Consider the following 72,089-nt stretch of genomic DNA (forward strand, 5'->3'; position numbering starts at 1 on the left):
TGGTAACACCCTTTTTCATTTTAAACAATCTCTGGAGGCAGATTCTCATGCAGTTTATTGTCTGACCCAAAGATCTTAACAGCTTATTTACATATAAGAAAAACATGAATTTCTTTGGAATAAGACATCAAATTGCAGACCTCAAGATGTTGTTTTATCTAATTTTCTGGGACCTTTATGCCCATATATACGGCTTAAGAGGGTTTAGTACTACTGACAGATGCCCTTTAAAGCTATATGGTGGACTGGTCGATAAAAGCTCAGCCGTCCTGGCACCATGGCATGCTGTGGGAAATTGCATCACTATATCCATACCTCAAACACATTTTACCATTCAGACTTTCACTTGAAGGTGAGAATGGACATATGACAAGTGAGGCAATACTACGAGAACACATTATTTATTTTTATTTAATGGCTACATAGTATCCTTAGAAAGAACTACAATACCCAAATACCTTTAAATCACACCTATGTCAAACCCATAATTGTCCCTGAATCCCAGCCCTATAAAATTATCCCAATATCATTGTACATTTTTTTTTAGTTTCCCATTATGGTAAAACAAAGAACAGATCAATGACAAAATCAGTAATGAGTCAGTATGTTGCTAATTTCTAAGTGTAGCATATTAGCATTTTTTTAATGCAGAGGAGATCAGTGCACAAAATTAGTTTTTAATTGAGTATTTAGCAAGTCGATTGCCTCTTTTTGACTAAAATCTACATTCATTGGGAAAGTTACATACAAACGATTAATGATGATCGAATACCTCAAATATTCGGCTACGCCCATATTCAACGAATAGGTTGCCGCTATTCGACTATTTGCGAATATTCGATGCGCAATGTAAGGGTAGCTTTACACGCTGCGATCTCGCTAGAGAGATTGCTAGCGTGCATACCCGCCCCCATCGTTTGTGCGACACAAGAAAATCGCTGCCCGTGGCGCACAAAATCGCGCGGACCCGTCACACTACTTACCTGCCTAGTGACGTCGCTGTGACCGGCAAACCGTCTCCTTTCTAAGGGAGCGGTTCGCTCGGCGTCACAGCGACGTCACTAAGCGGCCGCCCAATCAAAGCGGAGGGGCGGAGATGAGCGGGACGTAATATCCCGCCTACCTCTTTCCTTCCTCATTGGCGGCGGCCACAGGTAAGGAGAAGTTCCTCGTTCCTGCGGTGTCACACGTAGCGATGTGTGCTGCCGCAGGAACGACGAACTACATCGTCCAAGCAGCAGCAATGATAATTGGGAAGAGGGGGTGATGTCACCGATGAGCGATTTTGAACATTTTTGCGACGAATCAAAATCGCTCATAGGTGTCACACACAACGACATCGCTAAAGCGGCCGAATGTGCGTCACAAATTCTATGACCCCCAACGAGATCGCTTTAGCGATATCGTAGTGTGTAAAGCCACCTTTAGTCTATGGGAAACCCGAATAGTTACCGAATAGCAACTATTAGGGCTTGCCATAGACTTACATTGCGCATGGAATATTAGCATAGCGGAGACCTATTCGTCGGATATTCGCGAAGCCGAATATTGCCGAATATTTGTGATATTCGATCATCCCTACAAACGATCATTACGATTGCTTGCACAAAACTATTATTAGCAGCTCATTTCTCTTTGCTAAGGGATGTGATGCCGTAAAATTATTTTTTCTGTCATCATAAAAGATGTAATATGTAGTATGTTTAAGTGTTTACACTAGAACATGATCGGAAATAAATAATCACAGACTTTTTGGCTCTACGGATCATTGCTGCTTGTATTGGGCATCTCATAAACCTTCGAGACAATAAATGAGCCGTGGTCGCACTGTATTTCCTTGTGCACGATGTAGAAATTAATCCTACAATTCACCATCCCACCATAAGTTTACAAATGGCGGAAACGTTCAGCTAAACTTGAGGTAGTTTGTCAATCATACACAGATGTGTTGCCAAAGAAATACCTAATATGACTGACTCATTTCTGTCATAAATTACTTAAAGGGAATCTGTCAGCAGGTTTTTGCTATGTAATCTGGGGACAGCATGCTGTATGGGTTAGAAAACAAAAATCAACTATGCCTCTCTTATCAGACTCTGTACTATTGTTTACTTAAACTAAAGGCTTTATCACTTGGCGATTATCACTGCTATGACTAGGTGGCTCGTGCCATGTTGTTCAACACCAGCGGCTGTGATTGGTTGCAGTGAGACAGCTGTCACTCAGCGTGGGGGCGTGCCTCACTGCAACCAATCATAGGCGCCGGTGGGCGGGGAAAGCAGGGAATACGAGATTGAATAATGAGCAGCCGGCTTTTTCAAAATACTAAAAGCCGCCGGAGTTTTTTTAACAGCTGTGCATCGCCGCGGCAGTGATCAGGGAACGGTGAGTATGAGAGAGAGGGGAGACTGACCGACAGACTGAGAGAGGGATAGACAAAAGAGAGAGACCGACCGACGGACTGAGGGAGATTGACTGACATACACAGAAAAAAAAGATTAACTGACATCACTTCAAAAAAGCACATAACGTACACGGACCATACGGAGATGCATCCGTGTCACGTACGTGTGCTCACAGACCCTAGACTTTCATTGGGTATGTGTGTGTGTGTTCTGTGCAGAAAACGGACAAACGTATCACGCACACGAACACACGCACCTTATGGAAAAACGCACATGTAACTCCATACATTGAATAACATTGGAGCACGTGTGTCCGTGTCTCCGGTACATACGGAAACGGACCTAACACGTACCGGAGACACGGACATGTGAAGGGGGCCTTAGGGAGGGCGGAGAAAGTATGTACAATCTCAGGGAGGGCAGAGAACACAGACTATAGACCAACAAATGAAAAAGAAATAAGTGCAGGATAGAAGCTGATATATGAGATAATGACTATAACAGCACAAAAGTTATATCCACCCTATATTCCTGGGCAAGACCTTCCCATAAGAGAAAAATATGATATTTGGATTAGGATGCAAATGACATATCAATGGGCTTCTGAAAATGATTGAAGGAATAAAGATGGCTGATTTTGCAATTTTGCTAACTGAAAGAAAACCACTAACATATGAAAATATATTTTTCAATATCATAGGGATCTACAGTATAGCCTTGACAATGGCTACTGACGACCACTTTTAACATATGGAAAAATAGGTTTTAGGTGCAAAATTCTTTTGTCGAGAGTGATATTTTATGAATGGTTATGACATTTGCTATTGTTCAATTTTATTACTTCCAGGGTAATAGTGGGTGGGGGCTAAAGGGGTAAAGGGTTTCCAACGAAAACATCAATATATATATATATATATATATATAGCTTATATATCCACTCATAAATCTATAGCTATTCAGAATTAAAAATCAACGTAAGTATCTCACAACTTCACATTCATAAAGTCAGCATGTCCAAGGCGCTGGCTTCAGTCATTCGCTGCCTATCCTATAACTGCTTTGTACTTTGTAGGAATAAATGGCTGATGTGCAACTTGTCAATGGTTATGTGCTTGATGATTTTCTGCTTTTAATTGCTTCTGTCCTGTAAAAATAGCCAGGGGTCAACTAAAAAGATCTGCAGTAATCAATTAGCCTTCGCACTACACATTTGCCATGAAAAAAATAAACTACTACATGCAATAACTGGTCATGATTGTAAGTGTTGTTACAGATTTTGGACATGTCTGTGAACCTGTGCTTGATCTTTTTAAAGACCCTTATTTACTTTTACAGTTTTAAGTCTGATGTTCAAGGCTGAAACTAGTTTTCCAGCATAAAATATTTGCATTTTTCAACATCTAGTTATTACGGAGTCTTTGACTCCTGGCCTTGTAGACCTCGATGAGTAGATCTTTGACATATTGGATCTCTCTTTCGATGGAATCCGACTTTTCTTTCAGCTCTCTGTTGAGGACTTCAAGGCCTTGACATTCTTCATCCAATGCGTCATATTCTGCACGTTTCCGTTGGCGGTATCTAAGAGCTGCTGTCTTGTTCTGGTCTCTCTTCTTCTGCTTCCGGTCACCTTTGGGCTGGTGTGAGACGGCACAGCTGGCTGCTGAGGTGGTGGGGCGGTCATACGGGGTAGGCCTGTTGAGTTGTTTGGATGGTACTGGCGGGTCAGTATTGGTGTTAATCACTATAAAATCCTGCTGATTTTCTTGAGGGAAATCACTTGGAACATCTGGGTATAAATTCAAGAGCTCAAGGCATCCAGAATCTAGTGAGTCCAGTGCTACGGGGGCAGGAGCTGGTGTTTCTGCAACGTAGGCTTGGAACTCTACTCCTCTGTCACTGAGTTGTTGATCAGGTGTTGGGAAGAGGAAGTGGACTTCATGAGAAGGCGGGGTGCTGGGGGCCACTTGATCATGAGGCATTGGAAGCCCAGGAGAGAGGTTCTCCTCCAGGAAATAATCTTCCATCTGCTCCAACTCCTTTTTCAGGAGTGTTGCCATGACCTCCAAGTCCGGGGCAGGAGGCCCTGGAATGGATGGATCCGCCGCTGCTGGTAGGAAACATGAAAAGTCTACCCTTTCCGTCATCCAGTCCGTGAATCCATCCCCTGTACAAAAAAAGAAAAAGGGGAGAACTTAGAATTATACTCAGTCACTGGTTGGAAAATTTGGTTTGATTCAAGCTTTCTTATGAGTACTACTTCTTGGTGTTGACAGAATCCCAAAAGTGGTAAATTTGTACAAAATATGCTTAAAAGTGACTATTTGTTGGCATTCCCAGGTCAGAGTTGAAAATTCTGTTTTTGGAGTACTTAAAAGGGTTATTCCCATCTTCAAGTTCTTATTCCAATGTTTAGTAGGCGTAATAATAATATTAGAAAATATCTCCAGTTAGAAATATAGTGTAGTTTTCCTGATATAGCCATGTCTCTTACCTCATGTGCAGAACATTGCAGCTTAGGTATCCATGGATACAACCACACATATAGTCACAGTTAGTTGCTCGTGGTCGTAACCATGGATACCTAAGTTATAATGCCCTGCACATGAGGTAAGAGACATGGCTAATCAGAAGAACCATACTACATGTCTAATTGGAGGTATTTGCTAATATTTTTATTATTACACCTACTACATATTGAGATAGGATCTTGGCGATAGGAATACCCTTACAACCAGAGGACCATTCTGTCACATTTAATACACCAGCAGGGCCGCCACCAGGGGGGGACAAACAGGACACTAGTCCGGGGCCCCAACAGAAGGGGGGCCCATTCATGCTTCATTTATTGGCTTACAAAAAGCAATGGAGGCGGAGCTGGGGTGAAGTCTCAAAGGAGCCCCACAATTATGTTAATCAGGGGCCCTGAAATTCCTAGTGGCAGCCCTGACACCAGGAATAAAAGTAGCGGGTGGTGGGGGTAAGGGGGGCTGTTATCAGTTTTGCATTGGGACTCAATAGCTTCCATTTAGCCCTTTGTGACCAGTTGAGTATTTGTGCTTGAACCTTTGACAAAGGAACCCATGACATTTACTAAAACATCTATGTCCACTTACCTCCCAGGCATCCTCCTTCAGCCCCATGCAAATTCACCCCGTCCTCCATGTGCACTGGAAACTGTTCATAGTGATTTCCATGAGCAGGGATCTTAAGGAGATCCGCCCGCCAGTGCAGAGTGCTAACTGGCAACATCGAGATCTCCAGATCCAGATTCAAAGCCGCCAGGAGAGACATCTTGACCAGAATTATTCAGGTTTGGACCAGAGGATTGTTCGGGAGCACGATTCCGGCTGGAGATGACAGCGGAAGGCGCAGAGGGGATAAAAGACCTGCAACAAACAGGAGGTGTATTATCTCTGGTGCCTCATTCATGCCGCAATAGTCACATTTATGTATATATCAACAGGAACCAAGGACATTTTTGGACAATGCTACGTTGGATGTTTTGCAACAATTGGAAAATACAAGTTCCAGCTTTAGATCTCAGTGCCTCAAATATTTCAGAGTTATGGCATTTTGGAAGGTAAATGATTTTTTTTTTTAAATTATGAAAATAAAAAAACAGTAAAAAAAAATCAAAACTTTTTTTTTTTTTTTTTTAATCTCTGATTTAATAAGCAGAAGAAGACCGTTACTTCGCCTTAAAGACACTCATCAAAGCATGGCGTCCGAGTGGCACTTGAGGAAACTTTTCTCCAACCGACACCTGTTATGTATCTACTGGCAACAAGTTATCTGATCTAAAGATGAAAGGTCGTAGTTCCTGGAAACCCGTGTCAGGGAAAAGGATACAGCAAGGTCTATGTTTAACCGAGCCGGTTATTCAATAACTACTTCAATGCTAACATGGTTGCAACATATTGTGCATTCAGCACTTCACAGCTCACGAAACATGCACAGAAGTCATTAACAGAGCTATTTTTTTACCCACAGGCAGGGGGCGCCAGCAGGTCACTTGCTGCAAAGTCCCTCAAATTTTTTTTTATTTTGCCCACATATAAAATATAGCAGAAAAAACAATCAGACTGCTGAAATATCCTGTGTCCCATATATGTGTAAACTAATGTTGCCAGAACATGCCTGTTTATATGTCTAGTGGGCTAATGGTGGATGGCGAAATCATCCAACTCACTTTTTTTGCGCACCCTTAAGGTATGTGTCCATGATCAGGATTCACTACGTCCTAGATGCTGCGGGTCCTGACCTGCGAGGACACGAGTCTCCTCCGCAGGAGACCGCAACTGCCCGTACCCACGATCAGGGTTCAGTGCGCTGCTGTCTCTCACTTGTGTTCTCCCTACGGAGGATGCATGTGACTCCGCTGCAAACAATTAACATGCTGCGGCCTGGAAAGACGCTCCACAGGTCAGTTTACGGTGAGGGCAGTACACACACAGTGGGCAAGGGATTTCTAAAAATCCCATCCATTGTGCTTGTACTGTACAACGCAGTATTTTGGATGCTACGAAAACACGCTGCTAACACTGATCGTGGGAACACACTCTTAGACTTGAAGAGTTGAGTCTCATCCAACATACAAAAGAGACTGGTGCATACTGCAATATTTTTTCTTGTGCAGATTTGATCCATATCAAAAAGCCGCTCATCTGAACAGCCCAGTTGAGTAATTTTGATCTGAGTGCTATCAGTATGAAGTCATGAATCTGGTTGGCAGCTCAGTTTTCATTGCTTCATGGCCACATCTTGGTCTTAGTGATGAGCTGACACTACCATGCTCAGGAGCTCGGTACTCGTAACTAGTGATGAGCAATCACTACCATACTCGGGCACTTTATACTCGTAACTAGTGATGAGCGAGCACTGCCATACTCGGGTGCTCAGTACTCGTAACTAGTTATAAGCGAGCACTACCATGCTCGGGTGCTCAGTACTCATGTAACTAATAATGAGTGAGCACTATCATGCTCGGGTGCTCAGAATTCGTAACTAGTGATGAGTGAGCACTACCATGCTTGGGTTCTTAGTACTTGTGTAACTAGTGATGAGCGGGCACTACCATGCTTGAGTGCGAAATACTCGTAATGACTAGTGATGAGCGAGCACTGCCATGCTGCGGTGCACAGTATGTGTACCCAGCACTTGGATGCTCTGATGGGTGTGACATGAGTAACTGGGTATAATGGAAGTCAATGGGGAATGACAGCATTTTTAAAAAAAAATGCTCAAGTTCCCCATTGATTTGCATTATACTTGGTACACGAGTGGCGCCCTTCTGAGCGCCCAAGCATAGTAGTGCTCACTACTCATCACTAGTTACAAGTTACAAGTACCGAGTGCCCGACAACTTGTTACGGGTACCGAGAGCCCAAGCACTGTTGAAAATCAGTCTACTTTTTCATGAATGTGGAAAAAAACAGAAGTCTGAACGAGACCTGGGGCTGGTTTCATACATCTGTTTAACATGGACCGTGCTGGGATCGAGGAGCAGGCCCGATCACTGCATTTCCTGACCTCAGCATATAGGCAGTAGTTAACTCGCCTCGGGACACCCAGCAGTCAGGCCAGGTCTTCTAGCATGGTCTCTATTTTATGGCCTTACATGTATCTTAAAGGGGACCTGTTACCATGAAAATACATGCTAATCTGCAGGCAGCATGTTATAGAGCAGATTGATATATAGTTTATGTGTTAAGAGTCAGTATAAACTGTGTTTTAATAATTTTATCCTCTACTTCTGTCTAGTCCACTGGTCGGTCCTATCAGTGACTGACAGCTTTCTTTGTATAAGTATGCATACTGAGACAGCTGTCAGTCACAGATCAGACCGCCCACTGCACCATAAATCCCAGAATCCCTGCTCTACATCATGGTGCCGGCAGATTTTACTGCTTTTTCACTTCTTCGTTCCTCCAAAAATAGCGCCACACTTGTCTACTACAGGTACTGTGAGGTATTACAGCTCGGTCTCATTACTCTCAATGGAGCTGAGCTGCAATACCACTGACAGCCTGTAAATAGGTGTGGCGCTGCTTTTGGAAGAAAGCTGCCATCGTTTACTAATCCTGGACAAGTGAAATACTGGGGCCAAGCAGAAATACCAAATGCAGCCTAAGAAATAAAGTGATGCTGTTGCCAGAAAAAAAAAATATTAAATTATGTGCATTTTGGAGGGGAGGAAGGGGAATTGTACAGTTTTCTAAAAAGACATTTTTATCATTTACATTTATAACAAATCAAAGACTGTTGCAATTTTAGAAATCCCAATATTCTGTATATTATCATTGTTCTCCATTGAGCTGGAGCACGTATTGTCTTCTTTCCGTGCCCCTCCTTTCCCCGGGCCCAACCTGCTGCTCTTACTGTAAATGCTACTTATCTCTAAACTCTCCCCCGGGATTGATTTTTCGAGTCCATGAAAAACAAGCGTAAATTAAATCCCCGGGGGCTTGAGCTGGCGCAGATGGTTCAGGTAGGACCTGAGCATTAAACGTACGGAACATTTTTTGTTTATTTAGAATCTTTTAAAAAGAACATTTTGAAATTTTGCAAAGAAAATACGAGCGCCCCTAAAAGAGCAAATAATTACTAGCAATGGGGTGTGGGGGAAAAAAAAATTAATAATAATAATTATATATACATATATATATATATATATATATATATATGTATATATATATACATATATATATATATATATATAGTAAACCACCAACTTACAAGCTCAACATATACAATTCTGCAAATGTGGTGTGAAAAAAACCCATAATAATATATATATATATATATATATATATATATATATATATATATATAAAAGTAAACCACCAACTTACAAACTCAACATATAAAATTCTGCAAATGTGGTATTAAAAAAAATAACATAATATAAAAAAAAAGTATGCCTACATTTTAGATATAATCTCCCATAGTCTCCATATAATCATCTGCTCAGTAATACTAAATATTAGTAGACTACTCTACGCGCATTATTGAGTAGTACATTTTTTTATATTGATATGGATACTCCACTTTTCTAAAAAAAAAAAAGGGAACTAAAAGTATTGGCAGACACTAGGTTAGACAATATAAAAGGAGTAAAAAATAAAAATAATATAATGTAGGTATTATATTGGTACTTACTCCATCTTTGCAGATGCTGTGGTTCGGCACAAGTGCATGAGCACACTTGTATTGCGGTGTCGCAAGATTTAGAAAGCCATGATAACTCTCAAGCGAAGGTTTGATTGTGTCTGAGCTGCGAAAAGAATATGCGTCCTAGTGTACGGAGGCTAAACTTGTATACTGTAATCTAGAGATTACATCACCGCCAGCACCACATCCCCCTCCTACTATTAACCTGTTCTCTGCCTAAGGAATCATCTGATGAGGCAGGGATTACACTCCCCTCAGGCCATGAGAGGCTGACTTCATCGCCTTGTGTCATGTGTTAGTCATTTGACTTTGTAGTAATTTTGTTGGGTTTTTTTCTTCTTACATAAAGGAAATCCCGTAAATTTTTTGTGATTGTGTTTTTTGTTGGTGAGGTTATAGAAAAGGGGAAAACAACAAAAATAAGATACAAAGTAGAATATTGCCAAAAAGGGTAAATAAAATTATTGGACCTGTTTTCTGCTATCTACTTCAGCCTGTAAAGAGTAGCTATAGCAAAGACCTGGAGTCTTAAAGTGGATGTCCTGTACTTTAATATCATCACTTTCAGGTCCTCAATATCAGATTGTTGTATTTTTTGTTGGTGGGGTTATAGAAAAGGGGAAAACAACAAAAATAAGATACAAAGTAGAATATTGCCGAAAAGGGTAAATAAAATTATTGGACCTGTTTTCTTCTATCTACTTCAGCCTGTGAGGAGTAGCTATAGCAAGGACCTGGAGTTTTAAAGGGGATGTCCTGTACGTTTATATTATCACTTTCAGGTCATCAATATCAGATTGTTGGGGGTTTTTTGTTGGTGGGGTTATAAAAAAGGGGCAAAACAACAAATAAGATGCAAAATAGTATATTGTAAAAAATGGTAAATAAAATTACTAGACCTGTTTTCTTCTATCTACTTCAGCCTGTGAGGAGTAGCCATAAAAAGGACCTGGAGTCTTAAAGGGGATGTCCTGTATTTTAATATCATCACTTTCAGGTCATCAATATTAGATTGGTGGGTTTTTTTGTTGGTGGGGTTATAGAAAAGGGTAAAACATCAATAATAAGATACAAAGAAAAACCTATAGCTAGGCCACAGAGTTGGTCATCAATATCAGAATGTTTTTTGTTTGTTTGTTTTTTTGTTGGTGGGGTTATAGAAAAGGGGAAAACAATTAAAGTAAGATACAAAATAAAATATTGTCAAAAATGGTAAATACATCTATTGAACTTGTTTTCTACTATCTATTTTAGCTTGCGAGGAGTAGCTATAGCAAGGCCATGGCATCATAAAAGGGATGTCCTGTACTTTTATAGAATCATTTTCAGGTCATCAATATCAGACCGGTGGGGGTGCAACATCCGTCACCCTTGCCGATCAGCTGTTTCCAGTGCTTACACGATTAGTAGTGGAACTGCACTGCTCTGTCAACTGTTTAAATACAGCAAAATCCATGTCGGTAACAGCCTACGTGTTTCAGACGATGACTTTACTCAAGGTGTGAACAGTCACTGTTTCCGCCTCCATCTTGGAGAGTTTAGAGGCCCCATACACAGATAATTGGGTTGTCCTTGGGAAGTAAGCAAGTTCAGCTGCCTTTTATCTATAGTGTATGTGGCCTGTGGGGGGTTTATACTCTCCTCTACCACATAAAAAGACACCATTAGTCTAAATGGCACATGGTAGGGAAGTGTTACGGATTTTGCATTGGATCTAGAGGCTTCACGTTGCTCTGCTATTCAGCCTCTTGAAAAGCTTGGTGACAGCCATCATGGTCATCACTGCAGCTCCCGCAGGGGGTCACCACCAACCGGCTTTTCCAAACTACTCATATATCCAGTACTAATCTATCAACTCATCCCATATTTTATCAGAATTGCAGAAGTGGACACTATTTTTATATATTAAGACTTGACAAAGAGTGACAACACTTGTAGGATTAATAATGGCAGCAATATTCATAGTCACAGTTTTATCACTTTAGGCTGAAGAAGACGATTCCTGAAGAGTTATTTAGAGCTAACTTTTTTTTAATGGCAATACAATATTTTTTTTATAATTTTATATTTTCACATATTTTTAAAATTAAATTATTTTTTTTAAAAATTTTACTTTATTATATCAGCTATAATTTCTGCGTACAGTTGTGGAGTATTTGTGTAAAGTCTTTCTCAGCCATTTGCCTATTGTATGCCCCAGAACAATTGCCATAAGTGATTAACGTCACAGAGCAAAGTGACACTGGGGAAATTACATGTCTTAGGTGACATACTGCGCCTGTGCTCCAAAGCAAAGGATGTGATACATATTTTATATATATATATATATATATATATATATATATATATATACAGTGCCTACAAGTAGTATTCAACCCACTGCAGATTTAGCAGGTTTGATAAGATTCAAATAAGTTAGAGCCTGCAAACTTCAAACAAGAGCAGGATTTATTAACAGATGCATAAATCTTACAAACCAACAAGTTATGTTGCTCAGTTAAATTTTAATACATTTTCAACATAAAAGTGTGGGTCAATTATTATTCAACCCCTAGGTTTAATATTTTGTGGAATAACCCTTGTTTGCAATTACAGCTAATAATCGTCTTTTATAAGACCTGATCAGGCCGGCACAGGTCTCTGGAGTTATCTTGGCCCACTCCTCCATGCAGATCTTCTCCAAGTTATCTAGGTTCTTTGGGTGTCTCATGTGGACTTTAATCTTGAGCTCCTTCCACAAGTTTTCAATTGGGTTAAGGTCAGGAGACTGACTAGGCCACTGCAACACCTTGATTTTTTCCCTCTTGAACCAGGCCTTGGTTTTCTTGGCTGTGTGCTTTGGGTCGTTGTCTTGTTGGAAGATGAAATGACGACCCATCTTAAGATCCTTGATGGAGGAGCGGAGGTTCTTGGCCAAAATCTCCAGGTAGGCCGTGCTATCCATCTTCCCATGGATGCGGACCAGATGGCCAGGCCCCTTGGCTGAGAAACAGCCCCACAGCATGATGCTGCCACCACCATGCTTGACTGTAGGGATGGTATTCTTGGGGTCGTATGCAGTGCCATCCAGTCTCCAAACGTCACGTGTGTGGTTGGTACCAAAGATCTCGATCTTGGTCTCATCAGACCAGAGAACCTTGAACCAGTCTGTCTCAGAGTCCTCTAAGTGATCATGAGCAAACTGTAGACGAGCCTTGACATGACGCTTTGAAAGTAAAGGTACCTTACGGGCTCGTCTAGAACGGAGACCATTGCGGTGGAGTAAGTTACTTATGGTATTGACTGAAACCAATGTCCCCACTGCCATGAGATCTTCCCGGAGCTCCTTCCTTGTTGTCCTTGGGTTAGCCTTGACTCTTCGGACAAGCCTGGCCTCGGCACGGGTGGAAACTTTCAAAGGCTGTCCAGGCCGTGGAAGGTTAACAGTAGTTCCATAAGCCTTCCACTTCCGGATGATGCTCCCAACAGTGGAGACAGGTAGGCCCAACTCCTTGGAAAGGGTTTTGTACCCCTTGCCAGCCTTGTGACCCTCCACGATCTTGTCTCTGATGGCCTTGGAATGCTCCTTTGTCTTTCCTATGTTGACCAAGTATGAATGCTGTTCACAAGTTTGGGGAGGGTCTTAATTAGTCAGAAAAGGCTGGAAAAAGAGATAATTAATCCAAACATGTGAAGCTCATTGTTCTTTGTGCCTGAAATACTTCTTAATACTTTAGGGGAACCAAACAGAATTCTGGTGGTTTGAGGGGTTGAATAATAAATGACCCTCTGAATAAACTTTTCACAATTTAAAAAAAAAAAAAAAAGAAATAACATTCTTTTTGCTGCAGTGCATTTCACACTTCCAGGCTGATCTACAGTCCAAATGTCACAATGCCAAGTTAATTCCGAATGTGTAAACCTGCTAAATCTGCAGGGTGTTGAATACTACTTGTAGGCACTGTATGTATATATATATATATATATATATATATATATATATATATATATATATATATATAAAGCTGAGTGTATGTGTGTATGTATGTATGTATGTATGTATGTATGTATGTATGTGTGTATGTATGTGTGTATGTCTGCTAAAGGAATTTGCACCGTCGCATTTACAATCACGAAATTTTGCACAGACACCTCATGTGACTCATGGAACGTCGTAGACTATGTTTTGACGGGAAAATTTAACCCCGCACTTTACAGTTACTCTCCAAAAAACCTACCTCCAGTAATGTCAATGGAGCTGCGAGCTATAGGTTATTAATAGTAGCTGTGAGTGATTGTTATAGAAACAAAAAAAACTGTTAGTATAAGAAGCTTATGTGTGAGGTAATAAGATGTCAGTGTGGAGATGGATAGAGACAGACAGACAGAAAGATAGACAGACATAGACACAGACAGGGAAAGAGACAGGGAAAGAGACAGGGATGGGGAAAGAGACAAACAGACACAGAGATAGAGAGAGACAGACAGAGACAGAGAGATAGACACAGACAGACATGGATAGACACAGACACACGGACAGAGACAGACAGACAAACAGAGACAGACAGAGACTGGGAGAGACAGACAGAGACTGGGAGAGAGACAGAGAGACAGTTACTATCCCAGGCAGCGCCCGGGTACTACAACTAGTATAGTACAGTACAGACCAAAAGTTTGGACACACCTTCTCATCTCTAGAACAACTATTAAGAGGAGACTTTGTGCAGCAGGCCTTCATGGTAAAATAGCTGTTAGGAAACCACTGCTAAGGACAGGAAACAAGCAGAAGAGACTTGTTTGGGCTAAAGAACACAAGGAGTGGACATTAGACCAGTGGAAATCTGTGCTTTGGTCTGATGAGTCCAAATTTGAGATTTTCGGATCCAACCAACTCTTTGAATGAGAAGGTGTGTCCAAACTTTTGGTCTGTACTGTATATATATATCTTTTTTTATATATATATATATATATATATACATACATAAACAGTATATATATATATATATATATATATATATACTGCTCCAAAAAATAAAGGGAACACTAAAATACCATCGTGTTGTTCAAGTGTTTCCTTTATTTTTTTGCCGCACTATATATTTAGTCTATAATAATTTTCCAAATAAGAAAGCCGCTGAGACACCATCACGTGTTTCTCAACGCTGCCAGGAAACTAGCCAGGTCTTTCACCGGGAAGGAACAACCACGGGAAGGGCAGTCTCCAGTCAAGGAGACCACCTATACCAAACATGGTCTCTATCCACAGTCAGCCGTTTCGGGGTATTTGCCCCTCATCAGTGTGGAGTAGGAATCTGGCTAGTGGGGGCAATGCCTAGTAAAAGACTACTTAAGCAAGCATTGTTGACCTTAGGGAGATCAACATATCCACTGCGGAGACACCATCACGTGTTTCTCAACGCAGTGATTCTAGAGCAACGCCCCCTGGGAAGTATGCAAATAAGAATTATATATAATAATTTTCCAAACAAAGAGCATTTTTTATATGAGTGCTGCCATAATGCTCAACAGTTATATGTCAACAGAATGTTGCCACCTAGTGGCCAAATAATCAAGAAGACTATTTGTCATAAAAACAGTCAGGATTTTCCTTTTTGTGCACCTGGTTCTCTCCCTGATTGTACAATGTAATTTCTGAGCTTAGTCAGTGATGTTTAGACATGTTTCTCTGCATACCTGAGGCTTTATGTGATATATTAATACATAGGTGTGCATATACATTTCAGAAATTCTTCCATAGAAAACTAAAGCAGCAACATTTATCATTTCCTAAAGCAGTGGTGGATAAGTCGGTGATCGGGGGCCACATCGAGGGCCCCTAAGATGTAGTAGAAGGACCATTGATGAATAGCTCTATTTTTAGATCTTGAATGGTGCCTTGACTTTGGAAAAAGGGATTTATGAAGCATATATTATGTATTGTGGCACTGACAACTCATAGCATCTCCTGCATCTAGCATCTCTCCTGGGATCCTACCGGGTCCATGACATGAAAAACAACGCTAAATTAACCCTCCAGGGGCTGAGCTGCTGCAGATGGTCCTAGTCGAGAATAATATCATTTACAGGTATCAGCGCTAAGCCCTAATTCTACATTTAACACATTGATCCTTGACTTGACAATAAAGATCTTGCCAAACCAGAGAAGGTGATTTTCTGGATTTATTTTCTCATTTTGTCTCTCATAGTTGTGGTCTACCTATGATGTCAATTACAGGCCTCTCTCATCATTGTAAGAGGGAGAACTTGCACAATTGGTGGCTGACTAAATACTTTTTTCCCCCCACTTTAAATACCATACCCTAATATGCCAAATAGGGAATTCTGAGTTAATAGATGGAGGTCTACCAGTCAGAATCCTTATCTATTAGCCATGGAGGACTGCAGCTTTCAAGAGCATTAGTATCTATGTAATGCTTCATTTCTCCTGTGGGGGTGCTAAATAGAAATAGAACACTTTACTATAGCGGCCAACGGCTTTGCATTACCTGGCTGTGACAACTATAGTTTTGATGGACATGATGTGTTTCGGCAGATGTAAAAACGCTCAACGGTGTCGGAAACAGGTGATTGGCCATCAATAAAAAAAGTAGTGGCCATCCCTATTACGTCCTCATATACAGATAAAAAATAGGCCAAAATATATCTAGCAATTATGTATGTTTTCAGCTAGGTATGCAGCCATCTAACATGCCCAACCTGTATTTGGATTGATTACGGTCATCATTTCATTTCACCTTAACAGCAGATGATTGATCATTATGGTTTGGGATAGACTACTTTGGCCTTCTTTTATCTCATCTGTATGGGAACCTTTAGGATCGTTGCACACTAGATCTGTAGTGCATAATCATCAAATGCTCTCAGAAAATCTCCTGAACTGTATTCTAACATGAAAGCACCACTTAAGAGCTCTTATAATTAGCCTCTGCCATTTTCATCCTTTTTCAGCACCACTCCGGTCCAGAAACGCCATCTATGAGAGCCAGAATGAGGTTCTCATAGACTTGTATTGAGTTTTGACCTTCAGCGCTCCATGAAACATTGGAGCAGCCGGCAAGTCACAAATCACCAGAGACCAACTGGAGCCACAATGGAAAAAGATGAAACCACCAGAAGGTGAGGGTAAGACCAGGGACAGGGGACTTACATTTAAAGCATCACTCCAGCAGGGAAATAAAAAAAAAAACAAACGCTGGAGTGGTGCTTTTGGGAAGACTTTAATGTGCATATGTGTGCTAAAATGGTGTGCATTTGACATAGCTATGGTTGGTGTACACCTCACCTATAATTTTTTACCAACGCCATACAAGAAATGCCAACAAGGCTTGTCAGTTCCACATGTCACAACATATGCTATTCTATCCTCTATAGTTCCTAAGCATAGTGAGATATTTAAAGGATTTATAGGGACTGGAAGCTGGAACAGGGCAAAAGCATCTTTGATTTGGGTAAAACTGCCTTAAAGGAAATCTGTCACCAGGTTTTTGCTACCTCATCTAAGAGCAGCATAATGTAGGGGCAAAGATCCTGATTCCAGCGATGTGTCACTTATTGAGCTGCTTAGTGTAGTTTTGATAAAATCGCTGTTTAATCAGCAGCAGATTAACATTACTGGACTACTTGGCCTGCTGCCAGGTAGTCCAACATATTCAGGAGTTCTGTATAACTGCTAGATCTGCAGCAGAGAAAACATTAATTTTATCCAAATGACAGCAAACAGCTCAGTAAGTGACACATCGCTGGAATCAGGATCTCTGTATCTACGTTATGCTGCTCTCAGATGAGGAAGCAAAAACCTGGTGACAGATTCCCTTTAAAGGATCAGATATTTCAGTAAGTAGAAGTTATCTTGCACAAGATAGATAATAACGTCTAGATGGGTGTGGGGGTTCGACCTCTGGGACCCCCATCTATTGTGAGAATGGGGCACTTTTATCCCCTTTAAAATAGAGTGGCTGTGAGCATTCCCTACAGGCTATTCATTCATTTTCTATGGGACTGCCACAGAAAGCTAAGTACAGCACTTAGGCAAACCAATAGAGAATGAGTGGAGTGGCAGTCTCGCATACTCATTGCCAGTCCATTCTACATGGGGTAAAAGTGGCCTGTTCTGATGACAAATCGGGGTCCCAAAGGTCAGGACTATGTTCATTTCGAAGTTATTACTTATCTTATAGATCAGTGATAACTTCTACATAGTGGGATACCCCATGAAAAAAAGTCTGCAGGGATGAATGTGTAAGAAAGCTATATTAGAAAATTTAAAATCCATATTTGTTAAAAACACATAGGTACACAACAAAGACAACTGTGCGAACCAGAATCAATCAAATGGAAACTCTCAATAATGATCAATAAAGGAGATTGCACATGTGCTCCTTGTACTTTGCACCTTCACCAATGCATGTTTATTAACGCCATACCCTCTTTATTTTCTAAGGGTTTTTTTTGTGATTAATAATTTGTATTGGGGGCATTTATTTGCCCTGAGATCATTATTCACAGTCTCCTTTTCCCCACACTATTGACTGATTCTGGTTCTATCCACTTTTCTTTTTTGTGTGTGTTTGTTTTAAAACAATTATGGATTTTTAATTTTTGCTAATAAAATCTGATATACGGTAGTTTATTATACCTTTGTTCTGTACACAATTTTTTTGTTGGGTTATTTTGTATTTTTGGAAGAAATATTTGACCTCAATGTGCATTGTTAAGGTTATAGTGTAACACCTTGTAAAGAAGCATTTCACTGATAAGTATACAGTTATCCAGATAGGTGAAAGCTACTAGCATTGGTGGATACAGGCAATAATGGGTTCAAGTGTACAAGAATGATATAGGGGCCATTTGTAGCCCAAGAGCACATCATAATTCGCATTTCCACCTGTTTTGGAGTAGAAATGCACCCTTAATTGTTGGGCCAATGATATGTCCGCCCCTGGCTACTAGATCAGAAAGGGTTTGAGAGCTGGGAACACCACCAGTTGCATGGAGGGGGTATCTTGTTGGGGGCAACTGATACCTGGATACCCACTGATTGCCAAGATTGCGGTTAGGTGTCCCCCATTTGAATAGAGTTGTGGGCCAAAGATTCTTCAAACTATGGGACTGAAGGAAACAACCAAGTACAGAGCAAGGTTATCCTCGAGTCACATAAGATGTTGAAGAAATGTGCAACCATCCATTTAAATAAGGGATATGGAGCTTTTATTCTGGCAAATCCAAGCAATCAGACCCCCAATGGAATTTCCATGACTTATATACCCTTATTCAATGGGTATAAGATTTTGAAGCCCCTATAGCATTCACATAGGATGTATACATCTACTGTAGATATCTGCATATGTGTATATAATGATGTAAACGTTGATTTCATACATCGATGTAATAGCTGCTGCACAACCTCAGAGCTGTCAATCATTCCCTAGGGGCTGTACACATCTGAATGACATGGCTACATCATAACATCCCTATGGTTGTCAGGTCGGTTGTAGATCACGTGATGATCACTGATCCCGCACACAGACCAGTTACGCAAGTTTACAAAAATCCCCAGCGATCACATGAGCTTCACATTTAACCATTTAGGAATCTACCTACGGACTATACAACCACATGGCCATAATAACATATTTTGGAATGGGGGGATTTAGACCTTTCCTTTTATAAAGCATCCAGATGTCTTTGACAACGTCAACATTTTTAGGTTCTCAGACACTTAAAGCTTATATAATAGATTTCTTCTATTAGGACACGACTATGACGGATCACAGCATGATATCTTTTTATCCCCCCAAGTATCAGCCTATGGGGTCCGCACGCTGCAGTAGAATATATCATATTATATATGTATTTCTATGTAATATTCTATAAAATTATACCATATACAATGATATCTTAATTATGGTTTGGCAATGCGTCCTCTGAATTGTAAAGTGCTGCGGAATATGTTGGCGCCATACATCATTATATATTAACATTTAATATGCACTACAATCAATGTCAGAATTAACCAGTTAGTTGTCGGTGACGATATATATAAATATCTCTCTCTTTCTCTATATATACAGTATATATGTGTAAACTACTTACGCCATCTTTGCAGTTGTTTTGTAGTCGTAGCACAAGTGCAGTCGCACACTTGTTTCGTAGTCGTGCAAGTCTAGAAAGCCATGGTGACTCATGTACGAGGCGCTGTGTGTGTGTGATGCAGCTGCTGGGAGGATATGGCTTCTAGGATGGCAGAGGCTGAACGTTGTACAGTGTAGACAGCAGGGGTGACATCAGCTGTGACTGCAGATCCCTCCGCACACTCCCCTCCTCGCTGTCAGCAGCACTCGCCCTGTTCACACCAGCACTACACTTCTTCTTGCTCTTACACCGGATTATTTATCATTTTCAAAATATTATTTTGTTTCACTTTTTTTTAGTTTTTTGCTCTCTCCTTTTTTGTCTTTTTTTACTCTTTCGTCCTGTCCGGTAGGATTTTCAGGGACTATTTTTGGACAGAAATATGACATGCATAGATTGCTTCAGCATTGCATCAGCCTGGAGGGAGGTGTGGATTCCCAGGTCACTGAGTTTATGGCAGCTCATTGGGTGTCCAGGCAGAGGCTGTCTGTGCGATGGTCAGGTGACACGAAAATATTCCAACTTTTTTTTTTTTACTTTTCTCAAAACACTTCTGGATGTTACTGCGCTCTATACTGTGGGAAGTTCAGCCTCAAGGCTTGGCAGATCCGATTTTTCTTTTCATTTTTAATCTCGCTTCACACAATACTCATGTCGTCTGGACTTATTTTGTTCATGCGTGTGGCCATCTGTGTGTATGTGTGTCATCCGTGTGACATCTGTGTGACACGTACCGGAAAAACACATAATACTTGAATGTTTTGGATGTGTAACAAGGTGTGCAAGCATAGAAATATAGATTAGATGGATTGCACAGCTATTTAGCCAAATAAATAATGAAAAAAAAAACAACGTGGGGGTCCCCCCACATTTTTGATAACCAGCAAAGCTAAAGCAGACAGCTGCAGACTACAACTCTCAGCTGTCAGCTTAACTTTAGCTGGTTATCAAAAGAGAAGGAGATCCAAGCCATTTTTTCTAATTATTTTTTTTAAATAAATTGAAAAAAGCACGTGGGGTTACTCCCAGTTTTGACGACCAGCCAAGGTAAAGCAGACAACTGAGGACTGATATTATCAGCCTGGGAAGATCCATGGTTATTTGTCCCTTCCCAGCTTAAAAATAGCAGCCTGCAGCCACCCCAGAATTGGCACATGCTTTAGATGTGGCAATTCAGGAGCTTTGTCCAGCCCTTCCTGATTGCCCTCATGCGGTGGCAATCGGGGTAATGGTTTATGGAATTAATGTCAGCTGTGAATTATCAGCTGGCATCAAGGCCAGGAATTAGTAATGGAGAGGCATCTAGGATTGACATCAGTAACATCATCACTATGATAAGTAGTGATGTCAGGATCGTAACCGCTCATCACTCTGATAAGCGGTGATGTAAAGAATGTCACCGCTCATCATTCTGATAAGCGGTGATGTCAGGAATGTGATGAGTGATGTGACCTACTTGACATCACAGCTTATCACAGTCCCCAGGTCAGCAGAATTCAGTGTGCACTGTGACCGGCTGCTGCTCAAAGCCTCGTTCTGAGTCTCCATAGACTTTGATGCCGGTAATCGAGGAATGGTGTGGAAACCCCTGGATTACACCATATGTGGGAACTTTACTTTGTAATAAATTGGTGAATGAGGTAGTCTCTTATTTTTATTTCCTTACCTCTATCTTTTTGTCTTTCAGATGCCTTGGATTACTTCGGATCTACATGGTTTGTTTTCCTTTTTTCAGAAATTGGTGAATCAAAGACAGACTTAGGCGGGCTTTGCACACTACGACATCGCAGGTGCGATATCGGTGGGGTCAAATCGAAAGTGACGCACATCCGGCGTCGCCAGGGCTGTATTTTGCCTTCGTGCTGCCCTAGGCACTTTAAGTGGTTGCGCCCCTTAGTGACAACGTAAAACTGAGTTTTCGCACACGACATCTGTTTAAGGCAGATCTACTCTGTAGCACACTTTAAAAAGTATCAATAAGAAACGAACCCCCCCCCCCAATGGGAATCACCACAGGCACATCAAAACATAGCATGAGTATAAAATATTCCCACCACACCGTCCCCACTTATATACTGTGACTGTGACACTGCCCCTAATAAACACCACACTGCCCTCCCTTATAAACTACTGTATATCCACCACACCTTCCTCGATTATGAAATATGATCTGTACATTGTGAGGAGGGAGCAGCATGATGTGAGGACAATGTCCCATGCATGCTGCCCCCTCCTCACAATGTCCCATGCATGCTGCCCCCTCCTCACAATGTCCCATGCATGCTGCTCCCTCGTCACAATGTCCCATGCATGCTGCTCCCTCCTCACAATGTCCCATGCTTGCTGCCCCCTCCTCACAATGTCCCATGCATGCTGCCCCCTCCTCACAATGTCCCATGAATGCTGCCCCCTTCTCACAATGTCCCTTGCATGCTTCCCCCTCCTCACAATGTCCCATGCATGCTGCCCCCTCCTCACAATGTCCCATGCATGCTGCTCCCTCCTCACAATGTCCCTTGCATGCTGCCCCCTCCTAACAATGTCCCTTGCATGCTGCCCCCTCCTCACAATGTCCCATGCATGCTGCCCCCTCCTCACAATGTCCCATGCATGCTGCTCCCTCCTCACAATGTCCCATGCATGCTGCTCCTTCCTCACAATGTCCCATGCATGCTGCTCCCTCCTCACAATGTCTCATGCATGCTGCCCCCTCCTCAGTGTCCCATGCATGCTGCCCCCTTCTCACAATGTCCCATGCATGCTGCCCCCTCCTCACAATGTCTCATGCATGCTGCCCCCTCCTCAGTGTCCCATGCATGCTGCCCCCTTCTCACAATGTCCCATGCATGCTGTCCCTCTCCATGAGCTCCTAATGCTGCCTTCCTCTTTTCCATAATGAGACCTTCATGTTGCCCCACTCATGCTAAGACCACCACACTAACGCTTATGCTGAGACCCCCCACACACACACTACCCCACTCTTGATATTGACTCCCCTACATTGCTCCACTCCATACTGATCCCACACATGCTGCCCCTTCTTCACAATGAGCTCCCAATGCTGCCCCCTCTTATTCTGAGTCCTTACACTCCCCCCACCCAATCGATTTTGTCATTGCACTATCCCTCATCCCTTGTCCTCTGTCTCTAGCATTAGCCCCTCTCTCCCACTCCCCCAGCATCAGCCTCTCTCCCCCAGCATCAGCCTCTATCTTCCCTCAGCATCAGCCTCTCTTCCCCAGTCTCAGCCTTTGCCTCCCCCCAGCCTCAGCCTGCCCCAGTCTCCGCCTCAGCCTCCCTCCAGCCTCCCTCCAGTCTCAGCCTCAGCCTCCCTCAAGTCTCAGCCTCAGCCTCCCTCCAGTCTCAGCCTCAGCCTCCCTCCAGCCTCCCCCCAGTCTCTGCCTCTGCCTCCCTCCAGCCTCCCCCCAGTCTCTGCCTCTGCCTCCCTCCAGCCTCCCCCCAGTCTCAGCCTCAGCCTCCCTCCAGTCTCAGCCTCAGCCTCCCTCCAGCCTCCCCCCAGTCTCAGCCTCAGTCTCCCTCCAGCCTCCCCCCAGTCTCAGCCTCCCTCCAGTCTCAGCCTCTGCCTCCCTCAAGTCTCAGCCTCAGCTTCCCTCCAGTCTCAGCCTCAGCCTCCCTCCAGCCTCCCCCCAGTCTCTGCCTCTGCCTCCCTCCAGCCTCCCCCCAGTCTCTGCCTCTGCCTCCCTCCAGCCTCCCCCCAGTCTCAGCCTCAGCCTCCCTCCAGTCTCAGCCTCAGCCTCCCTCCAGCCTCCCCCCAGTCTCAGCCTCAGTCTCCCTCCAGCCTCCCCCCAGTCTCAGCCTCCCTCCAGTCTCAGCCTCTGCCTCCCTCCAGCCTCCCCCAGTCTCTGCCTCTGCCTCCCTCCAGCCTCCCCCCAGTCTCTGACTCTGCCTCCCTCCAGCCTCCCCCCAGTCTCTGCCTCTGCCTCCCTCCAGCCTCCCCCCAGTCTCTGCCTCTGCCTCCCTCCAGCCTCCCCCCAGTCTCAGCCTCTGCCTCTATCCAGCCTCCCCCCAGTCTCAGCCTCTGCCTCCCTCCAGCCTCCCCCCAGTCTCTGCCTCTGCCTCCCTCCAGCCTCCCCCCAGTCTCTGCCTCTGCCTCCCTCCAGCCTCCCCCAGTCTCAGCCTCTGCCTCCCTCCAGCCTCCCCACAGTCTCAGCCTCTGCCTCCCTCCAGTCTCAGCCTCTGCCTCCCTCCAACCTCCCCCCAGTCTCAGCCTCTGCCTCCCTCCAGCCTCCCCCCAGTCTCTGCCTCTGCCTCCCTCCAGCCTCCCCCCAGTCTCTGCCTCTGCCTCCCTCCAGCCTCCCCCCAGTCTCTGCCTCTGCCTCCCTCCAGCCTCCCCCCAGTCTCTGCCTCTGCCTCCCTCCAGCCTCCCCCCAGTCTCAGCCTCTGCCTCTCTCCAGCCTCCCCCAGTCTCAGCCTCTGCCTCCCTCCAGCCTCTTCCCAGTCTCTGCCTCTGCCTCCCTCCAGCCTCCCCCCAGTCTCTGCCTCCCTCCAGCCTCCCCCAGTCTCAGCCTCTGCCTCCCTCCAGCCTCCCCACAGTCTCAGCCTCTGCCTCCCTCCAGTCTCAGCCTCTGCCTCCCTCCAACCTCCCCCCAGTCTCAGCCTCTGCCTCTCTCCAGTCTCAGCCTCTGCCTCCCTCCAGCCTCCCCCAGTCTCAGCCTCTGCCTCTCTCCAGTCTCAGCCTCTGCCTCCCTCCAGCCTCCCCACAGTCTCAGCCTCTGCCTCCCTCCAGTCTCAGCCTCTGCCTCCCTCCAACCTCCCCCCAGTCTCTGCCTCTGCCTCCCTCCAGCCTCCCCCCAGTCTCAGCCTCAGCCTCCCTCCAGTCTCAGCCTCAGCCTCCCTCCAGCCTCCCCCCAGTCTCAGCCTCAGTCTCCCTCCAGCCTCCCCCCAGTCTCAGCCTCCCTCCAGTCTCAGCCTCTGCCTCCCTCCAGCCTCCCCCAGTCTCTGCCTCTGCCTCCCTCCAGCCTCCCCCCAGTCTCTGACTCTGCCTCCCTCCAGCCTCCCCCCAGTCTCTGCCTCTGCCTCCCTCCAGCCTCCCCCCCAGTCTCTGCCTCTGCCTCCCTCCAGCCTCCCCCCAGTCTCTGCCTCTGCCTCCCTCCAGCCTCCCCCCAGTCTCAGCCTCTGCCTCTATCCAGCCTCCCCCCAGTCTCAGCCTCTGCCTCCCTCCAGCCTCCCCCCAGTCTCTGCCTCTGCCTCCCTCCAGCCTCCCCCCAGTCTCTGCCTCTGCCTCCCTCCAGCCTCCCCCAGTCTCAGCCTCTGCCTCCCTCCAGCCTCCCCACAGTCTCAGCCTCTGCCTCCCTCCAGTCTCAGCCTCTGCCTCCCTCCAACCTCCCCCCAGTCTCAGCCTCTGCCTCCCTCCAGCCTCCCCCCAGTCTCTGCCTCTGCCTCCCTCCAGCCTCCCCCCAGTCTCTGCCTCTGCCTCCCTCCAGCCTCTCCCCAGTCTCTGCCTCTGCCTCCCTCCAGCCTCCCCCCAGTCTCTGCCTCTGCCTCCCTCCAGCCTCCCCCCAGTCTCAGCCTCTGCCTCTCTCCAGCCTCCCCCAGTCTCAGCCTCTGCCTCCCTCCAGCCTCTTCCCAGTCTCTGCCTCTGCCTCCCTCCAGCCTCCCCCCAGTCTCTGCCTCCCTCCAGCCTCCCCCAGTCTCAGCCTCTGCCTCCCTCCAGCCTCCCCACAGTCTCAGCCTCTGCCTCCCTCCAGTCTCAGCCTCTGCCTCCCTCCAACCTCCCCCCAGTCTCAGCCTCTGCCTCTCTCCAGTCTCAGCCTCTGCCTCCCTCCAGCCTCCCCCAATCTCAGCCTCTGCCTCTCTCCAGTCTCAGCCTCTGCCTCCCTCCAGCCTCCCCACAGTCTCAGCCTCTGCCTCCCTCCAGTCTCAGCCTCTGCCTCCCTCCAACCTCCCCCCAGTCTCAGCCTCTGCCTCTCTCCAGTCTCAGCCTCTGCCTCCCTCCAGCCTCCCCCCAGTCTCAGCCTCTGCCTCCCTCCAGTCTCAGCCTCTGCCTCCCTCCAGTCTCTGCCTCTGCCTCCCTCCAGCCTCCCCCCAGTCTCTGCCTCTGCCTCCCTCCAGCCTCCCCCCAGTCTCAGCCTCTGCCTCCCTCCAGCCTCCCCCCAGTCTCTGCCTCTGCCTCCCTCCAGCCTCCCCCCAGTCTCTGCCTCTGCCTCCCTCCAGCCTCCCCCCAGTCTCTGCCTCTGCCTCCCTCCAGCCTCCCCCCAGTCTCAGCCTCTGCCTCCCTCCAGCCTCCCCCCAGTCTCAGCCTCTGCCTCTCTCCAGCCTCCCCCCAGTCTCAGCCTCTGCCTCCCTCCAGCCTCCCCCCAGTCTCTGCCTCTGCCTCCCTCCAGCCTCCCCCCAGTCTCTGCCTCTGCCTCCCTCCAGCCTCCCCCAGTCTCAGCCTCTGCCTCCCTCCAGCCTCCCCACAGTCTCAGCCTCTGCCTCCCTCAGTCTCAGCCTCTGCCTCCCTCCAACCTCCCCCCAGTCTCAGCCTCTGCCTCCCTCCAGCCTCCCCCAGTCTCTGCCTCTGCCTCCCTCCAGCCTCCCCCCAGTCTCTGCCTCTGCCTCCCTCCAGCCTCCCCACAGTCTCAGCCTCTGCCTCCCTCCAGTCTCAGCCTCTGCCTCCCTCCAACCTCCCCCCAGTCTCAGCCTCTGCCTCTCTCCAGTCTCAGCCTCTGCCTCCCTCCAGCCTCCCCCCAGTCTCAGCCTCTGCCTCCCTCCAGTCTCAGCCTCTGCCTCCCTGCAGTCTCTGCCTCTGCCTCCCTCCAGCCTCCCCCCAGCCTCTGCCTCCCTCCAGCCTCCCCCCAGTCTCAGCCTCTGCCTCCCTCCAGCCTCTTCCCAGTCTCTGCCTCTGCCTCCCTCCAGCCTCCCCCCAGTCTCTGCCTCTGCCTCCCTCCAGCCTCCCCACAGTCTCTCCCTCTGCCTCCCTCCAGTCTCCCCCCAGTCTCAGCCTCTGCCTCCCTCCAGCCTCCCCCCAGTCTCTGCCTCTGCCTCCCTCCAGCCTCCCCCCAGTCTCAGCCTCTGCCTCTCTCCAGCCTCCCCCAGTCTCAGCCTCTGCCTCCCTCCAGCCTCCCCCCAGTCTCTGCCTCTGCCTCCCTCCAGCCTCCCCCCCAGTCTCTGCCTCTGCCTCCCTCCAGCCTCCCCCAGTCTCAGCCTCTGCCTCCCTCCAGCCTCCCCACAGTCTCAGCCTCTGCCTCCCTCCAGTCTCAGCCTCTGCCTCCCTCCAGCCTCCCCCCAGTCTCCGCCTCTGCCTCTCTCCAGTCTCAGCCTCTGCCTCCCTCCAGCCTCCCCCCAGTCTCAGCCACTGCCTCCCTCCAGTCTCAGCCTCTGCCTACCTCCAGCCTCCCCCCAGTCTCAGCCTCTGCCTTCCTCCAGCCTCCCCCCAGTCTCAGCCTCTGCCTCCCACCAGCCTCCCCCCAGTCTCAGCCTCTGCCTCCCTCCAGTATCTGCCTTTGCCGCCTCCCCCCCCCCGCATGCGCAGATCTCTGGTCTGCATTAGAGACACTCCCACGCTCCTTATGAATCCACTTACCTGCTCCAGTGCCCGCCGCCATCTTCCTGGCTCACGTGAGTATCCTCTTCTGACACCGGCTTCCATCACGGCGTCCTCCACGGCGTCCTGCTGTGAGCTCTGCATGTGACGTCCACACAGCAGTGGACGCAGCACAGAGGAAGGAGCTGATTGGCGCGCGCCTGTGACCCCGGAAGTGCAGGCGCCGGCAGTTCCGGGGTCAATCAGCTCCCTGTGCTCGGCGGCCACAAAAAAAAAAATGTAAAAAAAAAAAAAATTTTTTTTTTTTTTTTTTTTTTTTTGCTGCCAGAAGGTGCCGCCCCTCACAATCTGCCGCCCTAGGCACCGGACCACGGGTGCCTAATGGTAAATACGGCCCTGGGCGTCGCAGTCGATGTCGTAGTGTGTAAATCCTTTTTGATACGATTAACGAGCGCAAAAGCGTCGTTATCGTATAATCAGTGTAGGGTCCTGCATTTCCATAATATGGCAGCAGTGACAGGTACGATGTTGTTCCTCATTCCTGCAGCAGCACACATCGCTGTGTGAGAAGCCGCAGGAGCGAGGAACATCTCCTACCTGCGTCACCGCGTCTAACGCTCTGCGGAAGGAAGGAGGGGGCGGGATGTTTATGTCCCGTTCATCTCCGCCCCTCCGCTTCTATTGGCCGCCTGCCGTGTGATGTCGATGTGACGCCGCATGACCCACCCCCTTAGGAAGGAGGCGTGTCGCCGGCCAGAGCGACGTCGCAGGGCAGGTAAGTGCATGTGAAGCTGCCGTAGCGATAATGTTCGCTACGGCAGCAATCACAAGATATCGCTGCTGCGACGGGGGCGGGGACTATCGCGCTCGACATCACAGCATCGGCTTGCGATGTCGCAGTGTGCAAAGTACCCCTTAGAGAGTGATTATTTTTTTTTAAATAAAATATTTTTTGTGTATTTTTTCTCTACACTGGGTTAGTAATGGGGGTGTCTGACAGATGCCCACCCATTGCTAACACCAGTGCTTGATGCCAGCTGACAACTATTCAGTTGACATCAACCCCATAAACCATTATGTGACACCCTGGCCTATCAGGTCGTCACAGGGTATTGTGCAATCTGCCCTCCTGCACAGTATCCACCCTCCTTGGTTAACGGATCCCAGTCCTCTGGTGTTGTTAACAACTAGTCCAATCAAAATCCTAGGAACACTTCCCACTTGAACCTACCAGACACACCATTGGGGGCCTGAAGGGAATAGGGCCACCCACTTTGGGGGTTGGTGAAGAGAAAGTGAGGACAGTGAAAGTGAAGAGTTGAGAGGGAAGGAGTGAGGAGGAGAGCTCCTGTGTACTAGGTGGAAGACGTTGGTCTGGGCCTAGTGGGAGCTGGAACCCAGTCGCAGGGGATAGTGTCAAGGGGCACGGACTGCCGAGGAGGGCAGCCGACGGCCTTGAGCTATCACCGGGCAGGGGCTAGGGCACGACGGTGTACGTGGACCTCAGGCCAGAAAGTAGCTTCACGTGTTCCGGTAATTTACCCGACGGGGGTGAAGACTTCAAGTATCATCCCCAACCCGCTCCAAAATCGGCATACTAACGCGCCGATGGGATAGGACTTTCCCACTACAGTCCAAAGAAGTCCTACGCGTGAACCCTGAGACCAAGCTCACTCCGTTAGCCATACGGGTGCGCGGGAATCGGAGAGTTTCATACCAACGGCTGCAACCGAGACTAAGGTGCCAGGAATAGGGCCACAGACCAACAACAACACCAGGGGCACGGATCCAGGCGATCTCCCTGCAGACTACGGTGGTGCTCAGAACTTTGTTTTACAAGCTGTCGGTGTGGTTATTCTGAGTGAGTACATTGGAAACCCCTGCACCTACTCCCCAACGGCACCCAAACACCGTTCATCATCAAGGGGCCCCGGGACACGAACCCCCTACCAACGGAGGAGTTAAACATCAGGCTGCTGCACCATCATCACTGGGCTCCCCAACGGCAGCGGTGGTCCCTCACATTACCACACACCGTGGGTGGCGTCATAAACTTTCCAAAATCCCCCTGTACATACCCCCCTTCTTTTAATCGAGTGTCCACGCGGACCCCCCGGATCCTGAGACCCCTCGAGCCACCGCGGCTCCGGATCCGAGCGGCTCGGTCGCTGGCGTGGGGGCGGTACAGTTACCCCGATTGCCACCGCACCAGGGCAATTGGAAGACCAGGCAAAGAGAAAAACTTGGCACATCTCATGGATGCGCCAATTCTGGGATGACTGGGGGCTGATTTTTTTAGTCTGTGAAGAACCTAATCACCATGGACCTTCCCAGCCTGATAATATCAGACCACACCTGTCTGCTTTACCTTTGCTAATTATCAAAAATTGGAGGGATCCAACATCGTTTTTTTCATTTATTTATTTGGCTACATAGCTGTACAAGCTATGCAAGTATCAATCTATCTATCTATCTTTGCACATCTTTAATGCATAAAAAAACATTAATTTCAGTGTCTTACTTTTTTTCCAGTATGTGTCACATGAATGCCATCCATTGTGCTGTATCTGTTTCATCTGTGCTACGGGTGGATCACACGGACACACGCATGGTTCACACGGTCTGTGTGAAAACACATAGGTGTGAAGATCCCCATGTCAGGGTTTTCTTTTGATAACTGATGAAACGTATAAATAAACCCAAAAGGAATAACCTTCTTTGGCCTAATTTGTCATTCAAACCTGCCCATTTAAGTGCAATAAAATAGAGAGCATCAATCCTGATTATTTACTGTCAGAATCTTGAGAACATTCATCATTTGTGGGTTGGTTTTTTTTTACATACGAGAACACCAGTTCACGTAGGGCATTAAACACAAACAAAACTGAAGGTCTGGAAAGAATATGCTAACTTAATGGTGATGTGCTATATGCACAACAACCCAGAAGGCATCTAAAAATAAAGTGAGTGCTGAAGCTCAGGGTTCTCCCAAAGGTTTCTTGGTAACCAGTCCAACTTCAAAACATTTTTGTGGGGAGACGATGAGTTATCATGGCTGGTGGGGACTTACTGAAGGCCCTGTGGCTGCTGTCTTAGTCCTCCTGTGAAGTTCAGCCAGAAGCGGGGCTTCATAGGGCATCTGCGAATATACTATATACTGCAAAATTGTAGGGTTGTAATATGTAGTACAAGCTAGCAAAGCAAGGTTCCATGGTTGGTGGAGTTTGGTGGGGAAGAACATGACAAACCCCACAGAGCCCGGACCTCAACCCCATCCAACACCTTTGGAATGAATGAGGACAAAGATTGTGAACCCGGTCATCTCCTCCAAAATCAGTGTGACCTCACAAATGCTCTTCTTGATGGAGGAGCAAAAATTCCAACAGACACCTCCAATTCTTTTAGATTTTAGAATAAAATATCATAACAGCTGGGTGTAATGTGCATGTGTCCCAATACTTTTTGTCCATACAGGGCATATGAACACCAGCCAATCAATGAACTAAGAAGCTTTCAGTATCTCGTGCCATCAGTTTGGGTAGAGCCGCCAAGCTCACTGATTGGCTGCAGTGCCGACATGACATCGGTGCTGCAGACAATAACAGACACAGGGGCAGCAGTGAAGACTCAGTGTGTAAAGCAGAGTTTATTTTTTACTACTAACAAAACCTATAAGAAAACCTTTTTTGAAATGGGACAACACCTTTAGTATAGTGTTTTTAATATATCAGACGGAAGTTTAGGCCATTTTGCTCACAGAGGATTGTCCAGACTGGATGCCATTATAGTAATCCTTCAACAGTGAGAAGTATTAGGTGTGTACAAGTTTTCAGCCCCTACAAATAGCAGGTATCTAGAAAAATTTGTCAAACTAAACACAAAGGGAGGGATTTATGAAGTGATTTCTTCCAATTATGGCAATTTTCGGATCACGAGCAATTACCTCTTTTTTTCCTAGTGGCACAAGACGGAGCCCATTCTCGTCATAGGTGTGGTCCAGAGATATAAATCACATCTATCAAACATTTATGGCTTATTATGCAGATATTCCTACAGATCCAGACAATACAGTGCTTGGAAGGGTTTGGTCCTGGCTATTTTATGTATGGCACAAACATTACGTACAGCACGGCAGTCCCTATAGCTGCTGATCTCGTCATTGCACTACTTTTTTTGAGGAGTGAAAGTCAAGTTACCATTTAAAAACAACTTTATTTATAGAAAATACCAGTTACATTTGACACACTTACTGTTGCTTTATGGGAAAAAATCCCGGATAATGTACATAGCGCCGACACATGTAAGAGATACTTTATTGACACACTGTGATTGGAAAGCTCACACTATCTTGTCTCTGACACCCATGACAATGATTGTTCTGCTCTACAGTCGCTTATCAGGCGCTGTGCAGGTGATTAACTGGGGGCATGCGAGTTGTAGTCAATACCTTCTTTCCTGTAGGGGCCCAATCATTTCCAAGCTCAGAAATGTCCTGAGCATCCGCCCAAGTTCTGAGTCACGTCTACCTGTCTATTCTTGAAGCTGAAAAGTAAAGGTAAAAGGTTATTTGCAGAACTTAACTTTATCTATTTATTACAGTGAGTCTAGTTGATAAGATTTCAAAACTCCATGATGTTGTATGTTAGTAAAAGTGTATATTGCCTGCCTCCGCAACTTAGCAACCAGACTCTCTACCACACCCCTTGAGTGGAGATGGAGGCCACGCCCCCTCCTGGATTCCCGAGGGGTCCCTTCAAAGGTCAATGTGGGAGACCTGGTTACTATGTGCCTGTGTGTCCAAACCCTGGTCAGCCTTCTGGATTACCTGTATTGTACTGACCCAGCATGGGTGTAATACTCAGTGGTGCCTGACCAGGTCAGGGGTGCCACATTCCCCCTTAGTTATCAACAGCACGTCCTCGGGCTTTAAAGACAAACATTTTAAAATGCATAAAACAGTAAAACGTCATAACAGCATCATAAAACACTGTAAAACCACACCAGGTACCACTTTTCACCACCCTCCACCCACAAGTCCGTTACCCACCCAAAACCCTCAGGAGGCAGGTCTCTGGTCCTTTTAGCAACCAGGTCTGGGTCATCTGTTTCCCCAGACCTTTCCTCCAATCTTCCTCTCCCGGGGCTGGTGGTTAAAGCAAGCCCCTCTCCCATCGAGCCGCATCTTCAGCCTCTTCTGGCAGGATGTAGAGGCGGCTTTCTTGGTCAGTGTTGTTCCTTTGTGGTGGAGAGCCAGGCCCCATAAACAGGCGTGCTCTCTTGTTGTAGACGAGCCAGGCCCCTAAACAGGCATGCTCTGGTTTTTAGGATAGCAAGCGCCATCACAGGCGTGCTTCCTGGTGGTGCAGAGACAGGCCCATAAACAGGCGTGCTCTGTTGTTGGTACCTCTGGGGTAACTATAAACACTGCGAGAGTTTGTGGCTATAGCTAGTTCATAGCCTAATGGTCCTTGTTAGAAGTGCACAATATCAGGTGCAAAAGCAGACTTTGTACACAGGGTTCTCACATCAGTTTATGTGGGCACATTTTTTGAACTTCTCTTTAACGTTGCAAACTTCAAACTGGTCAACTTTCTTTACTTGGCTTACATGGACTCTCTTCTCTCTTTACCAGGGCTGTGGCCTGTAGGGCTTTGGCACCTGACAGTTTCTGTATCTTCTTCTGTAGTACTTGCTGTGTCTTCATCTTGTTCTTTGTCTGTTTCTTTTGGTGTTGGCTTTGGGGGTTGGGTAGAGACAGTAGGGTTACAATAAGGATTACTTGGGCATGGTGTTACATCTAGTGCGTACCATCCACGTTCACCTTGGTGCTTGGTAAATTCTACCAGGTCTCCCATGTGCAAGTCTCGGCCAGGGTGTCCTCTAGGCAAGTGGGATCTGACATCTCGTCGACTCACAAATATGCCTTCTTTCACGCTGGGCGCTACAATGAAGCCGTAACCAGACCGAGGCTAAATTCCTCCACTACTCCACGGTAAAGAGGACCTCTAACTTGGTGGCGGGCTTTCCTCAGGGACTGTTTCTCCAAATCCCGGGTTGTCACGTCTTCCTTCTGCCGGTCTGGGGAATGCTGCACAGGGGGTGGTCTTGCTCGGGCGCGGCGCCGTGCTCTGCTGGCTGGACTCTTCTTTTCTGACGCCTCACCGCCTGTGGGCTCCCAGGTGCCATTCATTCTGGGTATTGTGATGGCTAGCGCTTCATCTTCAGCAGGGGACGTTGGGCTCTCGTCCCAGTGGGAGTAAGGCAGCATCTCGGCCTCCGGGCCTCCCTCAACCCTTCAAGGTGCTGCGTCCTCCTCTGACGGTTCTGGGGTCGACTCCTAAAAAGGAAAGGATCACCTTTACACATCCAATATTTAGAGAAACAAAGGGGAAGCAGGCGACTTACCAGATGGTGACAGCGTGAATCGTCTCTGCTGTACAGCCACTGTCTATGACAACCAGGTTTAAATGGTCGCCGCTCTCCCGCCGGCGTCTGACGTCACTTCCGCACAGGTGCTCACCACTTCCGCATTATGCGGTGGAGCACATCAGTGGAACACAAGTCCCTCAGGAAGCGACGTCAGAGCCACCCGGCGCAGTCATGACGCCTTCAAAATAGGATGTCTGAGTGGGACGCAGACGCGCCCATCAGGCCCGCCCCTACACCGCATAGAGACAGAACGCTATGCCTCAAATTGTCGCGCATGCGCTAAGTCTACTTAAACGGACATTCCTTTCTATGCTTAATGCTCACCTGCGCTTTTCAACATATAGCAGGTAGCGGGGGGTCGGGGCCAGAAGTTACCAGATAACATGCACAAGTTTACAAACCCAGAAGATTGCCCAAGTATAAACCGGGTCTCAAAGAAAGTTTAAATCTCAAAGAGCAAAAAACTCACAAAGTGAGAGGAACAGTCCCTCATAGAGGACCATAGTACAATTGAAAAAAAGAGAAAAACTGATGATGTAGCCCTGAGAGAGATACTAGAGCGGCTTGATAGACACAAAAATGGCAAAAAATGGTAAATGGTATCCAAAGGGGGAGGGACCGATGTTGAAATAAAATAATATAATATAAGAGGCCAAACGGCACCCCAGAGGACTATGTACTATGGTCCTCTATGAGGGACTGTTCCCGGTTTATACTTGGGCGATCTTCTGGGTCGGCGGGCCGGGCGGCTCTGACGTCGCTTCCTGAGGGACTTGCGTTCCACTGATGGGCTCCACCGCGTAATGCGGAAGTGGTGAGCATCTGTGCGGAAGTGACGTCAGACGCCGGCGGGAGAGCGGCGACCATTTAAACCTGGTTGGGTGCAGTACTCAGTGGTGCCTGACCAGGTCAGGGACGCCACATATAATTACCCCAGAGGTACCACCACCAGAGCATGCCTGTTTAGGGGCCTGGCTCGTCTGTGACCAGAGAGCACGCCTGTTTGTGGGGCTTGGCTCTCCACCACAAAGTAGGTACCCTGCCTGGACTGACTGTGGATGCCGCCTCTACATTCCTGCCAGAAGAGGCGTGGCTCCAGAAGTGGGGGCATACCCCGTTAACCACCAGACCAAGAAAGTCGCCTCTACATCCTGCCAGAAGAGGCCAAAGACGCGGCTCGACGGGAGTGGGGCTTGCCTTCAACCACCAGCCCCAGGAGAGGAAGATTGGAGGAAAGGTCTGGGGAAACAGATGGCCCAGACCTGGTTGCTAAATGGACTGGTGACCTGCCTCCTGGGAGGGTTTTGGGTGGGTAACGGACTTGTGGGTGGAGGGTGGTGAACAGTGGTACCTGGTGTGGTTTTAGTGTGTTTTATGATGCTTTTACATGTTTTACTGTTTTATGCATTTTAAAATGTTTGTCTTGCAGCCCGAGGACGTGCTGTTGATAACTAAGGGGGAATGTGATGCCCCTGACCTGGTCAGGCACCACTGAGTACTGCACCCATGCTGGGGGCAGTACAACACAGGTAATCCAGAAGGCTGACGGGGGTTTGGTTACATAGGCGCATAGTAACCAGGTCTCCCACATTGACCTTTGAAGGGACCTCTGGGAAATCCAGGAGGGGGCGTGGCCTCCATCTCCACTCAAGGGGTGTGGTAGAGAGCCTGGTTGCTAAGTTGCGGGGGCAGGCACAGAGGGGAGGGAGTAGTGAGCCAGTCAGTTAGTGAAGATCAGGGAGAGAGCAGTCGCAAAGAGGAAACCTGGAGGCTGTCACTAGTCAGACACCGCAGGTGCAGTGGTTGCTGGCAGGGGAGAACGGTCACCTGGTAGTGCCACCCAAAATCCACCTAAGGCCGGAGTGCAGAGAGGTGGCTGAGTACGGGGACTGCCAGGCGAGGACCAGGCCCGCATGGGGTTACAGGTCCCCAGAGCAGGGGCCCATTCAGTTGGCCTTCTCAACCTGCAGCTGGGGGTACTTCATACCCTCCACCAAAACACCACAAAGTCCACAGCCTCGTAGCAACGAGAGGGCCCATAGGAACAAGAGGCAAGCAGCCGGAGTTACCTGGTCCAGGCTACAAGCAAATGGGCCGAAAAGGGGAGAACAGGCGGAAGCAACTTCCCTGGGTGACCCCGTAGGACTACAAGTCTGGGTCACCACAAAAACAAGAGGGCTAGGAAGGCGAGTCAGCAGCCACCCCCTAAGTCAGTCTGAAGGAGCCTGGTTCCCACTTGTAGCATTGCAGCATCGCCCGAGTTAACTCACCCTTGCCACCTGAAGTGAGTAAAAACCCTGAAAGACATTCCTGCTGTGCGTGTGAGTTCTTCTGCAACTTGTGGTACTACACACCTTCACCGGGCCCTGGGGCTAGCCTCACTCTCGGGAGGCCACCACATCTAACTGCACCCACCATCAGCCCCAGGTGTCCCCTAAACTGCAGTGGCGGTCACCCTGACCGCAATTCCGAGAGTGGCAGCACGAATCCTATAGAAGTCAACCTACCTGTGACCAGAAAGACCCAGGAGGCGCCATCGCTGAGGACCCTGAGATGACCTGAAGGTAACGGGGCACTGGGCGGCACAGGTGGCTCGAGGGTCTCCGGACCCGGGGGTCTCGCGGACACGCCGAATAAAAAGGGGGACGTAGATGTACGGGCTAAGCCGTATTAGGTTCGTGACGCCACCCACGGTGTGTGGTGAGGTTGGACCACCACAGCTGTTATGGGGCCCCCGGGGGAGATGTAGTGGCAGTTGGATGTTAACCCCTCCGTGGGTAGGGATGGTTGCCCCGGGCCCAGTGTCTGGTGCAGGGTGTAGCGACGGCAGGGGATGCTTGGTACTCACAGTCAATAAATCACACAAGTCTCTGGTAAACCAAGGTGCTGGTGGCTGATGCCGCGGCCGGTTGCATTCGGATCCCCCACCCGGGTTGGTGGTCTCTATCCTTTTCCTCTGCACTGATTTTGTGTAAGATGGACTTCCCAGTCTGGAACTTAGGAGTTCGCTCCCGGCTGGATGTGGCCTAAGGAGCCATGCCCGCAGAAGCTGACCCGTGGGATCTATGGGCCCTGGCGGTGACTTCTTATCCCTATCGGTGGGCTGTTGTCTTCTATGAGGGACTTTGGGTGGGAGAGGATCTCTAGTCCTGGCCTCAATCGGTTAATTAACCAGTCCGCTGGTTTCCGGTCCCTGCTTCAGGGTCCGAGTACCTCCCTTTGTGCTACGGTTTCCGGGTCGGGTCCCCTTGTCGGTACCAGCGGGCTACAACCCTGTCCCGGTCCACCTCGGTTTTGCTGAGCTGTCTTCCCATCTCCTGCTGATGGAGACCACCGTCTGCCTCCTAGCTAAAGGCACCAGGGCTCCTACCCTGGTACCGTTCACTTTAACTTTCTCTGCTGGAGCTACACTTAGCTCCAGCCCACACTCCTCTCCACTTGAACTTCAAACTACTCTGCTTTTTTTCCCGCCTGGGCTGTCTAGACCCATGGGTGGGCGTGTCCAACCGCCTGGTCACGCCAACTGGTCTGTCTGTCTGTCCCTAAAGGGGGGGTGACTAGCGTTTCAGGTTGGCTGTGTGTTTCCTGTGTGAGGGATAGGTGTTGTGCGGGGGCCTATCTGTGACTACCTGGTTTTGCCAGGGCGTCACAGACACAAGGGACTAAGACAGTAAAATAGTGGACACAAGGGACCAGGACAGTAAAATAGTGGACACAAGGGACTAAGACCATAAACTAGTGGACACAAGGGACTAAAGCCTGCTTTACACGTTGCAATTTCGCATACGATATCGTATGCGATTTGCAACGCCCCCATCGTATGTGTGGCACGTTCAATTTGTTGAACGTGCCGCACAAACGATTAACCCCGTCACACATACTTACCCGTCCATATGACCTCGATGTGGGCGGCGAACGTCCACTTCCTGGAGTGGGAGGGACGTTCAGCGTCACATCGACGTCACGTGACAGCCGGCCAATAGAAGCGGAGGGGCGGAGATGAGCAGGACGTAAACATCCCGCCCACCTCTTTCCTTCCACATAGCTGGCTGGAGCCGCGGGAGGCAGGTAAGATCTGTTCAATGTTCCCGGGGTGTCACACACTGCGATGTGTGCTGCCTCGGGAACATTGAACAACCCGACGTGCAATTCGTCAGGATTCAACGACGTGTATGCGATGAACGTTTTAACGTTCAATCGCAATCGCACGTAACTGTCACACACTACAATGTACCTTACGATGCCGGATGTGTGTCACTTACGACGTGACCCCGCCGACACATTGTAAGATATATTGTAGCGTGTAAAGCGGGCTTTAGACAGTAAACTAGTGGACACAAGAGACTAAAGGCCGCTATACACGCTGCGATATCGTTACCGATATCGCTAGCGTGCTTACCCACCCCCATCGTTTGTGCGACATGGGCAAATCGCTGCCTGTGGTGCACAAAAATCACACGGACCTGTCACACTACTTACCTGCCTAGTGACGTCGCTGTGACCGGCGAATCACCTCCTTTCTAAGGGGGCGGTTCGTTCAGCGTCACAGCGCCGTCATTAAGCGGGCGACCAATAGAAGCGGAGGGGCGGAGATGAGTGGGACGTAACATCTCGCCCACCTCCTTCCTCCCGCATTGCGGGCGGTCGCAAGTAAGGTGAGGTTCCTCGTTCCTGTGGTGTCACACGTAGAGATGTGTGCTGCCGCAGGAACGACGAACTCCATCGTCCAAGCAGCATCAACGATAATTGAGATTAGAGGGGAGTTGTCACCGATGAGCGATTTTGAACGTTTTTGCGACGATTCAAAATCGCTCATAGGTGTCACACACAACGACATCGATAAAGCGTCTGGATGTGCGTCACAAAATCCGTGACCCCAACGAGATCGCTTTAGCGATGTTGTAGCGTGTAAAGCGACCTTAAGGCCCTGTGCGCACTGGAAAACGGAATTTTCTTAAGAAAATTCCGCAGGGTCTGAAAGATTACCGCACCCGCGGTAAAAAACGCGGCAAACCGCACCCGAAAACTGCATGCGGTTTGCCGCGGTATTGTTCGCGGTATTGCCGCGGTTTTGCCGCGTGGGGTTGGTACATGTGCTTTAATGCATTCCATGCAATAAAGCACATTGAAAGAAAAAAAAAAAAAGGTAATTTCCTTCTGAGATAGAGAGTAGATAGATAAATAGACAGATAGAGGAATAGATAGACAGATAGATAGATAGATAGATAGATAGATAGATAGATAGATAGATAGATAGATAGATAGAGTCCCTGTGAGCACACGCTGCATTTCTCCCGAGCGGTAATGTGAGTTCACATTACCGGCCGTGGGAAATGCCCTGTGGTTACCTCTGCAGGCTGCATTCAGCGCTGTGTGTCACTCGCTTCTGGATGCAAGCAGCGCAAAATGTGGATTACGCCAGAGCTGTGTGTTTCGGGGGGGGGGTGTTAATGAACGGGTGAAAGAGGAGGCTTTTTTGTGTTTTATTTAAAATAAAGGATTTTTTGGGGTGTGTGTCTATTCACTTTACTTGCGGGTTGATCATGTCAGCTGTCACATAGACGCTGCCATGATCAAGCCTGGAGTTAATGGCGGCGATGCGCTGCCATTAACTCGTTGTTACCTGGATAGCCACCGCATCACGGCATCCGGAAGAGCCGAGGACAATCCGGGACTGCCGCATAATGCATGCAACATGACCATTGAGGAAGGATTCTCCAGTCGTGCTGTATGTGTGTTACCCACCAATACCATCTGTAAATAATACACGAACTGCATGTGACTTGGTTTAAAATTGGCCACAGCAGCCTTTATTACCTATTATTTACTTACTAACACAAGGGGGCGCCGTCCAACGGGCGACCCCAACAAATAACAATAGGTAACACAGTAACCAATACAGTAAATATACAACCCTGAGTAGGCCCAGTCCAGGAACCACTTCTCACCCCAGTATCCCTGGCCGCAACACACCGACCCAGAGATGAGGTATTAATCACCTACGGATTAACCCTCCAACTTTGCAGAACCCCGTGCCTGCAACATCCCGGAACCTGGAGCCACCATACCAAGATGGTGTCTCTCTGTCCAGTTACCATTGCCTTCAACCGCCTCTGGACCAGACCTACCCCCCGCTGCTGTGACAAAGAAACAACCCAGACCAAATTCCCCTCGGCATTAAACACAAGGGAGGGTGGGCGGGGATCGTTCCATATCCGGAAGTCAAGAGAGAGGGGGTAAGTCAAAGTCCTTTACTTACACCCCTCAATTGTCCCACCTCTTCCTCCAGGGAACTCCTCCTACCCACCAATCCCTTTACTCTGCCTTATGAACAAACCATTCCTGTTTCCATTAACCCCATCACTCCTTCCCTTCCCTCTAGTCATGTCGCCCCTCCACCCTATGGGTTCCATGGCTTTCTTGACCATTGAGGAAGGATTCTCCAGTCGTGCTGTATGTGTGTTACCCACCAATACCATCTGTAAATAATACACGAACTGCATGTGACTTGGTTTAAAATTGGCCACAGCAGCCTTTATTACCTATTATTTACATACTAACACAAGGGGGCGCCGTCCAACGGGCGACCCCAACAAATAACAATAGGTAACACAGTAACCAATACAGTAAATATACAACCCTGAGTAGGCCCAGTCCAGGAACCACTTCTCACCCCAGTATCCCTGGCCGCAACACACCGACCCAGAGATGAGGTATTAATCACCTACGGATTAACCCCCCAACTTTGCAGAACCCCGTGCCTGCAACATCCCGGAACCTGGAGCCACCATACCAAGATGGTGTCTCTCTGTCCAGTTACCATTGCCTTCAACCGCCTCTGGACCAGACCTACCCCCCGCCACAGGACAGGGCACGTGACTCCTTACGTGGCCTGGACCCGCCACACACCAAAAGCTTGTACCACACCTCCACGCAATCCCAGCGTCCACAAAACAGCACCAAGCACGTGAAGATGCACCCCATCGCATCCCCAAAACCACCAGTTCAGCGCCACCAACTTTTGGCGCCGCCCCCCCAATAAGGCTCGATTGATACTGCCTATCGCACGAGCCACACGCCATTCCAACCTGGTCACACTATCAAAACTACCCCACGATTAAGCTCAGGTATGTCTTACACAATGCAACAACCAACAATTTTTTTTTTTTTTTTTTTTTTTAAAACATTCATAAATAACTTCTCGAGATACCAAATCGCTGCCTCCAATTTACTGGACCAGTACCATCGACCCGTCCAGACCCAACTGGCAACATTCAGGCGAGCCTCAGACCGTCGAGGCCCCGAGAACCAACGAATGCCCAAATATCCAAATGAGGCACACCCTCACCACAAAAACCCAGGGGTTATAAACCCACAGATAACACCAACCTGTTACGCCAACCCATTCCACTCCCAAAAGACTCAAATGCCCCCATTGCCTTAACCCGATAACAACTGAGGCCAAACGTAACACCGAAACAAGAGGACTCCCACCTCCCAATACTTCTCACAACCCCTTTTCTGAGCCCACCGAGGGGCCTCCGTGGCAGCCCAATCCAGAAGGAATACGACCCATAGTATTCCGGGCGCCCACCCCCGCCACCTGCAATCAAGTCTGCAGCACTGCCACAAAATGGTACCTTAACAAACGCGACACAATAATGAGCCTGGGCGCCCTCACAACATAATTCCGCACCCGGGACCGCGTATAACAACACCAACCTTCACCACCCGCCTAATCTAATTCGGTGAGCGACAAAGCCGGCGCTCAACCCACTGCACCACCTCGGACACATCCTCCAACATCCAACCTCCGCTCTTGACCGTAGATGGGCTGACCAACCCCACAATCTCAAAGCCCCCCAAAAGGCTAACACAAACCGTTTTGGACAAGGGAAACAAAAACCCGCTCGTGCTCAGATGAACATAGGCGCCACAAACCACTCACCAAACGCTGCCACAAAACAACGGAGACGGACCCTTGTATCCCGCTCCCTCACACCCTTACGACCAAACCCTTCAAGGCCTGCCGCGCCCTAAGATCCTGCGAAAACATCTCTCCACATCTAATCCTTAACAAGACAGCCACAGCCGCCACCCTCTGCTCCACTGCGGACGCCGGCCTAGCAGCCTGAAAACCGTTACTCACCACTGCCAACGCCACCATCAAATACTCCACCGGGCCTTCCTCACACATTGTCCCAAACGTTATCCGCGCCACCCATACTTCTGAATATCAGCCCCAAATAACCTCAGTCACTGGGCACCGAGCCGCTCCCCAACACAGCCACACCAGACTCCACAAGCCCTCCGGACACACCGTGCCCACCTCGTCTGCTACCCGGCCTCAACTCCCGAGACCTGCAGAACTGGAAGGAAACACAGCAGCTGCTATTCCCTTGGCGAACCCCAGTACTGGTTGCGCCACGCATAACATTTTTTTTTTTTTTTTTTTTTAAAAACACATCCAATTGAGAAACCAACTGTCGCAAGTACGCCACCCTTGGCCCCAGGATTAGCAAACCAACTATTAATCGAATTCTCCACCAACTGATAGCCAGAATGACAGCACACCTTCCTCTTGGAAAAAACTGCCAACCTCCACCACCCGACCACTACCACCGATTGGAAGCGCTACCCCACAATGCCCAACCAGAAAACAACTGGACCCGCTGCCTCCGAGTACCGCAGCTACGTTCCATCAGGTAGCACCTTACCCAGCCACAATCCGCGGCCACTAAATCGCCGTAAGAAAAAACCTCCTACACCATCAGATCATCATTGATCTCCCTCGTGACCACACACAAAGGATCCGATGGCTGCACCCTTGGCGCAGCCATCGCCAGCCGTCCAGCAGACACGCACCCCAGCGGCGTAACTCTGCACCCGTGGTTCGACCGCCCCTGCAAAGACTGCACCGCCTGAAACCGCACCGTCTTAGCTGACCTAACTGCCTCTATCGCAGCCCATAGGACCACACCATTACCCACGAATCCTACCCCTCTGACCATAACATCAAACTTTATCCCCACAAACCGTATCACTGGCGTTGGACCCCCAGTCTTCGCCTGCGCCAACAGGCCCAAAAGAGTATCCACCACCATCTGTAATAAAACAATCAACCTCAACGAATCATCAACCCGCCAACCCGATGTAAAGAGAATCAACCTATAATGAATAAGAGGTGTAAGCTGGGACACACCACGCACAAACCACTCCACCAAGAAATAACCGCCTCCAAAGGAACATAAAATGGGACAACAACCCATTAGCACCCACCGATCAACATAATAATAACTCCCCTCCCCACCGCAGCACCAGAACTGCTAGCTAGCAGGGTGGACCAGTAACAACCTAAATGCCGCCTCCAAATTCGCCTTTGCCATCAATGCTCCCCGGCTCACCGCCTTTACCAAATCCCACCCTCTGTCAAACGACACATAATAAACCGCCGACAATTCTGGAGCCAAGCAGGCATACACCGATGACTCCTCCAGATAAGATACGTTTTGAACAAGCCGAAATATATACATCTATATACGGCTCATTTCCGGCACTACCCCCCAACAGAGAAACCCAATCGTGACAAGGAGGGCCCCGAATGGCCCACCCATCCTGCCCAACACCACTTCCTGACCCCTCTTTCCACTGACAACCACCAGGTGTCCCCTAGCCCAGCGCAAACTTCCAATAAGGAGGCAAAGATCCACCAATATAAATAGAATGACGCAGAATTACTATGTTCCTTACCACAACCCAACACTTATGCTTAAGACAACCGTCCGCGCCAAATCTGCACCACCCATCCTTCTATTCCCCCCAAAAAACCCTCATCGTCCGTGTCGCCGGGGTTCCAAGCCCCGAACAGCCAACTACCCCCCAAAAAGGGGGGGGGGGGGATGACTAGGAGCCGCCATCCACTGCAGCCATAAGGATGTGCCCGTATGATCCTACCGCATACTGGCACGCAACACCTTCCCTTGCTGAAATTACTCGGCGTACTGAAGCCAGACTAAACCGCCATATGACCTAACAAGCCACCCCAAATGGATCCATATAACCGAACCATGCCGAACCAATTACCCAATTCCTTCCCCCGATACCCTTGCCAAAAAACGCAAATGCCCGCAGCCACGTTGCAAATGTACGAGGGTGAGCCTCCACCGGCGCTCCCCTCCCTCTACTTATCCTTCCTGGAATCACTTGGCTTAACCTAATCCAGGTGAAACTGTTCCCGGGGGAGCAGCGAAACTATTGCTACACGTTCCCCATTCAAATCTTATCCCTCACATCCTCCAGCAAGTGAGCCCCCCCAGCGGGCCTTTGAAGCACCCATACCTCTCACACTTGGCCACTGTCAGCCAGACGCACCACCTCATCCCCCTCTTCGTTCCTCACCACTCACTCTGTCACAGCCCTTGCCGCCTCTGCCCAAAAATGCTCCCCTGCCGCCTCATGCGCCCTCACTCTGCCTGCCGCACCTGCGCCTACTAACCACCGATCCCGTCCATGCCGCCGGCGGCGCATGCGCACTCTCCACAACCGTATACACCACTTCAGTAAACCCCATACCTGGTCAAAACACCAACCCACTCGGCGCTGCCGTGTCCGCAGCCGCCCCCCCCCAGCCCTGCCAAATCCACGGCCGTCTCACCCGACCGCGACCCGGCATATCCTGGAATAAAAATCACGCCATCCGGACGTCTGATTCATCCGTCGCTGCTTCCTCCTCCTCCTCGCTGGAGCAGACTGCCTCTGGCTCATGTAATGCAGACGCCGCCGAAGCGCTGCCACCACCACGGCCGTCCTCCTGGTACGCCGCGTGGGCACCATCCTCCAAGCTCCATCTTCTGTCCCGCGGCGACAACCCCGGAAACCGTCCCGTCCTACGGGCTGCCACCGCGGGCCTTATCTTCTGGCCTGACCCCCCCTTGCTACCTGCAAGGACAGGGGGTACCTGTGGCCCGACCCGCTGCCAGCAGACTCCCATCCAGAGCCGCCAGCCTCCTGCCCTCCTGGGCCCAGAAGGCATCCGTCCGCCGGGCCCTCCCCCCCTTGGGGGAGACCGCCGCTGCCGGGAGCTGCACACCTGCTCTGGGTAACCAGGCGGGGACCGCAGGGCCCCCGCCGTCACCCCCACGTACCGACGCCTCCCGGGCATCCGTCGCACCATGCTCGCCTGCCCTGGTGCCGGACCCCTTGCTGGCTGCAGCCCCCCGGCCCCCCCCCCCCTCCACCCGCGGGGGGGGGGGTAACGCTGGCCTCCGTCCTCGCCGGGCGCTCTCCTGGCCAGGAGCCGCCGCATCCAGCCCTCCTGGGCCCCATGAAAGCCTCTGTCCGCTGGGCCCTCCCCCCTGGGGGAGACCGCCGCGGCCGGGAGCTGCAACCTGATCTGGGTGACCAAGCAGGAACTGCAGGGCCCCTGCCGTCACCCCCACTCACCGACGCTTCCTGGGCACCCGTCGCCCCAGGCCCGCCTGCCCTGGTGCCGGACCCACCACTGGCTGCAGCTCCGCGCCCCCCCCCCCCGCCTTCCGCGAGGGGTAAAGCTGGCCTCTGTCACCGCCGGGCGCTCTCCCCGTCCGGGAGCCGCCGCATCCAGCAATCCAGGCCGCGGCTCGGACCGGAAGTAGGCCGCAGCCAAGCCACGCCCCCCTCCCGGCTAACGCGGCCCGGACGGAGATTCCTCCCGCGGCCGGAGCAGCAGCTGAGTACTGCCCTGCCCACGTCCTACCGCGGAGGGTCCCCGAAGGGGCTCTCGCATCTCCTCCTCGCTCCCCCCGCACACGGCAAGTACCTGAGATATGAGGGAGGGGGGACGCCGCCCGCAGCTGACAGGGGAGCGAGGGGAAAGTGCCAACGGGTAACCCCCAGCAGCCAAGACGTGGGACCGCGCTGCCAGGGGCCCGTGCACTGCCATGATGAATCCGCTGCTCCCGGGTAGCAGCCATCCTGTCGCACGTCCGGATCGTTCCATATCCGGAAGTCTGGTGATGTGAGGGGCTGGGGAACCTCCATCATGACGTCCTTGTACAGATCTTTGTGTCCTTCTAAATACTCCCACTCCTCCATGGAGAAATAGAAGGTGACGTCCTGACACCTTATAGGAACCTCTCCAGTCAGATCGTTCCATATCCGGAAGTCAAGAGAGAGGGGGTAAGTCAAAGTCCTTTACTTACACCCCTCAATTGTCCCACCTCTTCCTCCAGGGAACTCCTCCTACCCACCAATCCCTTTACTCTGCCTTATAAACAAACCATTCCTGTTTCCATTAACCCCATCACTCCTTCCCTTCCCTCTAGTCATGTCTCCCCTCCACCCTATGGGTTCCATGGCTTTCTGTCCCGGGGCAGCTGCGGCTGATATTCTCGGCTGCAGAAAGAGGGGGGACATAAACCCTGCCCCCCGCCCTCCCCAGCCTGAGAATACCGGGCCACCGCTGTGTGTTTACCTCGGCTGGAAGGTAAAAATACGGCGGAGCCCACGTGTTTTTTTTTCTATATTTCCGTTTGATTTGTATGTGTAGTCTATATGTCTGTGTGTGAGTGATGTGTCTGTGTTCTATGTCTGTGTCTGTGATATCATGTGTGTGTCTGCTCCGCTTCCTCTTCCTGTAATGACATCACTTCCCTGTGGGATTTCACAATAACATTGCAGTCAATGGAGTGAAATCCCGCAGGGACCTGCGGAAAAGAAGTGACATGCAATTGTTTTTGCTGCGGGAATCCCGCAGCAAAACATGCAGCTGTCAAATTCCGCATAGTGCGCACAGCATTTTTTTTTCCCATAGGTTTTGCTGATGAATCACTGCAGAGATGTTATGAACATTTTCTGCAGCGAAACATGCAGCAAAACCGCAGGAAATCCGCGGGAAAAAACGGTAAGTGCGCACAGGGCCTAAGACAGTAAAATGTAGCGCCCTTGAGCCACTCAGGGCACTACAAGGAACTGCACCCTCTTGGGGATGCAGGACCTACCCCCTGGGACCTGGAATACCAGTGCCGATACCACCAAAGCATAACCAAAATCCTAGTTCTCCACTCCACACCTAGCACAGAGGATTAACCATGAAAGGGAATGGTCGGCTAGAGGTAGGAATGAGTCCCGGGATTAGCCAGCCTGGTGGGAGGGGACGGGCAGAACAGTTGCACACAGTGAGGTGTGTGGACGTGCCTGAGCTGGGTCTGTGCAACTGTGACCCGGGGGCACAGGAGAGAGGTCGCCAGAGCAGGTACGGATAGATACCGCTGGGACCGGAGCATGCACGGGGCACAGGGCCCTAGATCAGCCATCAGTTCTACACGGCTTGATAATCACCTGCACGGTGAGGACACCTTCATGGACTTCACCGAACCAAATAATCCAGGGGCATCAACAGTAAACTAGGATCGGGGTTCGGACACTTACCTCCCCACAGGGTCTGCAGTGCCCGCTGTACGGAGAAGGAGACTGTAACCCCCAAAGGGACAGTCGGGCCCCAAACGCTCTATGGGGACCCAACCAACAGAGAGTGCGGGGGACAGAGCAACCTGGGTCACATTGGCACTGATACTCCAAGGGACATGAACCAGCAATCCAAGGGCCTGAGTGAGTAGAGACTGTTAAAGACAACCTGATGTGGTCTCTGTTATTGCCGCTCACAGCTCCCAGTCACGGCCCTACCTGCGGAGAGCCTAACATCATTGCTGCTACCACCACCAGCTCTGGGAGTACCCATATTCATCAGCGGCGGTTTTACACTTTTAACCGCAACCCGCAGGTGGCGTCACGGACACTAACTTTCATGCCTACTGTAAATACCCCCTTTTTACAAAAGAAGCCCCAGGGCACGGGACCAGGCAACGGCCATCAGAGACACATTCCCATTTGCAACCGCCCGGGACCGAATACCTCCTTCCCTGGGCGCAACAAAAACAATGGACATAAGGAACTAAAATACTGGACACAAAGGGCCAAGACAGTAAAACACTGGTCACAAGGGACTAAAACAGTGAATACATGGGATTAGAACAGTAAAATAGGGGACATAAGAGTCTAGGAGAGTAAAACACTGGACAAAAGGGACTAGGACAGAAAATGTCGCGGACGAGTGCGGCTCCACGGCAGAAGGGCTGCTCGGTGCGCTCGGGTCCGGGATCATGTCTGGGGCTCGAGTGGTGACCGAACCCGGGGCTCGTGCAACCGCCCGTCCTCGCAACAGTGAATAGGGGGGTATTTACAGGGGAGATAGTTTTTGTCTGTGACGCCACCCGTGGGTTGCGGTGATGAAATGGTCGCACCGCCGCTGCCTCTTGGGGCCAGTGTCCGGGACCGATGGTGTTGGGCAGCAAGGTGGTATCCCCTCCACGGGTAGGGGAGGTGTAGTCCCGGGGCCCAGGTGTAGGTAGGGAGCAGTGCTGGGACGCTGTCGGCAGGTTGGAGCGGGTGACACCGGTGTACTCACGATTAGGAATAATCCACACAGAGTCTGTACTGTAAACAAAGGCCGGATGCCGGTTGCCATTGGAGAGGTGTGCTGGCCCCACACACGGGTTAGCAAGGTAGGGACCCTTCCTCCTGCACTTGAGTCTTGCTGTGTGTTGATTAAACCCGCTTGGAACGGGAGAAATCCACTCCCCTGCAGCTTTGTACACAGAGGGAGCCGTTACCCGCAAACTCTGACCCGTGGGATTTTAATGGGTTCTTGGCGGACACCCTATCCCCGCGTTGGGCTGCCGGTTTGCTCTCTCTGGGCTTCTCTCTTTGGAAACAAGGCCTGGTACCTTGTCCCACTGGTCAATTAATAAGGGGCCTGAAGCTTGCCGCGTCCTAGGGTCCAGGTACCCTGCCTGTGCACAGCCTCCGGACCGGATTCCCATTGTCGGTACCGGCGGGCTAACACTCTGCCCCGGTCCACTTAAGGTTTCCCGCGACCGGACCTCCGTCGCCTGTGGCCCTACATTGCCGTCTGCCACCTAGTCGGTTCTCCCGTGGTCCAAGAGCTCCAACCCTGACCACACTGCACTTCAGATCCTCGACTCCAACTCCACTCCACTCTCCTAAACTTTCCACTAAAACTCTTCACCAAAACTCTCACTGGTTCCCACCCCATGTCACCTCAAGACCCCTAGGTGGGCGTTCCCCTCCGCCTGGTCCCGCCCACTGGTGTGTCCTGGCTGTCATGGGGGTGCGACTAGGCTTTGTGGCTGGTGTTCCTGTGTGTGGGCTGTGGTGTTAATTCCCAAGGAGGAGGCGATTCCTGTACCCGTGGTAGGGGGTACAGTCCCCTGGTTTTGCCAGGGCGTCACAAAAACACTGGGCACAAGGAACTAAAACAGTGAACACAAGGGCTAAGAACAGTAAAATAGGGGACATAAGAGTCTAGGACAGTAAAACACTGGACAAAAGGGACTAGGACAGAAAACACTGGTCACAAGGGACTAGGACAGTAAAACCCAGTACCTAGGACTGTAAAACACTTGGCACAAGGGACTAGGACCGTAAAACCCTGGACAGGGAACTAGAATTGTAAAACACTGGGCAAAAGGGACGAGGATAGTAAAACAATGGACACAAGGGAGTAAGACAATAAAACACTAGGAACAAGGGATTCGGACAGTAAACCAGTGGGTACAAGGGACTACACGTTACAATGTATCGTGCGATCGCACCTACCTCCATCGTTTGTGCGGCACGGTCAATTTCTTGCCCAAGTCACACAATGTTGTAACCCCCCGTCACACGTACTTACCTTCCAAACGACCTCGCTGTGGGCGGCGAACATCCACTTCCTGAAGGGGGAGGGATGTTCGGCGTCGCAGCGACGTCACACAGCGGCCGGCCAATAGAAGTGTGTAAAGCTCGCTTAAGAAAGTAAAAATACTGGACACAAAGGACTCGACAGCAAAACGAGGGGACTGGACACTAAACCATTTGACACCAAGAAGCAGATGTTAAACTAGTCGACATATGGGACTTAATATTAAAACACTAGATACCGGTAATTGGGCTGTCACATAATAGTATATAAGTATAATACATATTTGCATGGCAAAGAGGCTCCAGAAAGACAGTTGCAGATAATTTTGCAGTGTTGTGTTGCGCAGTAATTAAGTTCACCATCTGAATCTGTGCTGCAGCAATTTGCAGCTCTATGTCATCCGTAGGTGCAGGTTTTCTGAGCACCTGTCACTATGTTTCTATCTAAAAGCTAAACACATGGCATGATAATTTCATCTACACAGGAATGTAAATATCAGGGTCTAGCAGTTGCTAGTGACCGAACAACCTTACTCGCCAGGACTCAGATGCTACGTTACGTGTTTTACCCCTACCTCTAAAAGTAGGGGAGGGGATTCTTTTTACTCACAGGAGTTATTTGGATATTTATATCCTCAATCGTGGGCCTTTCAAATTATCAACTTGAAATTTATTCTGCTATATTTGGTCAACCTCTGACGCCCTGGACCCCAGGGGTCACAGGTAATAACATCTACCACATACACACACACCCCCATCCCCTGTGAGGTCACACACATGTTACCCGAAAGGGAGACCTGATGCCTCCCTCAGGGCTAGTAGAGCACACCAGGTGGGCGGAGTCAGGCGGAAAGACACGCCCACCGAGGAGACTACTGTCCTGGGGCAGGAAGTTCAAAGAGAGTAGTTTTGGAGTTGACAGTGAGTGGTAGAGGAGTAGCTGTCAGGGACCCAGGTAGGAGCCTGGGCCCCTTAGAGAACGTCAGGCAGGCAGACGGTGGTGGCCGTCTACAGGAGTACCGGTACAGCAACCGGCAGAACCGTACGGACCGGGCCTGGGTTGGAGCCCGCCGGTCCCGAACCGGGGAGTCAACCGTGTACCGGAGCACCAACAGAAGGATACTCAGACCCCGTCCTAGCTTAGAAGCCACTGAGTATAGGAAAATTGACTGATTGCTGGCCGGAGTTCACGGGTTCATCCACACCCAAAGTCCCGAAAGAAGGCAAAAGCCCACCGAGACCGGGTGAGCGCCACCGCCAAGGGCCAAACACCCGACGGGCCAGCGTCTGCGGGCAACCGAGGGCTCCTCCGGCAGCTCAACGCCGGGGAGCAGGCTACCACTGCTTAGGCAGGGGGGCCGAAACACAAACATCCAGAGGTGCACGGAAAAGGGGCCACCATCAACCCCACAGGGGACTTCAGCAGCCGGCCGCGGGGACCAACCACTACCGAACTTTGGTTTACCAGTGACTCTGAGTGTGAATCAATCGTGAGTACACCAGTGCCATCCGGGCACGACGCTACACCGCGGCACAGTGCCCTGCACCCGACGACAACATCATCCCCTTACAGTCCATCATACCCCACCACCGGGGCCCCAGGACACACCGCCCCTACCCATGGAGGGGCTAACATCTCAGCTGCGGCCGCAACACCGATCCCGGACGAGCCCGCCATCACTTCAGCCGCAGCGGTGGTGCATCCCCCGTCACCACGACTCGTGGGTGGCGTCACGACCCGTTACACAACCACCAACCCCACACCGCCTCCCCTTAACAAGAGCGACGTGGCCCCCGGTCCGGAGGTGCTCGTGCCACCGAAAACCTGAGCCCGGACCTCGAGCGGCTCGGCCCGAGCAAGCGGAGGAAGCGGCCGGGCCCCTCTCAGGGCGGTACAAATCCTTTAACTCATCTGTGCCGCCCCTGCAGCAGTCGAACTGCTCGGATCCGGGGGGGGGGTCTGCTGTAGCTCGAAGGTCTGCGGACCCGGGGGCTCGCGGCCACTTGAATGTTAAAGGGGGGGTATTTATTTTCTCTTCTCCTACCATTCCCTCCCACCAGTCTACCTGACCCCTAGCTCAGCAGCCCACTGGTGTGTCTGAAAGGGCGTGGTGTGAGGTGTGGTTGGGATTTGGATGCTGATGGAGGCAGTATCATAGGTTGGGAGCCCAGAACCATGGGGGGTTGAGTCCTGCACTAAGAGATAAAGAGCGTGCAGTACCCTGTGACTCCCTGACTAGTCGAGGGGTGTCACATTCCCCCTTGGTTAAACATAGCTCGTCCCCGAGCTACAGGATATCCAGAGGTTTATTTTTGTTTAACTGAAAAACAAAAAGAAAAACAACTTTTATTAACAATTTCTGTTCCCAAACAGGGGAGGCACATTACTTGAACGTTGTATAACCAAAACTCTTAGAGTTCATTTTTATTAAAAGAACCATGGGAACGCTACCGGTTGTGGCGGTAGCCGGTGGCTCAGCCTACTCCACTGCAGCCCCTTCCTACGACAGTCCATTCCCATTGTCCCTCTCCGTTCAACTCTCCACCCAAACAACCTGTAACCCACCGCTTCCTACTTAGGATCTGTGACAGGATTCAAGTCCTGGAGGTATAAAAGACGACTCTGGTGGAAGCACATAGTACTATATATAAGCACAACTATATACAAAAGCACAAGTTCGTGCTGGCTGCTGCCAGTCCCGCAGCCATGGTCCATATTAATTAGCACTAGAATAAAACAAAGTCCATACACCAGGTGCAAACATTATACCTCCTGAATCAGATGAGGTAATCAGTTAATTAGTGAGTACAGAAATCAACATTTTCATTCAACATTGCACACTAACATTAGTAGCATTGAAACACATACTTAAACTTTTTAACTTTAAACTTGTAGAATAGGCCGGTTCCGCTACTGTCGCGGGCGGGGAGGAGGGTGTCAGCACACCGCGCTCACCCCTTCTGCTCGGGTCCGGCAGCTGCTCAGTGGTGGCTCGAGCGGTGGGCCGGATCCCGGGGTTTCTCAAGCGACACTCCTCGCCCGTGAGTGAAAGGGGGGTTTTGGGATGTTGGGATATTGTCCGTGACGCCACCCACGGTTGTGGTGATGTGTAGCACCACCGCTGCTCAATGCGGGGATCCCGGGGATGGTGATGGGGAGCAGCCAGGTGTTGTGTTGCCCCTCCGTGGGTAGGGGTTGGTGATCCCGGGGCCCGGTGATGGCTTGGGTGGTGCAGGGCTTGGTGGGCGCAGGGACGCGGGGACAGCGCTGTGCCTTGCGGCACTGTGGTACTCACTCAGCCTGAAACACGGAAACAGTTTGTACGGTAAACCAACGGCTGGTAGGACGGTCCCACAGACGGCTGCTTTGCTTTCCCGGCAGGTGACGGTGATGTCCCTCTTCCTTGCACCTGTATGTACGGATGGTTGCGATGGGTCCCCACCGGTAACCCGCTCCCCGGCTTCAAGCTGGGCCGGAGGAGCACTACACTCTGCCCGCAGGCGCTGGCCCTCAGAGACTGGTGCCCTGGCGGTGGCGGTGCCTCTGTTGTACGGGTTGGGCTGTTGCCTTCAATCGGGACTTGGTTGTTGGGGGAATCTACGTCCCCTTCACTGACGGATTCGGCAACTTTGGCGACTCCTAGCCTTGCCGGGGTCCGAGAGGCCCCTGCCCTGGTGCTGACTGTCTTTCGGAACACTGCTCCAGACCACCGGGCACACAGCCAACGGGGTCCTTCCAGGAACTTCCAAACGGTCCCCCTCCGGACAGTCACCGCCGTCGCTGACCTTGCTGTTCTGGCCCTACACAAAGCTGGACCTTCAGGCTTCTCTCTCTCTCTGTCACCACTCTTGCTTTCCTCCTTTACCACTTCTCTTTCTTTTTCTGTCACTTAGTTGTTTACTCTTGCCCTGCCTGGGCTAAACTTGTTTACACAAGCTCGCCCTGAGCTCAACTCCTTCATGTCCCTGACTGGACTGCCTGGTACTTCCTGCCTCCAGAGCTGTGAGCTCCTTGGTGGGCGGAGCCAACCGCCTGGCCCACCCCCTGGTGTGCATCATCAGACTCCTGGAGGAAGGCAACAAGGATTTCTGGTTCAGCTTAGGTGTGCCTACCTGGGATGTGGGGTGTGGTGGTGTTGTGACCTGTGTCCCCTGGCTTGCCCAGGGCGACACATTCCCCCTTAGCAAAACGCAGACCGTCCGCGGGCTGCCGTCCTACACCGGTTTTATTTTTCTGTAAAAGGGATAACAGGGTTAAACAAACATAAGCATTTTTAATAACTTCTTCCCAAGACGGGAGGCACATTTTACTTTTAACGTTTCAACGGTATACGGTTACGGTTTCCGCTCTCTCCCACCCAAGTAACCTGGCCCTGATGCTGCCCCTAAAACCCAGGCAGCACCCCTTGACCCACAGTCCAGCACACGGTACCCGAGCGGGATCTGTCCTTCCCTCCAGAGGGTAGCCACCGGTTCCTTTGGTGGCTGGGCCCTGCCTGGCCTGCTCTGCTCAGGGCCCTCCCTCCAACCTGCCTCTCCGGAGGCGGCCTGCGGAAACGGTAACGGTACCCAACATATTTACAAGCCACTAACGTTTGTGGTTGCCCTGCAAAGTTCACGGGCTTGTCCATGGATAGTCCTCCATGCATAACTTTTTTAAACGGTCCCCACGGGGACAACGGTGCCGGCTCCTGCCGGTTGCTAATCACAGCAGACAATCAGGTGAAAACTCGGATAATCATCTTTCTTATCATTTTCAAACAACTAACAAGCAGGTGGTCCCAACGGGGACGGTGCTACGGGCATTCATTGCCCTACTCCGGTTCTTCAAGCGCTGGGGCTGCTGGCAAGGGGTAGAGGTCTGCGCTCGCTCGGGCCTCCGGGCCCCTCCTGAGGTTAACGTCCAGCGCAAACCACCCTCGCTCCCCAAAGTGCCGGGTATACTGCACAATATCTCCCGGCATCAGGTTACGGCCGGGATGTTCTTCGGGCAGGTGAGCATGCACATCCCGCCGGGCTACAAACACTTCGGCCTCCAGGCCCGGCTCGTAGATGAACCCGTAGCCCCGGCGGACATCAAACCGCCTCACCTGTCCCTCGTACAGCGGTCCCCGGTCACGGAACGTCGCTTGCCGGAGATTCTCTTTCTCCCGGATCGCTCTGGCCACCACCTCGGCCTTCTTCCGCTCCCTCTCGGCGATCTCCAGGCCCAGCGGTACCGGCTCCCTATCCCAGTACGGCGCTGCCGCCAGCGCCGGCGCACGGGTCGGGCCCCGCGGGACATCCTGGACATTACCCACTGTCAGGACCATGGGCGGCATGTCCCGCGGTGTCTTGGCCTTGGGCGCCGCCTTGCAGCAACAACCCGGCGCTACCTCAGCCGAGGTGTGGGGGATGGGCCTAGGGGCTTTCCGCTGCTGGGCCTTCGGCCCGGAGCGGGTCATCGGCTCCGGCTCGGGGAGTTTCTCAGGGGATGCCTCCGGTTCGGTCTTCGGAGTCTTCCACGGCAACACCGCTGACTTGCTGCGGGCTCCGGCTACAGGTTGGCCCGCTTGGGCGGGGACGCTGGGTACTGCTACCGGTTGCGATGGTAGCAGGCCTAGTGGCGGGGTCACGGCCTCCGGGACGGGTGGCGAGGGAGGCAGCGAAGGGAGAGGGCTTGGTCCGGGCCCCGCAGCCGCGATGACCGGCCCTTCCTGGGCATCGGGACGTGGGTCACTCACCCTCCCTTTCTCCGCTTCCTCCTCGCGTCTCCGCACGGTGGCTACAACGTCCGCCATGTCGGCCTCCCACTCCTCCATGAGGAGCTGCATCTTTACCTGCAGCCGTTGGTAGAGCTGCGCGGTCCGGATCTCCACCCACGCCGCGGTTCCAGGCGCGGGGGGTACGGTGTCGCGGGACGGCATCCACATGATGGCTTTCTCTCTTTCTTCCAGGAACGGGATGTTTGCAGAGTCCTGGCGTCCCTGCTTTTATAGCCACAGCTACATGAGTCCAGCCGCCATCGCGTCCCCCTTAGCTCTTTCCGGCCCCTCCTCTCTCGGGGCGGGGTTTTGGCCTTCGCGCCTCTACTGCTCGAGAAGACGCTCGAGCGGGAACTTTTCGCGCCAAAGATGGCGGCTTCTGAAATTTTTCTGCCGGATACCTCCGGCGGTAACAAGGCGCACCTCTACCAGACGGCAGAGTGGTAAGATCCTGTTCGTGACGCCAAGTTGTCGCGGGCGGGGAGGAGGGTGTCAGCACACCGCGCTCACCCCTTCTGCTCGGGTCCGGCAGCTGCTCAGTGGTGGCTCGAGCGGTGGGCCGGATCCCGGGGTTTCTCGAGCGACACTCCTCGCCCGTGAGTGAAAGGGGGGTTTTGGGATGTTGGGATATTGTCCGTGACGCCACCCACGGTTGTGGTGATGTGTAGCACCACCGCTGCTCAATGCGGGGATCCCGGGGATGGTGATGGGGAGCAGCCAGGTGTTGTGTTGCCCCTCCGTGGGTAGGGGTTGGTGATCCCGGGGCCCGGTGATGGCTTGGGAGGTGCAGGGCTTGGTGGGCGCAGGGACGCGGGGACAGCGCTGTGCCTTGCGGCACTGTGGTACTCACTCAGCCTGAAACACGGAAACAGTTTGTACGGTAAACTAACGGCTGGTAGGACGGTCCCACAGACGGCTGCTTTGCTTTCCCGGCAGGTGACGGTGATGTCCCTCTTCCTTGCACCTGTATGTACGGATGGTTGCGATGGGTCCCCACCGGTAACCCGCTCCCCGGCTTCAAGCTGGGCCGGAGGAGCACTACACTCTGCCCGCAGGCGCTGGCCCTCAGAGACTGGTGCCCTGGCGGTGGCGGTGCCTCTGTTGTACGGGTTGGGCTGTTGCCTTCAATCGGGACTTGGTTGTTGGGGGAATCTACGTCCCCTTCACTGACGGATTCGGCAACTTTGGCGACTCCTAGCCTTGCCGGGGTCCGAGAGGCCCCTGCCCTGGTGCTGACTGTCTTTCGGAACACTGCTCCAGACCACCGGGCACACAGCCAACGGGGTCCTTCCAGGAACTTCCAAACGGTCCCCCTCCGGACAGTCACCGCCGTCGCTGACCTTGCTGTTCTGGCCCTACACAAAGCTGGACCTTCAGGCTTCTCTCTCTCTCTGTCACCACTCTTGCTTTCCTCCTTTACCACTTCTCTTTCTTTTTCTGTCACTTAGTTGTTTACTCTTGCCCTGCCTGGGCTAAACTTGTTTACACAAGCTCGCCCTGAGCTCAACTCCTTCATGTCCCTGACTGGACTGCCTGGTACTTCCTGCCTCCAGAGCTGTGAGCTCCTTGGTGGGCGAAGCCAACCGCCTGGCCCACCCCCTGGTGTGCATCATCAGACTCCTGGAGGAAGGCAACAAGGATTTCTGGTTCAGCTTAGGTGTGCCTACCTGGGATGTGGGGTGTGGTGGTGTTGTGACCTGTGTCCCCTGGCTTGCCCAGGGCGACACACTACCACTACAGCCCATAATTCACTGCAGAGGCCGGCATGGCTTTCCCATCAAGGAGGACAAGCCTCTTTACCTCCACGGCATACCAGCCCTGCTCGCCGCAATGTCGGCAATTAGGAGACCACCTCTCCCGGCTCCAGATTCCGTCCTGGGTGACCTCTAGGGAGGTGCTCCTCTACAACCCTCCGGGAAACGAACACTCCAGCCGTGAGGCCCGCTTCCGTGATGAACCCCCATCCCTTGATGGGGTCAAAGCGCTCCACTAGGCCACGGTACCGCGGCCCTCTGACCCGGTAGGTGGCTTTTCTCAAATTGTCCTTCTCTCGATTAGTGCGGGCAGCAATCTCCCATCGTCGCTGTTCTCGTGTGGTAATTTCCAGGTGCAGCTTTTGCTGTTGTCTTTCCCAATAGGAGGCGTCAGCGTCCGGCCTTGCCTCTCCAACAGGTACTGGCTGCAAAGTAACTCCTACGGCCCCGGCAGCCACCGGCATGCCGCGCGGTGGCGGAACCAGTATCTCCTCAGGCTCCTCCTCCGCTGTGGTGGGTAGAGAAACTGGCTGTTCCGCAGCCGGGGTTGCAGAGTCCGGTTGCTCCGTACCGAGGTATGGGCCCGGTGATGCGGCCGGGTCTGGTCGGGCTGGTACTGGGATGAGCTGTGTCGCGGCCTGGTCTGGTAATAAGGCCAGGGGGTTTGCAGACTGCGTTTCGTAGACGGGGACTGGAGGTTCCGCTGCCGATGTTGGGGGTAGCGGCTCGGTGTCCGCCGAGGGCAAGGGTGACGGTGGCTGGATGCTTGCAACGGTCGGGGGCAGACCGGATCCCGCAGCTGGATAGGCCGGGTCAACTGGGACTGGGTAGCTGCTTACCCGCTCCTCTCGTGGGACCTCCATCTCACGGGCCCGCACCGCCACAGCCAGACTCCTCATCTCTTCCCTCCAATGGCCTAGGATGTATAGAAACTGCGTTCGCATCCTCCTGCAGAGCTGCTCGTTTTTTTGTTCTATCCAGGTCGCGGTTCCAGGAACAGCGCGCTCCGGTGACCAGTCCCTTGCTGCCGCCATCTTGCCTCTGCAGTGTCCAGGAACTTTATGGCAGAGTCCTGGCGTTCCTGCTCCATTTACACTGTTACATTCCGTCAAGCCCCTCGGTTTTCGTCAGCCAATCACTCTTGCGCCGGGAACCCTGGGAACTTCCAGTTCCGGCCACATCTCAGGACGAAGAGCGGGGCTTCAGCTTTGCGTGATTTTGGTCAGGAAGATGGCGTTTTGGCGCCAAAGATGGTGGAAAATGGCGGGAATGGAATTTTTACACCATCGCTATGATTTTCAAGGCGCACGTCACCCAGGTTAGTGCGTCCTGTCCAAATTCTGTTTGTGACATCAGGTAAATTCGAGGTGTGCCGCCCCTGCAGCAGTCGAACCGCTCGGATCCGGGGGGTAGTTTCTGCTGTGGCTCAAGGGTCTCCAGACCTGGGGGCTCGCGGCTACTCGAATGTAAAAGGGGAGTATTTACAGGGGATAATAGTTTGTGACGCCACCCGTGGTTCTCGGTAAGGGGAGTACCGCCGCTGCTAATAGGAGAAGCCGGGGGAGATGGAGTAGGGCAGCAAGATGACGTTTCCCTCCACGGTTAGGGGAGGCCCCGGGACTCTGGATTGTGGAATTGGGGAGCGTGGTGTGGGTTGGAAGCAAGGGAGGACCATGTACTCACACAGGCAGTGTTGGTGATTTTTCGACCGCAAAGCAGACTCTGACAACAAGGTAAACCAAGTCTCTGGGTGCCGCTGCCCTCTTGGGGGAGCCCGTCCAGGTATCCGTCCCCTATAGTACTGCTGGTGGTTCGGAGCCTGCCTCCGTGCACAAATTAGAAGTGTTCTGGTGGCCCGTTGGCATAAAGCTGTCCGGGCCCCGCTCCCTACTTATTGGTAGTGGAGCTATGCTCTCAAGGGCTCACGCTTGGGATTTCTGTGTGCTGCTTGAGTTGGAAAGCCCTATCCCCCTCGTTGCGCTAGTGCCCCTGATCTCTGAGCTTGTTGAGGACAGTCCATAAAGTCACTATCCTCCGCAGGTTAATTGCCGAGTTGCCTGAAGCTACTCCCCGACCTAGGGTCCAGTACCCCGCCGTGCTTTCGGTCCCAGACCAGTTATTAGAACTCTGATGCCTCGCCTCCTCCAAGAGCTCCAACCTCTCACTCCCAGGAGCCATACGCTCCCCAGCTCCTCATTACTCGAGGGTTAACACTGCACTCTAGGGAGCTGCTACTCCCCAGGTCCTCACTCTCTGGGAGCTACTTCTCTTCTCCTCCCGTTCTACTTCCCTCCCACCAGTCTGCCTGACCCCTAGGTGGGCGGCCCTATTCCAGCTCAGCAGCCCACTGGTGTGTCTGACGGGGCGTGGTGTGAGGTGTGGTTGGGATTTGGATGCTGATGGAGGTAGTACCATAGGTTGGGAACCAAGAACCATGGGGGGTTGAGTCCTGCACTAAAAGATAAAGACCGTGCAATACCCCGTGACGCCCTGACTAGTCCAGGGGCGTCACACATCCTTAATGTGAGGACTGGAACTGCTTCTGGTTGGTATGAGGTGTGATGTTAGGTGGTATTGATGATACTACTCGCAACTGCTTTTCCAGAATTTCGTCGGTCTGGAGAGCAGTCAACTGTTTGCGATGAATTTTGAAAAGAACTCACAACAGTAAGTTCTGAAAACAAATGCACATTACATTACATGTCTCCTCACAGTGGAAAATTCATGACTGTTCATGCAACATTTATAGAACTCAAGTAATGGGAATTCTGAAGTATATATCACATAGGAGATACCGGGACTACTCTATTTAAATCACATAGGAAACACCTACAATATATATACATTACATAGCAGATACCGAGACTGCTTTATATACAGTACAGACCAAAGGTTTGGACACATCTTCTCATCTCTAGAACAACTGCTAAGAGGAGACTTTGTGCAGCAGGCCAGGTAAAATAGCTGCTAGGAAACCACTGCTAAGGACAGGAAATAAGCAGAAGAGACTTGTTTGGGCTAAAAAACATGAGGAATGGACATTAGACCAGTAGAAACCTGTGCTTTGGTCTGATGAGCCAAATTTGAGATCTTTGGATCCAACCACCGTGTCTTTGTAGAAAAGGTGAACAGATGTACTTTACATGGCTGGTTCCCACTGTGAAACATGGAGGAGGTGTGATGGTGTGGGGGTGCTTTGCTGGTGACACTGTTGGGAATTTATTCAAAATTGAAGGCATACTAAACCAGCATGGCTACCATAGCATCTTGCAGCGGCGTGCTATGCCATCCCGTTTGCGTTTAGTTGGACCATCATTTATTTTTCAACAGGATAATGACCCCAAACACACCTCCAGGCTGTGTAAGGGCTATTTGACTAAGAAGGAGAGTGATGGTGCTACATCAGATGACCTGGTCTCCACAGTCACCAGACCTGAACCCATTCGAGATGGTTTGGCATGAGCTGGACCGCAGAGTGAAGGCAAAAGGGCCAACAAGTGCTAAGCACCTGTGGCAACTCCTTCAAGACTGTTGAAAAACCATTTCCGGTAACTACCACTTGAAGCTCATCAAGAGAATGCCAAGAGTGTCCAAAGTAGTAATGAAAGCAAAAGGTGGCTACTTTGAAGAACCTAGACTATAAGAGATATTTTCAGTTGTTTCACACTTTTTTAAGTATTTCATTCCACATGTTTTAATTCATAGTTTTGATGCCTTCAATGTGAATCTACAATTTTCAGAGTCCTGAAAATAAAGAAAACTCTTTGAATGAGAAGGTGTGTCCAAACGTTTGGTCTGTACTGTACATCATATAGGAGACTTCAAGAGTGCTTAATATTCATCACATAGGATACACAGAGACTGGTGAATATACATCACATAGGAGACACCGAGACTGCTGTATACATCACATAAAAGCCACTGCATAAAAACATTACATAGGAGACAACGAGACTGCTTTATATTAGTGATGAGCGAGCGTGCTTGCCACTGGGCAAAATAACTAATAGGCACATCCGCCTGTCAACTGAAAATGCTGACAGTCGGACTCCTATCAAAATGAACAAGGCCTGGATTAGCCCAGACTTCTCAACCCCACCGGATGACAGCAGTAGTACCTAAAGCCAATTCAAATGTTTGAGTTTTTTTGGTGTATTCCTATGCACCCCTTCCCACCGAAAACAGGTATACGGTTCATTGTTTCTTCTTTTTCTTGGCCTCCTCCTCCTCCACCATATTAACAGGGTCATCATGTAACCCTTGCTCCAAATTTTTAGAGGGTCATCAGACAGCCCTTACTACAATTTTTAAGATGGTAAACAGGTGGTCCTCACTCCTAATTTTTAGAGGGTCATCATGCAACCATCACTCTTAATTTTTCTAGCGTGTGTATGGTACACTCCTTCATAATCTTTTCAGGATGTCTATGAGGCCTACCTCTACAATTCTCTTACATATATAGATGTATTCCCCCTCTACGTACCTCTGAGGCCCGCCTCTACGTGTCTTCCAGGGTGTACGCATTCCCTCCTTTTAATTTTTGGCAGTCCTTGCACTATGTGCATAGGCTTTATGAGTCTAGGAGTCCCACTACTTAACAATTTTAACAGAATGTGTATGAGCCCATCCCAACTGTTCTTTTCTGACTTTTATCCTGATGAAGAAGGCGGAGATGCCTTTGAAACGCGTAGACCTGTGAAAATAAAGAAAAGGAATTCACGATATATCTTTGGATTGTGGTTTTTAGCGCAACATTTAACCCGATTTCTTTTGATCATCCCCCATATATAGGTAAAGACAGAAACAATGCAAATATCTGTACTCACCATATCTATTTTTCTTTCCAGGGGTGCATTGAGACCATCCATTCCTAGGGTAGACTATCTCTGCCACAGCCATCCATGCTCGTTCCACCATTAGCCTGTCATGATAGCCATCAACACCTGTGTCCCACAGCTCTGGATGCCTCTCTACTTCTCCAATCAGCCTCTCTGTATCGATTCTGGGCGCCATGCTCAGTACCTGTGGTGTTCTCTGTGCTCAAAGTTCCCCTGCAGTGAGAGGACAGGTGCCCAGCTGCTGTCTGGCATGCAAATGAGACAGGAAATGTCTGTTTGGCGCCAGAATTAATGGCCTACAATTGACCTGATAGATTGGTAACAAGTGTTTCAGATTTTGTGATGAAATACGGACACGGACGATACGTGCTGAACACAGAGATGCTCCGTGTGCGGTCCGTGCAGGCACGGACCCATAGACTAAAGCGGGTCCGTGCCTGCGTGTTGCCGGCCAAAAACGGACATGTCGTCCGTGTTGAAAAGCGCACACACGTACTTACGACACGGACACAAGTTCCGTGTGATTTTACGTACGTGTGCCATCTTCCATTGAATAACATGGGTCTCCGTGTGTACGTGTCTCCGGTACGTGCAAATACGTACAGCACACGTACAAATTACACGGATGTGTGTTGCGGGTCTAATACAGGGTGTATCGGATTCCTCTTCCTTCTAATTTTTGGCAGTGCTTGCATTGTCCATGGAAGCTTTGTGTGTTTCACAGTCCCTCCTTCATTAATTAAACAGGATGTGTCTGACTATGCCACACACACCACATGCCCAGATAAGGTAGTAAAGTGTTAAAATTACATTTATCGTTGTCTACGAATGGGTGTTGTTTTATTTCCTGTCCTACTATGTCATCTACTGTAGTAATAAATGACTGGGGAATTATGATGAGAGATGGCCCAGCTATTAAGGGATGAAGAAGGTGTTTTTTTTTCTCTTTTTAATTTTGCCTTATATTCAAGTTATGATACAGCAAAGAATGTTTATTTACATTTTTTCCTGTGAAATCCATTTTATTTTCAGCTTAGCATATTTTATTGTCAGTCTGTAAAAGTGGAGTAATATTCTGACAACATTGGTCCTAGCAGTGGCCTGGGAATCAGAGATGCATCCAGGTGTCTTCCTCATGCTGTTCCCATTCCATTTGAGTGCTGTTTTATTCCAACTCAGTGATTTCTCTGCCTCCCAAGCCCTCTTGTTAGGGTCTCCTGGAAAAATGTTTGCATTTCCCATTGACTTTCATTATACTCGGTACTCATGTCGAGCCCATTCGAAGGTCCGACCTGCTCAATTCGAGTACCGAGCATGTGAGCATTTTAGTGCTCGCTCATCACTACTCTGTATGTCATATAGGAGACACCAAGACTGCTGTGTACACATCACATAGGAGACACCGAGACTGCTGTATATACATCATATATGAGACGCCAAGACTGCTGTTTACATCACATAGAAGACACCAAAACGGCTCTATATACATTACATAGGAGTCATTGACACTGCTGTATATATATCATACAGGATACAGTGATACTGTGTCAAATACATCATAGGACACAATAGGGCTACAGCATATACATTACATAGGAGATGCTGGGGCTCCGTTATTTACATCACAGGAGATGCTGGAGTAAATACATCACAGGAGTAGCTGGGGCATATATATCACAGGAGTTGCTGGGGCACATACATCACGGAAGAGGCTGTGTCATATACATCACTGGAGAGACTTGGGCACATACATCACAGGAGAGGCTAGGGGACACATACATCACAGGAAATTCTGGATCACACACATCACGGGAGAGACTGAGGAATACATATCACAAGAGACTTGGGCATTAGCAACATTAGAATGGCTGGTGCAAAAAAATCACAGGAGACATTAGGGCATATATTTCACAGGAGAAGCTGGAGCATATTCATCACAGGAGATTCTCGTGGCACATACATCACAGGAGACGCTGGGGGCAACATACATCACAGGAGATATGGTGCTGCCGCTGCTGTCATCGTCATCAGTGGGACTATCACTGCAGTGTGGTGACTCCGCTCACAAATTATGTCATGCCAGGGGCAGACACAGACAGTTCGGGGCCCCTGTGCAAGAAATATGTTTGGTCCAGCAATTCTTTTATAGATTATATTTACTAACTAGCTGTACTACCTGGCTTCGCCCGGGTTAATAACTGCTGTTAACAAAATAGAATGTATTAACAAAAATTTATTCTGCACACAAAAACCACAAAACAAATAGATAGAAATGTAATTATTAAAAGGCAAAAACTAAGCTAATAGAAGCATTTCACAACATATATTTCATCACCACAGATATTCCACACAGATTTAACATCCTATGACCTCACACATACTGAGAATGTCCTTTGTTGCCTATATTAACCAATCAAAGCTCAGATTAATTAACTGTAGCAAAATAGAAGCTAAGCTGTGATTGGTTGCTATTGGCAGCCTGATAAATCTCCAGGCAACAGAAAGCCCTCCCCCCTGACAGTATATATTAGCTCACACATATACATAATAGACAGGTCATGTGACTGACAGCTGCCGTATTTCCTATATGGTACATTTGTTGTTCTTGTAGTTTGGCTGCTTATTAATCAGATTTTTTTTTTTGAAGGATAATAGCAGACTTTTGTGTGTTTAGGGCGATTATGTGGCGAGGTTGGTGTATTTGTGGTGAAATGTGTGCTGAGGGGGGTATATGTGTTCAAGTGCGTTGTAGTGTGTGGTGCATTTTGTGTGTGTGTGTTCATATCCCCGAGTGTGGTGAGTATCCCATATCGAGGCCCCACCTTAGCAACTGTACGGTATATATTCTTTGGCGCCTTCGCTCTCATTCTTTAAGTCCCCCTTGTTCACATCTGGCAGCTGTCAATTTGCCCCCAACACTTTTCGTTTCACTTTTTCCCCATTATGTAGATAGGGGCAAAATTGATTGGTAAATTGGAACGCGCGGGGTTAAAATTTCGCCTCACAACATAGCACCCAGCGCTGCCCGGGATAGTAACTGTCTCTCTGTTTCTCTCCCATTCTCTGTCTGTCTCCCCCTCTGTATATATCTCTCTGTCTGTCTCTTTCCCTGTCTGTCTCTTTCTCCGTCTGACTCAATCTCTTTCCCAGTCTGTCTATCTATCTCTTTCCCAGTCTGTCTATCTATCTCTGTCACTTTCCCTGTCTATCTATCTCTGTCACTTTCCCTGTCTGTCACTTTCCCTGTCTGTCACTTTCCCTGTCAGTCTCTTTCCCTGTCAGTCTGTATCTTTGTCTGTGTCTATCTCTTTGTGTCTATCTCTTTGTGTCTGTCTCTTACCTTGTCTATGTCTGTTTCTTAGCCTGTCTGTGTCTGCCTCTTTCCCTGTCTGTGTCTGTCTCTTTCCCTGGCTGCATTGTGACATGCCAACATTCCATATAAGGGCGTGGCTGCGCATTCTTCTGAAGTTCTGGCTGCACTGTGGCTCCGTGCTCCATTCGCTTTAATGGAGGCAGGTTTTTTGGCGAATAACTGTAAAGAGCGGGGTTAAAATTTCCCCTCAAAACATAGCCTATGACGCTCTTGGGGTCCAGAAGTGTGAGTGTGCAAAATTTTGTGGCTGTAGCTGCGACGGTGCGGATGCCAATCCCGGACATATACACACACACACATACACACACACATTCAGCTTTATATATTAGATTATGCCTCAGTTTTTTTGAGGAAGATCTTTTAAGGACTGTACCCCCTTCCTGGGGCCGGATGAGTGTTTACAGGCAAACACCACTCAGTGGTCTTCATTGCAGAATGGATTGGAGAGACTATTTTCGGACTTGAAGTGCTGTTGCTGTTGGCCTACGACTTGTCTTGTCACGCTGATCACCGCAGCCCTGAAAAAAACAAGGTAACATATACTGTTTATATACATTTGTCTTCTGAATAAAAAAAATCGCCCACACTGCGCCCCTGATTCTGAATATATACCTCACCATTAACCCCTTCACCACTCGGCGATTTTCCATGTTTGTTTTTTCCTCCCATTTTCCCAAGACCTATAACTTTTTAATTTTTCCTTCTACCTTGCCATATGAGGGCTTGCTTTTTTGAAGGACGAATTGTACTATTGAAAGAAACCAGTAATTTTACGATATAGTGTACTGGAAAATGGGAAACAAATTACAAGTGCGGTGAAATTGCAAAAAACGTCGAATTCCAGGATTGTTTTGGGGATTTTTTTTACTTACGATGTTCACTCTATGGTAAAACTGACCTGACATTATGATTCCCCAAGTCAGTATGAGTTCGTAGATACAAAACATGTATAGTTTTACTTTTATCTAAGTAGTGAAAAAATTTCTAAAAAAAAAAATGGTGCTCTTGTTGCCATTTTCCGAAACCAGTAGCGTTCTCATTTTTCGTGATCTGTGGCTGTGTGATGGCTTATTGTTGTGGTGGGCCAAAAAATATAATTCCAGCTTTTGCATTTTTTCGTTACGCTGTTTACTGATCAGATTAATTTATTTTAGATTTTTATAGCTTGGACATATCTGAACGTGGCGATACCAAATATGTGTAAGTTTTGTTTTATTTTTATTTTGAATGGGGCAAAAAGGGGGTGATTTGAACTTTTGTGGGGTTTTTTATATTATTTTGTTTACATACTGTATTTTTAAAGGCTTTTTTCCCTTTTATTGTTTTTACTAGTAACCTTAGGGGACTTGGAGCTGTGATTTTCCAATTGTTTGTTCTGTACAAAGCAGTACATCAGCACTTGCACTGCTCTGTACAGCAAAAAATTATGACTTTCTAGGAACGTCAACTGGAACTATGCCATGACCCCCTCTGTCATGTCAAACCATCGGCGTCCCGTGATCACATCAAATTGCTGTGATCATGTTAAATCCTGCCCACTGTTGTTACAGGCACATGATGGCTGATCTGGTCAACCAACATGGGCAGGGAAAGATGGGGTCTTGCATGCCGGGTGGGACACAACCTATGATGTACCAGTACGTCATAGAACGTGATGGGATTAATATACTATTAGCCACACATCATTCAAAATATAAATGAATAAGCCAATACAGTGCTCTAGAGTTTGATGTGCCCTGGGGCAAAGTATGGACCTGGGCCCCCGCGCCCCACCCACGTATAACGACACTCAGGGTACGGGATAATGACACCGACACTCGGAGTACGGAATAGTGTTGCTGACACTTGGCTCTTTCTCTCAGCGCCCATGTTTCCCATGATCTGAAATCCCTCTTTCTATCAGCACCCAGCTTCCATATGTTTTGATATCCATCTTGTCCTCAGCACCCAGCTTCCCTATGCTCTGCTATACATCTTTACTTCCCCACCCAGCTTTCCCATGATATCAGAGCATGGGAAAGATGGGTGCTGAGGGTAGATGTATAGCAAAGCATGGGAAAGCTGGGTGCTGAGGGAAAGAGCCTCTTTCCCTCAGCACAAAACTTTCCCATCCCATGCTTGTATCTTTGTCCCCCCTTGTATTCTCCAAATACAATAATGACCCAGACATAGCCTTTCATATAGTATAAAGGGTCCCACATAACCCTTCATATACTAGAATGCACTCCCATAGTCCTCCATGTATTATAATGCATTTCCCATAGTCCTCCATCAGTCAGTTCTGATATAGTCCTGGTATGTGTAGAGCTTCCTCCACATGCTTGGACCTGGGCTGGCCTCTATCCACAATTGCCTCTTTGGCAACATAGAAGCGGTTATATATACAGGTTACAGGTATGTGTGCTCCATTATGGTTCTGCTTTTAACTTTATCTAGGAGGCCGCATGGCACATGAAATACAGAATATAGAGTAGGACCCCCCTATTGAGATTTGCCGTGACGTTGGCAGGGGTGGCTCAAAGAATTGATCAATTATTTGCTAAAAATCTCATTTATATTACAGTACAGTTGGAATAAATCTGTGAATTTGCACTTTTTATATGATGCATGCCATTTTCAGATCGTGCTGGCTCCCCTCTCTCCATGTATAAAGTAGCCTTTATAGCCCTCCAATTATTATAATGCAACTTGTTTCAGATAATGTGGTGTTTCTCCCAAAAACTTACTGCAATTACACGTTTTGCTATACACATGTTTCTATCCTTTGTGAGGAGAAGAAGAAGAAGAAGAAGAAGAAGAGGAAGAGGAAGAGGAAGAGGAAGAAGAAAAAAAATTGATGATTATATGTAAATTATATACAGTATATATGACAAAACCACTACGGTTATGTAATGGAGAATGCTCTGCAGAATTATGAATGTGTGGCGCCCTGGACTAGCCAGGTCGTCACAGGTACTACAACATACACCCCCACCCTGAGACAGGCACATCAGCCAGACACAAAATCCTTGTTGCCTCCCTCCAGGGGCTGATGTCCACACCAGGTGGGATAGAGCCAGGCGGGAAAAGGAAGTGAGAGTAGAGATCAGTTAGGGAAGTGAAGGAGTAAAGTGGTCGTAGAGGAGCAAACTGACTGTGTCCGGGTACGTGCAGGAGAGGCAGATCAACGTGGAACCGTAGGACCGGGGACGGGCGGTGGCCTGCCGGTACCGAACCGGGGAGCGAAGTGAAGCCAGTACAAACCGGCAGGGCCTGCGGACCCCGACCAGGCTTGGAGTCGCCGTTAAATAGGTCAAATCCGTCAGTGACCGGAACCCCAGGGGTTTCCTAACAGCCAAGACCCGATTGAAGGCAACCTGCGAGCAAAAGGGCTCCTCTGGCACATATACACGCTGTGGAGTGGGTTACCGGTGGGAAGCCATCGGGACCGAACACACACAAAGGTGCAGGGAAAGGCAGCCACCACCAACCGTCCGGGAGAAACCACAGCAGCCGGCTGCGGGACCCTTCCATCCAGCCGTTTGGTTTACCAGAGACTTTGCATCCATTTGTGGCTGAGTGAGTACTACCGTGCCATCCGGCACCGTGCTGAGCAGTCCAAGCGACCCTGCACCATGCCAACCCTGCCTCCCCGACACCTCACCGGCCCCCGGGAACACCAACTCCCTACCCACGGAGGGGAGAGAAACATCCCAGCTGCTCCCTACCGTCGCTCCTGTGATCCCTGTCAATAGCAGCGGTGGTGCCCAACCTCACCACAACCCGTGGGTGGCGTCACGGACCAAATCCCCAAACCAACCCCCCCCCCCTTTCACTCACGGGCAAGGAGCGCCGCTCGAGTCCACGGATCCGGCCCACCGCTCGAGCCACCGAGCAGCAGCAGCGCCGGACCTGAGCGTGGTGAGCGCAGCGCCCCGCCGCCCGCGACAAACTTGGTGTCATGAACAGGATCTGACCGTTGTACAGGCTGGTAGAAGTGTGCCTTGTGTCCCGCCGGCGGTGTCCGGCCGAAAAATTTCAGAATCCGCCATCTTGGGCGCAAAGATTTTCCCGCTCGAGCGTCTTCTCGAGCAGTGGAGGCGCGAAAGCCGAAGTCCCGCCCCTGAAGAGGAGGTGCTGAAAACAGACCAAGGGGGGACGTGGATGGAGAGATGGCAACGTCTTCGGGCTGGAGCGCGGGAGCGCCCGCCACCGGAGCGTCTAAGCTCTGGAGGGGCAGAGGAGGAGTAGCCTTTGAAGACTGTGGCCCAGGTGAGCTCCCCGCCGGGACCGCTGCGTGGCTGGAACGGGAGCTGGGCCGGTTCTGTTTGAAGGTGAGGGCGCAGAGCTTGCAGCAGCTGCTGGATTGGAAGGCGGAGGTGCGCTGAATGGTCGCCGTGGTGTGGGCCCGTGAGCAAGAGGCCGTGGCGGCCGTGCCGCGTCGTGATCAGGCCACCCAAGTTCCTGAACCAGCCTTGATTGAGTGGGGCTGCGGGGGCCAGTACCACAGCAGGAGGTCCCGAGAGAGTGCAGCTGATGGAAGAGGAGGTCCCGAGCACGCTGCCCCCGCCACCGTTTCCAACGGCGATCAGCGGTTCTGGACTGCACTGCCTATGGAAGGAGAACCCGATGTACCGTCTGGTCCCCGATTGGGCCGACCCCGCGCGGTGGTAGCCGCCCCAAAGTCAGCAGTCCCTCCGTTGCACCGTTGTCCCCGTTGGGACCACCAGTACCGTTACCTGTTAAATGAAAGTAATTAACCGAAGTTTTTACCTAATTGGCACTGTGATTGATCCGGCCATTGCCGGCAAGTAGTCCCCGTAGGGACCCTTTCTACCGTTGCATAAGAAACTGCTTATGGACATGCCTGAGAACTTGCAGGGCACCCACAAACTGGTGGAAATGTAAATATGTTGGGCATGTTTTCCGTTGCCGCCTCCGGAGAGGCTGATTTGGAGGATGGGCCTGGAGGAAAGAGATGGCCCAGGCCCGCCACTACCGCAACCGGTGGCAATCCTCCGGGGTTCAGGGGTCCCCCATGGACGTGGGGTCCCCTGAAGTGACAGTCGGGTGCGAGACACCGTACCCGTTCCCGCTCGGGCAGCCTGGATCTGGACTGGGGTCAAGGGGTGCTGCCCACTTCTTAGGTGCAGCATCAGGGCCAGGTTGTTTGGGTGGGAGAGCGGAAGCCGACCGTTATTAATAAAAATGTGTTTGCAACGTTAAAGTACCATGCCTCCCGTTAAGGGAAGATTTATAAATGTGCTTTGTTGAATGTTTTCACATGTTTTCTACCTTTTGCAGTTGAAAAATAAAACCGGTGATGGACGGGCAGCCCGCGGACGGTCTGCATTTAACCAAGGGGGAATGTGGCGCCCTGGACTAGCCAGGTCGTCACAGGTACTACAACATACACCCCCACCTTGAGACAGGCACATCAGCCAGACACAAAATCCTTGTTGCCTCCCTCCAGGGGCTGATGTCCACACCAGGTGGGATGGAGCCAGGCGGTTCGCCCCACCCACTGAGGAGTTCACAGTCCTGGAGGCGGGAAAAGGAAGTGAGTGTAGAGATCAGTTAAAGAAGTGAAGGAGTAAAGTGGTCATAGAGGAGCAAACTGACTGTGTCCGGGTACGTGGCCCAGGCACCGAGAGCAAGGTTGGCAGACGGTGGTGGCCGTCTGCAGGAGAGGCAGATCAACGCGGAACTGTAGGACCAGGGACAGGCGGTGGCCCGCCAGTACCGAACCGGGGAGCGAAGTGAAGCCAGCACAAACCGGCAGGGCCTGCGGACCCCGATCAGGCTTGGAGTCACCGTTAAATAGGTCAAATCCGTCAGTGACGGGAACCCCAGGGGTTTCCTAACAGCCAAGACCCGATTGAAGGCAACCGTCCAACCAGCAAAAGGAAATACAGCTACCGCCACAGCTAGAGTTCCAAGGGCCAGAGCCTGCGGGCAAAAGGGCTCCTCCGGCACATATACACGCTGGGGAGTGGGTTACCGGTGGGAAGCCATCGGGACCGAACACACACAAAGGTGCAGGGAAAGGCAGCCACCACCAACCGTCCGGGAGAAACCACAGCAGCCGGCTGCGGGACCCTTCCATCCAGCCGTTTGGTGTACCAGAGACTTTGCATCCATTTGTGGCTGAGTGAGTACTACCGTGCCATCCGGCACCGCGCTGTGCAGTCCAAGCGACCCTACACCTTGCCAACCCTGCCTCCCCAACACTTCACCGGGTCCCGGGACCACCAACCCCCTACCCACAGAGGGGAGAGAAACATCCCAGCTGCTCCCCATCATCATTCCCGGGATCCCCATCAATAGCAGCGGTGGTGCCCAACCTCACCACAACCCGTGGGTGGCGTCACGGACCAAATCCCCAAATCAAACCACCCCCCCTTTCACTCACGGGCGAGGAGCGCCGCTCGAGTCCCCGGAACTCGGCCCACCGCTCGAGCCACTGAGCAGCAGCAGCGCCGGACCCGAGCGTGGTGAGCGCAGCGCCCCACCGCCCGCGACAAATCCAGCTCTGGAGTATAACAAAGGCCACAAATTATAATCAGCACAAGATGATTATATGTGAAGTATGTGTATATATATATATATATATATATATATATATATATGTGTGCCGTATAGGACACCTGTCTAGCTGTGCCTTGCACAATGTCCCTCATCCCAAGCCCCTTCCTAGTATAAGGTCCCCAATTCTGGGCACTTGGCAGTAATAATGCACCCCATCCTGGTCCCCTTTCTGGTATCTGGGATAGTATCTCCCAACCTGGGCTCTTTCTTGGTAAAATGTCCACCCTTCTATAATAATGTCCCCAATTCCTGGTATAATGTCCCTCATCCTAAGCCCCTTTCTGATACAGTCATATGAAAAAGTTTGGGCACCCCTATTAATGTTAACCTTTTTTCTGTATAACAATTTGGGTTTTTGCAACAGCTATTTCAGTTTCATATATCTAATAACTGATGGACTGAGTAATATTTCTGGATTGAAATGAGGTTTATTGTACTAACAGAAAATGTGCAA

At 50.0% G+C, this 72,089-nt stretch overlaps 1 protein-coding gene across 2 annotated transcripts; it reads right to left on the minus strand.

The window, feature by feature from the left end:
- Window positions 1-385: 385 nt before the first annotated feature.
- Window positions 386-19,956, minus strand: ATF5 (activating transcription factor 5). Of its 2 annotated transcripts, none has more exons than XM_075350565.1 (3): window positions 19,668-19,956; window positions 5,519-5,791; window positions 386-4,569 (listed from the first exon to the last, which is right to left on the minus strand). In XM_075350565.1, exons 2-3 carry the CDS (start codon window positions 5,694-5,696, stop codon window positions 3,806-3,808), a joined length of 942 nt encoding a protein of 313 aa, XP_075206680.1. In that variant the 5' UTR covers window positions 5,697-5,791; window positions 19,668-19,956; the 3' UTR covers window positions 386-3,805. The 2 variants fall into 2 exon arrangements, with proteins under 2 accessions (XP_075206680.1, XP_075206681.1); XM_075350566.1 differs by lacking the exon at window positions 19,668-19,956 and adding an exon at window positions 9,564-9,703.
- Between the last annotated feature and the right edge of the window lie 52,133 nt (window positions 19,957-72,089).

The sequence above is a fragment of the Anomaloglossus baeobatrachus genome, chromosome 5, assembly GCF_048569485.1.
Source record: "Anomaloglossus baeobatrachus isolate aAnoBae1 chromosome 5, aAnoBae1.hap1, whole genome shotgun sequence".
NCBI classification, from domain to species: Eukaryota; Metazoa; Chordata; class Amphibia; order Anura; family Aromobatidae; genus Anomaloglossus; species Anomaloglossus baeobatrachus.

Excerpts from the sequence above, each read along its gene's own strand:
- ATF5 (XM_075350565.1), bottom strand. The coding sequence starts at position 5,696 with ATGTCTCTCCTGGCGGCTTTGAATCTGGATCTGGAGATCTCGATGTTG. Across the intron at positions 4,570-5,518 it reads TGAAGGAGGATGCCTGGGAG|GGGATGGATTCACGGACTGG; the intron begins GTAAGTGGACAT and ends TTTTTTGTACAG.